The sequence below is a fragment of the Sorex araneus genome, chromosome 8 (genome assembly GCF_027595985.1).
Source record: "Sorex araneus isolate mSorAra2 chromosome 8, mSorAra2.pri, whole genome shotgun sequence".
Taxonomy (NCBI): Eukaryota; Metazoa; Chordata; class Mammalia; order Eulipotyphla; family Soricidae; genus Sorex; species Sorex araneus.
Genome location: NC_073309.1, coordinates 46,852,717 through 46,920,846, shown reverse-complemented (window position 1 = coordinate 46,920,846; position 68,130 = coordinate 46,852,717). Strand labels below are relative to the sequence as shown.

Below are 68,130 nucleotides of genomic sequence, written 5' to 3'. Positions count from 1 at the left end.
GGCACCCCGTTTCTATCTGCCTAACACATGGTTCCCCCAAGGAGCGCCCTGAGCCATGACTGGGTTGGAGCTTCTGAACACCAGCAGCTGTGGCCCCCCTCAAAGAGAACTCAAGCTCTCCCCCTGCCCTACTTACTCCCACCTGCTCCCCAAGGTTTGATATTTGTCCTTATATTCATGCAAGGGGATAGAAGGAACCGAGCGCCCAGCCCTCTCCAGCCGGGACTCCAAGGATCTCTGTGACTTGCAGGTCACCTGCTGGACAGTCCGGCGTTTTCAGACCATTGTTTCGTCTCTGACAGAGAAAGAATGTAGGAGTAACCGTAGCCACAGGGGTAATCGGGAGCCAGTAGGTGGGCGTGGAAGGAGCAATCTACCTAACAGGGAAAGGTCCCAGGAGCACCTTCACCTGAGGGCAGAACCTCTGGCACAGGATTCTTGCTCTCACTTCCTTTGCATTTTGTTTGCTTGTTTTTTGTTTGGGGGCCACACCGGGCAATGGTCCTGGCTCTGCACTCAGGAGTCACTCCTGGCGGGGCTTGGGGAGCTCTATTTGGTGCCAGGAATTGAACCTGGGTCGGCTACATGCAAGGCAGTTGCCTCGATCCTATAGCATTTTTGGGCCTTCTTTCTTGTTTCTTCTTCCTCTTCTTTTTTTTTAACCTGTTTTTTGGAGCCAAACCCAGCAGTGCTCTCTGGCTCTGCGCTCAGGGATCATTCCTGGCAGTGCTCAGGGCACCCTATGGGCATATGGGGTGCTGGGGATCAAACCCGGATTGGTCTCATGCAAGGCAAATGCCCTACTCATTGGACCTCCTTTTAATTTTTAAAATTATCTTTATTTACCAAGTAGGCGGTATTTCTGTTTTGTTTCTGTTTTGTTTGGGGGCCATAGCAGTGCTCAGGGGCTATTCATGGTTCTGTTTGTTTATTAGTTTTGTTGTTTTGAGGTCACACCCAGCGATGTTCCTCCTGGCTCTGCACTCAGGAATCACTCCTGGCAGTACTCAGGGGACCGCAGAGGATGCTGGGAATCAAACCCAAGTCGTCTATCTGCAAAGCAAGAGCCCTCTCCATTGTATTATGTCTCCAGCCCTTACTCGCAGTTCACTCCCAGAAGTGCTCAGAGCACCGTGCAATGCCATGCTGGGGATGGAACTTGGTCATATCTCTTTGGTTCCAGGCAATGGGTTCAGGGGCGAGAAGGATTCTGGTGCTTCTGTTGTCCCATCTGTCAAATGGAACTCATGTCCCACCTGCTTCACACTCCCCCAGGACATTCTCATCATTGTTTTTGTTTTGTTTGGGGGCCACACCTGGTGATGCTCAGGGGTTGCTCCTGGCCGTGTGCTCCGGAATCACTTCTGGTGACGGCTCGGGAATCCAGCCCGCGTCATCTGTGCACGAGACAAGCGCCCTCCCTGCTATACTATTGCTCCATCCCCTTTCTCATATTTGTTGTTGTGAAGCCCCTTCCTGGAGTGGGCTGACTGTGCTGACTGTGTCCCCAGTCGGAAATGGGTCAGGATGAATGAATGACCCAAATAAGCCTCTGTAATGTGTGTCATTCATCTGACACATGAGAGGCTTCGGAAGGAGTCACGCATACATAGAGATCCGTGATCCTGAATGAGCTTTGTTTTTTTTTTTGGTTTTTTTGTTTGTTTTTTTGCTTTTTGGGTCACACCCAGCGATGCTCAGGGGTTACTCCTGGCTTTGCACTCAGGAATTACTCCTGGCGGTGCTTGGGGGACCATATGGGATGCCGGGGATCGAACCCAGGTCGGCCGCGTGCAAGGCAAACGCCCTACCCACTGTGCTATCGTTCCGGCCCCCTGAATGAGCTTTGTAGTGTGTGTGTGTGTGTGTGTGTGTGTGTGTGTGTGTGTGTGTGCATGTGCCTGTGTGGTGCCTGCATGGGTGTATGCATGTGTGCAAGTATGTAGGGGGGATGCAGTAAAACAATAGTGCGTTCACAGCTCATGAATCTGAGACGTGTGAGGTGCTCATTAAGGGGGTCTGTCTGCAAATCCTGGCGACAGGGTCTGAGTAAGGCAAAGTCCGGTTGGGGTGGGGAGGGGCCGCAATCCTGCCAGACTGGGTAGAGACCCACTATGTGATCTACAAAGAGCCACTTAAAGGCCACAGAGCATTTGAGGTGGAAATTAGAAAGAGAAACAGCCATAGGACAGTGGGGAGGACATTTGCCTTGAAAGTGGCCAACTGAGATTTGATTCCCAGTATCCCATTTGGTCCCCTGAGCACCACCAGGAGTGATTCCTGAGTGCAGAGCCAGGAGTAATCGATAAGCATCACTAGGTGTGGTCCCCCAAAAAAGAGAGAGAGGGTGGGGGGAGGAAGGGAAGGAGGAAAGGAGGAAGGAAAAAAGAAGTACCCGTCTCCACCCCTACCCACTTCTTTTGACAGCGTCTGGGGTGCACTTTCTGGGTTTCTGCACACACCTGTGCCCCCACCCCAACCCCACAAGCCCATGCTCTGAACACTGCGTCCCCAGCTGCTTCCTGACAGCCAGTGGTTTGTGGGGCGGGGGGGGGGGGGGGTTGCTATTTGTTTGTTCCTTTTTTTCTGTTGGGTTTTTTTTTTTTTTTTGGGTTTTTTTGAGCCATACCTGGTGGTGCTCAGGGGACCCTTTGTGCTATTGAAGATGGAACCTGGGTCAGCTATGCCAGGGAAGCGCTGAGCAGCTGTGCTGTTTCCCAGCCCCCCCCACCCAGAGGCTTTGGAACGGGCAGGATGCAGGTTCCAATTAGCAGTTCATAGATTCTCAGAGGCCCCGTATGTTCTGGTGTCTTGGGACTCCAGGTGGGTGTGTTCAGAAGAAGGGTATCAAACTTCAGTGGAGGGGCCGGAGAGATAGCACAGCGAGGAGCACACTTTCCTTGCATGAGGCCAACCCGGGTTCGATCCCTGGCATCCCATAGCATAGATCCCTCCATCCCTGAGCAGCCAGGAATGATCCCTGAGAGTAAGCCCTGAGCACCCCCAGGTGTGGCCCCAAAGCAAAAACAAAAAAATCAAACATCAGGGGAGCCCCGGGGACAGCAGGGTATTCCAACAACACCCCTACCCCCCACCCCTCCATCCCTGCAGGCAGGCGGTTAACGCCACCGGGCACCTCTCGGACACACTGTGGCTGATTCCCATCACGTTCCTGACCATCGGTTATGGGGATGTGGTGCCGGGCACCATGTGGGGCAAGATCGTCTGCCTGTGTACGGGGGTCATGGTGAGTGCACGCCTTCTGGAGAGCCTCCGTCACCCTGGGTCGCCGGCACGCTGCTTATGTGGGGCGGGGTAGCCGGCGTCCCCCAGGGCGTGTGGGGCGGGGCCAGGATCCAGCTCTCCAGTCTCACGCTTGCTCTTGCGTGGGCGCTGCATCCCCAGGTCTCGACGCCAACTTTTCACTGAGCCCGTGCTCTGTGGCAGCCTCTGCCCTCAGCGTGGGCCGGTGCTGGCTGCTGGCGTTCACAGTGACTCTGGGCAGCCAGCCCAGCTTCCAGAGAAGGAAGACGAGCTGATGAGACCGTTGCTCCTGGCTGGACTTGGGACTCCCCCGCCCCCCAACCCTGGGAGTCCCCGTCTCCACTGCTCAGTGGTTCCAAGTGACCGAGGAAGGCGTGGGGGTGGAGGAAGCATTAAAGAAGGATTTGGGGAGGCTGGAGCGATAGCGCAGCGGGTAGGGCATTTGCCTTGCACGCTGCTGACCCAGGTTCGATTCCCAGCATCCCATATGACCCCCGAGCACTGCCAGGTGTGATTTCTGAGTGCATGAGCCAGGAGTAAGCCCTGTGCATTGCCGGGTGTGACCCAAAAAGAAAAAAAAAAGGATTTGGGCTAAAACTTATTGGCCTCTCACCTCATTTTCGGGGAGGGTGTGGAGATGACATTCAGGGCAGGAGGGTAGGAGAGGGCAGACAGGAGATAAAGCACAGGCCTTATATGCAACCCATCAGCCACGACCCTGGTTCAATCCCAATGTCCCACATGGCATCTCACCCCCACCCCTTATCCCCAGCATTGCCAGGGGTCACTTCTGAGCACAGAGCTGGAAATGGCCCCTGAGCACTGTTGGGTGTGACCCAATCCCCTTTTCCCACATTCAATAACCCCCTGAAAAGGTCCCTTCTTAAAGTGACCAGAAAGCGCCCTCCCAGGGCTGGAGCAATAGCATAGCGGGTAGGGCATTTGCCTTGCACACGGCTGACCCAGGTTCGATTCCCAGCATACCATATGGTTCCCCAAGCACCACCAGGAGTAACTCCTGAGTGCATGAACCTGGAGTAACCCCTGTGTATTGCCAGGTGTGACCCCCAAGATAAATTAATTAATTAAATAAAAAAGAAAGCGCCCTCCCCACCATGCCTGAAGCTTTCCCACCCCTTGGGTTGCTCCAGTGGCCCCTCCCCCAGATCATCTTCCCTGGAAGACTCTGGTCTGAGGCAAGGAGAGGGGACAGATGTCCCTGAGCTGTGTTTCTGAGGGGCAAAGACCCTGGGAAGAGAGAAATGTCCAGGCCTGGAGTGATAGGACAGCGGGGAGGGTGTTTTCGATCCCTGGCATCCCATATGGGCCCCTGAACACCGCCAGGAGTCATTCCTGAGTGCAGAGCCAGGAGTAACCCCTGAGCATCGCCAGGTGTGTTTCCAAAAAAACAAAAACAATAATAAAAAAAAAGTTTCAGTCCAAAGAGATGAAAGAGGCAGCAGGGAGAGGGGGTGCCACCGAGTTCTGGGGAGGGAGGGAGAGCAGGGATAAGGAGGGTAGGGGACCCCCTTGGTGACCTTCCAGCCACAGCCCTGCAGCAGGGGGTAGGAGGGGGGTTGCAATCAGCCCAGACTCGTCCTGCCTCGCCCCCTTCCTTCCCCCTCCCCACCCCCTTTGTGCCCATCCCCTTCGCTTTGTGGCTCTAGTCATCCTATTGGGGGTCACCCATTCACTGGGCTTCTAGGGTGTGCCCACCTGGCTGTTTGGTGGAGATGGGTTTGGTGGCACATTTGGTGAGGGTAGGGTGGGGGCCATGGGAATCAAGCTTGAGGCCTCACATGTGCAAAGCAGCCCGAGTTGCCCCCCCACCCCACCCCCAGAGCAAGGATGTGCTGTGGCCGCTGTCTGCCGGCTCCCCCACCGCCAGCCCGGGGCCCGGCATCTGTCTCTATGCCTGTCTGCTTTTCTGGCCCTTGGCGGTGGCTGTGCCCAGCCTCTGGGGCTGCGGGGAGGGTTCTGGGGACAGTGGGGGTCACAGCCAGGCTCCATCCACAGGGGGTCTGCTGCACCGCCCTGCTGGTGGCCGTGGTGGCCCGGAAGCTAGAGTTCAACAAGGCCGAGAAGCACGTGCATAACTTCATGATGGATATCCAGTACGCCAAGGAGGTGAGGAGGGCGCTGCCGCCGGAGCCCCCGCCCTGGCCGAGAGTCCCACCCGGCCCTGCCTCCCCTGACACTCTGCCCCCCAGATGAAGGAGTCAGCTGCGCGCGTGCTGCAGGAGTCCTGGATGTTCTACAAACACACGCGCAGGAAGGAATCGAGGGCTGCCCGAAGGCACCAGCGCCGGCTGCTGGCTGCCATCAACACGTGAGGCCCCCAGTGTCCCGCGTGCATGATGTGTGTGTGTGTGTGTGTGTGTGTGTGTGTGTGTGTGTGTGTGTGCATGCCTGTACACAAGTGTGTCAGCAGGACGCCACATCCGGGCTCGCCCAACAGGTACTGTCCCGGGTCCTGGCAATGGCTGGGGTCCGTGGACAGGACCCCTGGTCTCTGGTGGGCTCTTGGGCTCCCCCTGCCCGCTCTTGTCCTTTGGTCATTTTTCTCATGGCACTGAATCTCTATGAACCTCTACCCTCACCCCACCTTGCCCCAGAGCTTCGGTCCCATCCGTGACCAGGTATTTGGGGAACTGACCTGCTGCACCTTCCTCCCCAGGTTCCGCCAGGTGCGGCTGAAGCACCGGAAGCTTCGGGAACAAGTGAACTCCATGGTGGACATCTCCAAGGTTCGGGTGCCCCCAAGGTGCAGGGGAGGGCTGTGTGTGTAGAGACCTGCAACAGGGGCCGCTGGTGGGCCAGGCACCCGTGGGCACCCCCAAAACCTGTGGCTGAGTGAAGACTGCAAAACGGAGAGGTGCAGAGAACCAAAGTGCGGCACCTGAGAGATAGCACAGGTGTACACAGAGACAGTGCAGGCACTCAGAGAGATGGTACAGGCAGAAAGACAATACAGGCACTCAGAGAGATGGTACAGGCAGAAAGACAATACAGGCACTCAGAGAGATGGTACAGGCAGGGAGACAATACAGGTACTCAGAGAGATGGTACAGACAGAGACAATACAGGCACTCAGAGAGATGGTACAGGCAGAGAGACAATACAGGAACTCAGAGAGATGCTATAGGCAGAGAGACAATACAGGAATTCAGAGAGATGGTACAGGCAGAGAGACAATACAGGCACTCAGAGAGATGGTACAGGCAGGGAGACAATACAGGTACTCAGAGAGATGGTACAGGTACTCAGAGAGATGGTACAGGCACTCAGAGAGATGGTACAGACACTCAGAGATGGTACAGACAGAGACAATACAGGCACTCAGAGAGATGGTACAGGCAGAGAGACAATACAGGAACTCAGAGAGATGGTACAGGCAGAGAGATAATATAGGAATTCAGAGAGATGGAACAGGCAGAGAGATAATATAGGAACTCAGAGAGATGGTATAAGCAGTCAGCACTGACCTTGCATATGGCTAGCTCTGCTTTGATCCCCAGCACTTCCTGGTCTGGGGATTCCCTGGAGTGACTCCTAAGCTCAGAGCTGGAAGTAGCCCTTGAGCACCAGTGGATGGTGCCTAACCACCCCCCCCATGAGCACTGTAGCACTGTCGTCCCATTGTTCATCGATTTGCTTGAGCGGGCACCAGTAATGTCTCCATTGTGAGACTTGTTGTTACTGTTTTTGGCATATTGAATATGCCACAGGTAGCTTGCCAGGTTCTGCTGTGTGAGTGGGATACTCTTGGTAGCTTTCTGGGTTCTTCGAGAGGGAAGAAGGCATTGAACCCAGTCCCACGTGCAAGGCAAATGCCCTACCTGCTGTACTACTGGGGGGCTTTGCCTAGGCAGTGCTCAGGAAACCCAGCACCCAGCTTGGTGATTCTGTGAAGAGAATGAGCAGTTCAGTACAAAGGCTTTGCAGTGCCAGATGTGGCCAGGGTCACCTAAGCCTGTTCAGAGGCTCCCACGGCTGCACTCGGCAGTGCTGGAGGGTCCCCAGCTGACCCTGAGATCTCACCAGGGTCCGACCTGCAGGGCAAGTACCTACATCCCTCACCTCTCTCTCCCACCTGGCATTCAGTTTTGTTATTTTTATTGTTGACTGTACATGTGGACGGATATAAAGTTCCTTCTAATGCCAACTCTTCAGGTACATTAACAGCAGAACAAATTGACAAATCGAACTCCAAGATAAATGGCAAAACCAATAAAAAGCAGGAATCCACCGGCTGGGAGAGAGGCAGCTTTGTTTCCAGGGCACTCGGCACGGCGGCCTCAGGGAGGTGGGCCGGGCCCCAGGTGCCCACAAGCCTCCTCCCGCTGGGCCGCGGCCAGAGCCTGGCCACAGTGATGTCAGGCCTGCTGGCCCTTCGTGTATCCGGTGCCCTTTCCTTTTCCTTTTCCTCCTTTGACCACAACAAGTCAAACAGTGGCCCTTGGCACTGGGCCACAGCAAACAGTTACGGACACGGGTCCCTAAAGCTTGTGACCAACGGTGAGAAGCGGAGGCTGGACCCACCTGATCTGCCGTAACGGGCAGGTGACCATGTCATTGTGTTATTTTTTCCCCTTGTTTCTTGAGCCACACCTAGCTTTGTGCTCAGGAATCACTCCTGGCTGTGCACAGGGGACCATATGGGATGCCAGGGATGAGACCAGGATCAGTCGCCTGCAAGGCTGTCACTCCAGGACTCACTTCACTGTTTCTGCCTCAGTTTCCCCAACTGCAAACGTGAATATCATCTCCCCCCAAGCCCCCACCCCCGCCTTTCAGGAGTTCAAAGCAGACATGAAAAGCTCCTGGCCGGAGCTGGAGCGATAGTACAGTGGGTAGGGCGTTTGCCTTGCACGCGGCCAACCCGGGTTTGATTCCCAGCATCCCATATGGTCCCCTAAACACCGCCAGGAGTAATTCCTGAGTGCAGAGCCAGGAGTAACCCCTGAGCATCACCGAGTATGACCCAAAATGAAAAATTTAAAAAGCGCCTGGCCAAGTGGCTGGGCATTAATAAAAGGTTAACTTATGACTCTGGCCTGCCGAGCCAGGGATATAGCTCAAAGGATTGGAGTGTGTCAAAATGATAGTACAGTGGGGAGGGCGTTTGCCTTGCATGCTGTCAACCCAGGTTCGCTCTCCAGCATCCCATAGGGCTGGATCCCTAGCATTCTGTAGGGTCCCCCAAGGCCTGCCAGGAAGGATCCCTGAGCACAGAGCCATGAGTGAGCCCTAAGCACTGCTGAATGTGGCTAAAAAAATTTTTTTTTCAAGGTTGGAACATAATATTTTGCATTTGTGAGATCTTAAGTTTAATCCTGGTACCCTCCCCCCCCAATATCTCTTAGCATGCCCTTGGGGTTCTGAGCACTGCTGGGGAAGCCCCACTGAGAATTAATAAAGAATGGGAGTGTGGCTCAGTGAGAAACACTCGTCTTACGTGTGTGAGGCCTTGGGTTTGATCCCCAGTATCCAAAAATAAAAAAGAGAGACAGAAAGAAGAAAAATCTTAAAGGAGGGTAGAAGAGCAAGCAAGAGGGGGCTGGAGCAATAGCACAGCGGGTAGGGCGTTTGCCTTGCACGCGGCCAACCGGGGTTCGATTCCCAGCATCCCATATGGTCCCCTGAGCACTGCCAGGAGTAATTCCTGAGTGCAGAGCCAGGAGTAACCCCTGTACATCGCTGGGTGTGACCCCAAAAAAAAAAAAAGAGCAAGCAAGAGTAGGCCCTAGCATTTGTTTTGCACATAGGTTCCATCCTTCGCATCCCCCGTGGTTCCCCGAGCACCACCAAGAGTAATTCCTCAGTGCAGACTTAGGAGTAAACCTTGAGCAAGCTCTGCCAGGTTGGCTCCAAAACAGAACAAAGACTTAAGAGGTCAGAGAGATGGGACAGAGCTTCAGGTTCTTGCCTCGAATGCTGCTAAGCCTGGTTTGAATTCCCAGCACTGCGTATGGTGTTCTGTCACCACCAGGAATGACCCCTGAGCACAGAGCCAGGGTACGGTCCCCAACCAACCAAACAAAAATGAACAGGGTGAGAGAGAGTTCAGAAAAAGGAGGGTAGGCCTGTGTGTGGGAGCCCAGCTTTGATTCCAGCACCCAATTCCTGAGGATCACAGGAAGAGACTCCCCTGCCCCCCAACAGTGAGCTGGGAGTAACCTCTGAATATAGCAGGGTCACTATTACTGTCACTGTTGTCCCGTTGTTCATCGATTTGCTCAAGCAGGCACCAGTAACGTCTCCACTGTGAGACTTGTTACAGTTTTTGGCATATCGAATACGCCATAGGTAGCTTGCCAGGCTCTGCCGTGCGGGCGGGATACTCTCAGTAGCTTGCCGGGCTCTCTAAGAAGGGCAGAGAAATCGAACCCGGGTCGACCCCATGCAAGGCAAATGCCCTACCTGCTATGCTACCGCTCCAGCCCGAATATAGCGGGGTATAATCCTAAAACCAAAAAGCTCAAATAAGATAAAAAGCCTGGAGGGGGATGGACCACATCAATAGCACAGAGGGTGGGGCACTCGCCTTGCCTGTGGCCAACCTGGGTCTGATCCCCGGCACCCCATAGCATCCCCTGGTTGTAGTGCTCAGGGGTTACTGCTGAGCAGTAACCAAACTAACAACCAAGAATTATGGAGGAGCCCTGGAGGGCCCTAAATGTGGGCTCCACCAGATGGGAGGGGCTGCTGCAGTGCCCTGAGCCTGCCCCTCTCCCCAGATGCACATGATCCTGTGTGACCTGCAGCTGAGTCTCAGCAGCTCCCACCGGGCCCTGGAGAAGCGCATGGACGCGCTGGCGCTGAAGCTGGACACGCTGACCGAGCTGCTTGGCTCCGCCCTGAGGGTGCAGCCACTTCCAGAAGGCCAGGAAGCCACGTAGCTGGTGAGGGGCTGGGGCCGGGGGATCCTCCCGGAGGAACAGTGCTACAGCCATGCCCCTTGAAAGCTACGACGTGGGCAGGGGGGATGCCAGGGGGGCCTTTTCCCCATCGTCTCCTGCACACTGACCAGCTGGAGGCAAAAGTTCGGGTCAAGTGCGGCTGGATGGGGCAGGAAAGTCACCCCTGCTCCTGCTCAGGGCCCGGTCTGGGCACATTGTCCGTACCCCAGTCTCGATGCCGGCTACTCCTGCCCTCTCCTCCTCTCCCTTCCACACACACACCTGCTGCCCGCTGCCTCCATGCCTGTGTGCCCTGGCAATCTCCCGACAGCCTTTCTGTCTCCGCAGGACACGTGGAAGAAGACCCAGGATGGAGGTCCCAGCTGTTCTCCCGCTGCCCGTGGATAAGGCAGCTGCAGAGCGAGGGGTGCAGGGCGCTCCCCGCTCCCAGGGTTGGGTGGGTTCGTGACAGAGGGGACACTGGAGGAAGGAGGTGGGGAGAAGTGGTGCCCACCATGCCCAGGCCCTCCAGGAAGAGACCTCACTGTGTTCTAGGGACATCTCTAGCCTCAGCTGAAAGTGGGGGCACCTGGGGACTGACCCCCAGGGGAGTGGGGTGGGCCCGGATTCTAGGCTTCAGGGAGGCTTCAGTGACCGCTGGCCGGCAGAGCTGAAGGAACCAGGCCTGTGGCCCGGGATGGGGGCAGGGCTCCTCCCGAGCCCGAATATATCTGGTGGGGAGAATGGGGTGACCCCCAATCTCTGTTATCCCACTTTGTAATAAATGCTGAACAAAGCCCACCGGCGCTGTGTTTCCTCAATGAGCCCCACTGCAAATGCAGGCAGCTGACAACTGCCCTAGCCAACTTCAGCGTCCCCATCTGTCCCATAGGCCGATGAGTGCTTTTTTTTCCCCCTTTAATTAATTTTGTTATTTTGGGCCACACCCAGCTGTGCAGAGGGCTTATTCCTGACTCTGTTCAGGGAACATTCCTAGTGATGCTCAGGGAACCATATGGGGTGCCGGGGATCGAATCGGGGTTGTCTGTGTGCAAGCACCCTCCCATCTGTGCTATGGCTCTAGCCCTAGTCACTTGACCTTAAACCGCCTCCTGCACAAAACTAGATCTGAGACTAAGGCACTGTCGCACTGTAGCACTGTCGTTCCATTGTCCATCGATTTGCTCGAGCGGGCACCAGGAACGTCTCCATTATGAGACTTGTTGTTACTGTTTTTGGCATATTGAATACACCACGGGAAGCTTGCCAGGCTCTGCCATGCGGGGGGATACTCTCGGTAGCTTGCCGGGCTCTCCGAGAGGGGTGGAGGAATCAAACCCGGGTCGGCCGTGTGCAAGGCAAACGCCCTACACGCTGTGCTATCGCTCCAGTCCAGGACTAAGGCAAGGAATCTGAATTCATTTTGTTGTCTGGGGAGTCACTGTACCCCGCAGTGTTCAGAGGCTACTCCCGACTCCGTCCTGGGTGTGCCTGGTGCTGTTCAAGAGGCTGTGGGATGGATCCAGGTTTGGGCTGAATTCGAGGCAAGTACCTAAACTCCAGGGCAACCTCTCCTACTGCTAGGGGCTTTGAATTCCCATGGATAGGAATGGTGGGGAGGGTGGTGGTGAATCCTGTTTCTGTCACTAGCTGTGTGGCTCTGGACAAGTGTCTTCACCTCTCTGAACATTTCAGCTCACTTGTATAAATAGGCTGTCCTCCAGCTCCGACACACACAGTCAGGATTAAAGCAGGGGTGGGGGCCGGAGTGATAGTGCAGTGAGGAGGGTGCTAGCCTCACACACAATCAACCCAGGTTTATTCTCCGGCATCCCCTAGGGTCCCCCAAGTACGTCAGGAATGATTCCTGAGTGCAGAACCAGGAGTAAACCCTGAGCACCGCCGAGTGTGCTCCCCCCAAAACAAATCATCATCATTGTCATCCCGTTGTTCATCGATTTGCTCGAGTGGGCGCCAGTAACATCTACATTTGTCCCTGTCACATGGTAGTGTAGCTCAATGGCATCTGCTTGCTCCACTCCCCCAAAGAAAAAAGAAAAAAAAATTAAAGCAGGAGTGATACAGATAGTCAGAGACAAAGGAAGAACCCAAAATGCAAGCTACTTCATCCTTCTATCACTGCCTCTGACTTTCAGGCACAAGGTCCGGCTGTACTTCCCAGTCTTATCAGAACTGAGAGAGGGTAAAGCCCTCTCAGGGAGAGTCACAACAGTCGCACACCACGCCCACAGGCCACATTCACACCTGCTGAAAAGCAGAAAGGAAGAGGGAGGGCGGATGGGGAGGGGATGCCCTTTTTAGAAATTGCATCCGTTGCATGCTCCCCTCCAGGGACAGACGCTGCCTCCAGGCTTCCCGGAGCCCAGTCCCCAGCTTGCCCACATGGCCTTGGGTCTGGAACCTAAGTATCACTTCCCAGGGTCCTGCGTCGAGGCTGATTCACCTGTTTCCGTCCAGCTCGGGGAAGCCCAGGCCCCTTGCGGTCGTCCTTGCTGCTGGGCTATCTTTGGATTTCCTTAACAGAACGATCAGCCCCACCCGCCTGCCCGGCTCACCACCCACCGCTGGACCCGACACCTGCAGAGGAAAGGCCCCAGGAACCAGAGGGCCCCGGGAGGCAGGCCCCAGACCCGCCCTCTGCAGGCGGCTGCCCCACAGTGCTTCAGAGAACCTGCCAAAGGGAACCGCCTTTACCTCCCAACCCAAGGCCCCACCAGCTGGCAAACTACCCCCTTCTCAGGGCTGGGAGGCAGCTCAGCAGCAACGCTCATGTGTGCGAGACCTGGGGTTTGATTTCCTGGCCCCACCAAGACAAAAAACAACGGGGGCTGGAGAGAGAGTACAGGGGGCAAGGCAATTTGCTTGCCTTGAACATGGCTGACCCTGATTTGATCCCTGGCCCCTGAGCCTCAAAGGGAGACATCCTTGAGTACAGAGTCAGGAGTAAGCCTGGAGCACTTCTGGGTATGCCACCCGCCCCTCCTGCCAAAAAAAAAAAAAAAAGATAAATAAGGGCAGGGATGTGGAGTGGGAGAGTCCACACATAAGGACCTGTGTTAGACCCTGGCACAGCACACGTGTGTGCGTGCACACACACACACACACACACACACACACACACATAAACACGCACAGGATAAATAATAGATCATCTAGCAAATGGTGTTCAAAATTCCCACTGTGAATGCCCTTTAATCCAGCAACTATACTCAAAACAAGGTTTTATTTGTTTTTGTTATTATTTTTTGTTTTGGGGAGGGGTCACACCCAGCAGTGCTCACGACTTACTCCTGGATCTGTAATCAGGGATCACTGCTGGCAGGGCTCACAGAACCATATGAGATGCTGGGATAGAACCCAGCAAGCGCCTGACCTGCTGTACTATTGTACTATTGCTGTAGCTCTGAAACAAGATTTTACAGTGGTCAATTCTGTCATACACACACCACCAGGCTTTTGAGGGTATTAACCGCAGCAGCAAATGTTGGAGACCAAAAAAGCAAAAGTGATAACACAGTGGGGAGGGTGTTTGCTTGCATGTGGCTGACCCAGGTTCCATCACCCATATCTCATATGGTCCCCCAAGCACTGCCACGAGTAATTTCTGAGTGCAGAGCCAGGAGGAACCCCTGAGCATCGCCGGGTGTGAAACCCTCCCCCCAACCAAAGAAGAAAAAAACAAACATTCTGACAGAGCTTAAATAGGCACCCAGAAAGGGTTAAATACAGAATAGTGCCACACCACTAAGGGCAAATACAACGCGCTGTGTGTGCCTGGCTGCCACCATGTCACCGTGAGGCAGGCTGCCCAGCGCCAGGGGAAACATGCACTCACCGAAAAGTGAGACAGGCTTAGGTCTGAGTCTAGCTCTACGGTCTCCTGGTTCTGGTGCCCTCTGAGTCCCCTTTCTCTCAATGACTTGTTTTTCACATCTGTCCGTTAATTGGGGCAGGAGGATTGTCAGGGATATGTATGTAAAACAGGGCCTGAGTGAATGAGAGGTTGTTCTTTGGGCAGATGTAGCGCCCTACCCACTGTGCTATCTTTCCAGCCTCTAACGGGCATTATTATTATTTTTCAATTCTTTATTTTCACAAAGCTGTTCACAGTAATGGATTATACTCAGTATTTCAACACCATCCCACCACCATTACACCTTCCCACTACCATTATTTTGAATTTTCCGGCCACCACTCAAACCTGACTGCAGGCTTCACACGCAGGAAACCCAGGTTCAATTCCTGCCACTGCATGGCCCCTCAGAAGCACTAGGAGTGACTCCTGCCCCCAGCAAGGGCATGGAACCACTAGATGGAGCCTAAAAAACAATATAAATGGAAGAAAACAGAGAGGCATGGCAGGGCGGAGCGGGTGCGGGGAGCGATCAGAGAGATAGTATAGCTGGGAGGGCATTTGCCTTGCATGCAGCTGACCCAGGTTTGCTCCTTTGCTCCTTGGCACTTCATAAAGTGGGCCCCACCAGAAGTGATTCCCGAGTAGAGTTAGGAGTGAGCCCTGAGCACTGCTGGGTGTCACCCAAGAACCTGACCAAAACAAACCAACCCCCCAAAAAAGGCTCTAGAGGGCCAGAGTGATAGTCCAGAGATAGGCATTTGCCTTGCATGTGATTGAGCAGGATTCAATCCCTGGCACCCCGTAGGTCCCCCGAGCACTGCCAGAAATGATCCCTGAGCATAGAGCCAGGAGTAAGTCCTGAACATCACTGGGTATGACCCAAGAACCAAACTCCCCCTGCCACTCCACCAAAAAAGAAAGATGCTCTGGAAACAAAGAAAGCCTATCATGTCTACCTCTGTCAAACACTCACAAGCTTCAGGAGAACCCACAAATTGACATATGTATAGACAGACAGACAGGCTCCAGTGATAGCACAGTGGCTAGAGCGTTTGCCTTGCACACGGCCGACCCGGGTTCGATTCCTCCATCCCTCTCTCGGAGAGCCCAGCAAGCTACTGAGAGTATCCTGCCCACATGGCAGAGCCTGGCAAGCTTTGCGTGGCGTATTTGATATGCCAAAAACAGTAACTACAAGTCTCACCATGGAGACGTTCCTGGTGCCTGCTTGAGCAAATTGATGAGCAACAGGACGACAGTGCGACAGTGCTACCTACAGACAGACTGACACACACACAGTCTCTCTGTTCCTCCCAGCAGTCCCTGCCCTAGGCACCCTGCCCGCCTGACCCAGCTGCTTTGTGCTGTCAGCTTGAAGGACTAAGAGAGTGAAGGGCTGTGACCTAAGCCTGATGCCATTGCCCTGAGCCCAGGCTTTGCAGTCAGGGTAGCTGGAGAAGGAAACCAGGCGCCAGTGCCCCAGGAATAGAGAACAAGGCCAGAGAGACTTTGACCATATGTTCCATGGCTCCTTAAAATAATGCTCTTTCATTTTCTCAAAGAAGAAATCCGAATGGCTAAAAGACACATGAGAAAGTGCTCTACGTCATTAATCATCAGGGAGATGCAGATTAAAACAACAATGAGATATCATTTCACACCACAGAGACTGGCCCACATTCAAAAGAACAAAAGCAACTGGTGTTGGCGTGGATGTGGGGAGAAAGGGACTCTCCTTCACTGCTGGTGGGAATGCTGACTGGTTCAGCCCTTTTGGAAAACAATATGGACGATTCTCAAAAAATTAGAAATTGAGCTCCCATTTGACCCAGCGATACCACTTCTGGGAATATATCCTGGAGAGGCAAAAAGGTATAGAAATGACATCTATATTTGTATGTTCATTGCAGCACTGTTTACAATAGCCAAAATCTGGAAAAAAAACAGAGTGCCCCAAAACAGATGACCGGTTAAAGAAACTTTGGTACATCTACACAATGGAATACTATGCAGCTGTTAGAAAAGATGAAGTCATGAAATTTGCATATAAGTGGATCAACATGGAAAGTATCATGTTAAGTGAAATGAATCAGAAAGAGAGAGACAGACATAGAAAGATTGCACTCATCTGTGTAATATAAAATAACAGAGTGGGAGACTAACACCCAAGAGTTGTAGAGATAAGGATCAGGAGGTCTGCCCCACAGCTTGGAAACTGGCCTCACATTCTGGGGGAAAAGGTAGCTCAGATAGAGAAGGGAACACCAAGTAGAAGATGTTGGGAGGACCCACTCGAGTTGGAAGATGCGAACTAAAAGTAGACTACAGACCGAACATGAAGGCCACTCAATACCTCTGTTGCAAACTACAACACCCAAAAGGAGAGAGAACAAAAGGCAATGCCCTACCGCAGAGTCAGGGTGGGGTGGTGGGGGATGAGGTGGGGATGGTGAGAGGGATACTGGGATCACTGGTGGAGGTGAATGGGCATTGGTGGAGGGATGGGTAAATGATCACTGTATGAGTGAAATGCAGACACAAAAGTTCATAAGTTTGTAATTGTACATCACATTGATTCTCTAATAAAAAATTTAAAAGAAATGCCCATTTGGGTTTGAGTGGTAGTAGGAAAACTCAAAATAATGGTAGTGGAAAGGTGTAATGGTGGTGGGATGATGTTGAAATACTGAGTAGAGTCCATTAATGTCAACAACTTTGTGAAAATAAAAAAAAATAATAATGCCCGTTAGAGGCTGGAGAGATAGCACAGTGGGTAGGGTGCTCGCCTTGCACATGGCTGACCCAGGTTCAATCCCCGGCACAATATATGGTCCTTGGAGCACTGCCAGAGGGATCCCTGAGCATAGAGGCAGGAGGAACCCCTGAACATTGCCTGGCATGGCCCTAAAAAAAAGAAGAGTACTGTCTGTTTTAATAAAATTTATTATTTATTGTTATTTCTTTGAATAAAATTTAAAAGCCATTTCTAGGGTCAGAGAGATAATTCTATGGGCTGTGTGCAGGCCTTGCATGTGGAAGACTAGGATACCACCCCTACACTACGTGGTCCCCCGTACCTCCCCTCAAGGGACTCCCAAGCAATGTGGATAGTACGTGAGCATGGCTGGGTACAGGCCAACCTCACCACTCCTTAGAATGCAATTGGAACTGTGGGTGTAGCTCAGCAGCAGAACATTCACCTTGTATGGGTGAGGTCCTGGGTTTGATCCCTGGCACTGAAAACATTTCTCAAGGGTTGGGGAGACAACTCTGTCATTGAGTTTTGTAAAGTCAGCCTTTGAATTCAATTCCTGGCACCAAAAAACTAACAGAACATTATGTGTGGGTGTGGGTGTGGGTGTGGGTGTGGGTGTGGGTGGTGGGGGGGAGGGTAGTGTTTGTTGAACCACACCTTGCAGTACTCAGATCACTCCTGAATATAGGATGCTGGGAATCAAACCCGGTTTGGCCAAGTGCAAGGCAAGCGCCCTACCCGCTGTGCTATCGCTCCAGCCCTTTGAACATTATGTTTTGCTTGAATTTTCCCACCACTATTCAAGCCCTGTCTGATGTTAGATCATTAATTGTCCAATGCTCATTTTGAATATCATGATGGCCGTGTGCTTCTGGAATCCTACATTGTAAATGGTGGGGTTCCAGAGACATTTCTGTAGGGCACTAATCCATTTTGGATTCAATTTGGTGTCTCTGGACCAGGGCTATTGGTGCGCTAAGATGGCGCCCAGAGGCACATTGTGGGGGTGATAGCCAGGCCAAAGAGCCGGCAGGGAGCAGGGGAAGGACAGCCCTACACCTCTGCTGCCATGCGGCATGGAGATTTAGTCCTGGAAGGTGCATACCTGGGCCTTGTTCGTGGAAGCTCTTGGTCACTGGGATGCCATCTGGAGTAGGTGACCTCAAATACCTACTCAAATACCAAATGAGGTCCTGGGTTTGATCCCTGGCACTGAAAACATTTCTCAAGGGTTGGGGAGACAACTCTGTCATTGAGTTTTATAAAGTCAGCCTTTGAATTCAATTCCTGGCACCCAAAAACTAACAGAACATTATGTGTGCGTGTGGGTGTGGGTGTGGGTGGTGGGGGGAGGGTAGTGTTTGTTGAACCACACCTTGCAGTACTCAAATCACTCCTGAATATAGGATGCTGGGAATCAAACCCGGTTTGGCCGAGTGCAAAGCAAACGCCCTACCCACTGTGCTATCGCTCCAACCCCTCAAATAACTTTTTAAAGTAAGATTTCAAATGTGAAGTGTTAAATTCTCCCTTCTCCTAGGAATTTGTTATGTTTGTTTTGGGGCCACACCCAGAGGAACTTAGAATTTACTCCTGGTTGGGAACTCAGAAATTAGTCCTGACTGGCTCAAGGGACCATATGCTGCGCCAGGTCTGCTGCATGCAAGGCAAATGCCCTACCCTCTCCTGTACTATTGCTCTGACCTCCAAGTTTCTTTTTTTCTACAGGGTGTATGTGTGTGTGTGTGTGTGTGTGTGTGTATGTATGTGTGTGTGTATGTGTGTGTGTCGGGGGTGGTGGTGATCTATACCCAGCATTGCTCAGGGATTATTTTTGGCTGTGTACTCAGGATTTATACCTGGTGGTGCTTGGGATGTCGGGGATCTAACCTGGGTCAGCTTCTTGCAAGGCAAACGCTCCCCCCGCTGTACTATCACTCTAACAGGAATCTCTATTTCTCTACTGCCCCATCAGCTAAGCCCGGGAACTGCTGCTGGCATGCACTTTTTGGGGCCTGGCACTCCCTAGGTGTTCCTTCAGGACCCCCAGGGTGGCCGAACCTGTGATAAGCCTAAGGCCCCAGGTCAAATCCTGGAAGCCCTGCGGGAGGTTGTGTTGACCTGCCCATCTCTGTCTTGCCTGCTGGTGATGCAGATGATGCAGAAGCAGGGAAGCAGGACTCTATTAGTTCCTTTACGATTTCCAGCTTCTTCAAGACTGGAAATATTTTTTCATTTTCCAGGATTTTCAAGAATGAAAATACTGAGTAATAAAGATGCCCAGACTCAAGAGTTGCAAAATAGAAAAGTTTATTGGAAAGTAGAAGAGAAAGAAAGGAACTCTACAGTGGGGAGGAACTTAGTATAGGGCTAAGTTAAAAGTTTGTGTTAAAGGCCCTTTCTTATCAATCGACAAGTATTACAGAGAATGCAGGCAATTTGCTGGGTGCTCTGGCTGGTTTGAGTTTTTTGGCCATCTGCCTCAGGTATTCCATTACCTTAGTCTCCCAATGAACCTAAACTCTGGGGCAGGATTTTATGAACAATTGTTAACTCCTTGTGTATTCTGAAAAGCCCAGGAAGCTGCAGGGAGTCAAAAATGTAGGATGGGCCAGACAAAAGCAGGACTGCTCATAGCAGCTGGCAAGAGTAAACTGAGGCTTCCTTTTTCACTAGCCCCGGGGATACTGAGTCAAACCTGTCTGAACTTTCCTTCCAGGGTTCCCTCCCAACCGGAATGCTCTGGGCACTTCCAGGTCTAAAACGGACCTTCGAGGTCTAAACCCTCCCTCCACAGACCGGGATCTCTTCCAGGTCTGATTCACTGTGTTCTCTGCACTGTCTCAGAGCAAAGGCACTAAAATTCCGCCCTGCCGCCCCACCCTAACGTATCCGGCCAACGCCACTAACGAGGCTGGACTCGAACTTGAATTCTCCGGAACCACTCACTCCTCCACTGCCACCCCCAGCCAAAAAAAAAAAAAAAATCGAGCGCTGCGCAAGCGCACTGGAGTGCCGCCGCCGCGCCCGCCGCCCGCCTTGCCGCGGCCACCCGCATGCGTGCTGAGGGCAAGCACATCCAACCGCGCACGCTCAGTTCACGTTCTCGCGCGCTCTGCCCGCGGCGCATGCGCAGGGTCAGCAGCCGGCAGAACCCGATCTCGGTTAGGTCCCGCGATATCTCCTCCTTCCAGCCGACCTTCCTTGAGGGCCGCTTCCGGGAGACTAACGACCGGTTCCGGAGTGACCGGTGTCTGCTCTCTCCTTCTTACTTCTCCGCTCCGGGTCCCCTAACCCCCATTTCCAGGCTGGTGGCCTAAGGTGGAACCTCCCTGCCCCCACCCCGTTACGGAGAGCGCGCGCTGCGCCCGGGAGCCAATCAGCCACCGCCTTAGGTAAGAGGCTCGCGAGCCCGCGCGAGACCCGCGCCCCGGGGCGGGTCCACGGGGGGCGGGTCCACAGGGGCGGGGCCGTGGAGGCGGGTCATGCCATGGCCCCGCCCCTCCCGGCTGTTGAACTGTCAAGCAGAGAGAGTGCGTAACCGTGGGGGAACCCCGGAGCAGATGATTGAGAGAACCGGTGGGTGGGAGGGGGCTGATTAGGTGTCAGTAGAAAGTTCAGTTGCATCTTAGCCGGCGGAACCGGTGACCTGGCCGCTGAGGCCTGCGAAGCCCCTTCCAGTAACGACTGGGGCCCGCTCTCCAGCTGCTGTCATTAGAAACTTAAGTTCGGGCTGGGGGATGCCCCAGAGAATTAAGTTGGCTCCTAAGTTCTGAGGGGTGGAGTGGCGGGAACATAGGGGAACCCATAAGTAGACCAGAGTTGAACACGGGGCCAGAAATGGGGCGGCTTCCCACATAATATGCTGGTTAGACATTTAGATTCGCGGAGGGCCACAGAAGGGGTGTTAGCAAAGATGGGTAAAGGACTGGGGAAGCTCCCTGGTGAGAAGTGGACTTCTGCGAGGTCACCTTTGCAGGATTCTGCGAGGAGTCCTGTAAATAAGCACTTTGATTTTTGGGGTTTTTTGGTTTGTTTGGGGCCGCATGCTGTGATGTGGGCTTACTCCTGGCTCTACACTCAAGAATTGACATCGCTTGGGGGACCATGTGGTCTGATGGTGATCCAGCCTGTGTCAGCAGCGTGCAAGACACTTTACCTGCTGTACTATCTCTTCTGCTCTATTTTTGGCTTTTTGGCTACACCCAGCAGTGCACACTCCTGGAGTGCTCAGGAGAACGTATTTGCATTGCCCGGGGTCAGATGTGTGGATGGCAAACACCCTACGTGCTATATTATCTCTCTGGCCCCTAAGCACTTTTCATTTATTTTTATTTTTTCCATGCTAGGAATTGAAGGCCTCTGACCCACAAGGCAATTATTGCATCACTGGGCACCCCAATGAACACTTGAAGCAGATTATCTTTTTCTGTTTGGGGTAGGGCAGGGAGCTTGAACCCAAAGGATCCTGGATGCAGCATTTGAGATCTCCAGTTTAATTTTTTTCTTTCTTTTAAGTTTTTAAGTTTTTGAGCCACAGCTGGTGATGCTCAGGGCTTATCTCTGATGGGGTGCTGGAAATTGAACCTAGTCAACTGCTTGCAAGGCAAGCATCCTAATCTCCCTTCCCACTGTACTATTTGTCTTTTCCTAGAGATCCCCAAATTGCATGTCAGTGGACTCCTTTAAGTTTGGGGGAGCTTTCTCTGAGGGGCTTTGGAACAGTCTTAGGATCACGTGCAAACGAACCCATTTGCTTGAGACGGGTCCTACTGGAAAGGCCTGGACAGAGACTTGTTCTGCGGGGATCCCATATGGTCCCCCAAGCGCTGCCAGGTGTAATTTCTGAGTGCAGAACCAGGAGTGACCCCTAAGCATTGCTGGGAGTCACCCAACAATTGAAAAAAAAATTCTCTGGGGACAGAGCCCCCGTGAATTGAAATCAGGGCAAGAGAAGTTCCCAGTTTAAGTGTAAAACTAAACAAATCCTTCTTGGCAAGGCTGGGCGTGAGTGGGGGTGGGGGGTCCCCTAAGGCTCGGCAGTGAGTCAGCTGCATGCTGGTCTATCCTCCGACCCTGGTGACTGTCCTCAGAGCAGTTTGTGTAGCAGGGGGAGAGAAGTGGCATAGAGCCTGGAGCATTGGGGCCAGAGTAATAGTACAGTAGGTAAAGCACTTGCTTTGCGTGTGGGCAATCCATGTTAAATCCCCAGTGCCCCATATGGTCCCCGAACCCTGCCAGGAGTGAGCCTGGAGCACATTGCCAGGAGTAAACGCTGAGCTCCTTCAGGTGTGGCCCAAAATCAAAACACAGGAACAAGACAAGCTCCTGCCTGTCTGGTGAAATCATACCTGTGGTGGGTGGGGGGTTAGAGAATGATTTTGTAAGCACTTCCTGTTCAAGGGCTGGAGGATTGATTGTAGATGCCACTGCCCATCCCATCCCCACCACTCGTCCCTGCAGGGGGCTCCTGGAGATGGTTGGACGATGACGAATACAGTAAGGCTAGACTGGCAGGCAGGTGGAGGGTCCAATCGGATGCCCAGGCTGCCGTGTGTCCAGTGAGCCAAGCACACTACCTCTGTCTTGCCAGCAGTGCTCAGAGACCATTCTGAGAGGTGTGAGCACAAACAGCCTGGCAATCCAGACACTAGACAGCAACTTAGGGAATGGGCCATATAGCCACTTTTTATATAGTACCTGGCAGGAATGGTAGGGAAATGGAAGCTCAGATGTGAAGGGGCACCAGGTGCCAGGGTCCCACTTTCCCCAACACTGCTGAAGGGCCTGGAGAGACGAGAACCCGGACCATCTGTGAGGAGTCGACTGCTTCGAGGTCTTCGTTTTGGAGACCACACCCCATGGTGCTCGGGACTTATTTCTTGCTCTGCATTGAGGAGTCATTTATTATTGCTCTTGGGGGTCCTTATGGGGTGCTGAAGATTGAACCTGGGTTGGCTGTAGTGCAAGGCAAGCGCCCTCCAGGCTGTCCTGTCTCTAGCCCGGAAGTCTCGTCTTTATTTGATGCTTTACCCCCCTGTTGTATTAATGCTGGGATAAAGTGGTTACTGCTTGGAAATAGCTCAGGCTGCAAGTTTTTAAAAGTGTTTCCGTTGCTCTCTGCATGCAGAAGTAGTTCAAAGTTACTGACGGGACCCGGCATCTTGCTCTCTCAGCCAGCCTTCCACCATGCTGATCTTCTCTTAACTGCCCCCAAGCCCTCTGGCTGCTTGGGCTCCACCCGTCATATCCACATTCCTCTTGGCCAGGAAGAGGAAAGGGCAAAAGTCATATGCCGGCCAGTGAAGGAAAGTTCTGAAAGCTGCCAAACACAGTACAGGTGTCATGTCATTGGCCAGGAAGGACCTGGGCACAGGGCCACACCGGACTGCAAGAAGAGCCGAGAATGGCCCTCTGGGGAGTGGGGACCCAGCCCAGAGCCCTGTTTTTTGTTTGTGTTTAGGTTTGGGGGGGGCCACACCCAGCGATGATCAGGGCTTCCTCCTGGTGGCTTTGTGCCTAGGAATTGCTCCTAGCAGGTTTCGGAGATCTTGTGGGGAGCCGGGGCTTGAACCCTGGTGGGCTGCGTGCAAGGCCCGCCCCCTGCCCGCTGTGCTAGTGTCCTGGCCCCTCGGTTTTGAGTTTTGAAAGAGGGGCTGGAGTGATAGTACAGCAGGTAGGGCGTTTGCCTTGCATGCAGCCTGATCCGGGTTTGATTCCCAGCATCCCATATGGTCCCCTGAATAATTCCTGAGTGCAAAGCCAGGAGTAACCTTGGGCATCACCGGGTGTGACCAAAAAGAAAAAAAAAATTATAATTAAAAAAAAAAAAGCATTTGAGTTTTGGAAGAATGACCGTCAGGAGCCAGCTGGAAACACTGCCCCAGCCCCAGTGCTTTCTTTGCAAAGTTAGTAACTTTGTTGTCTAGAGCAGGGCGAACCCCCTCACCCTGGCACTGGCCTTTTTTCACCCTCCAGGCCACCATGTCGGAATCTGGTCACAGTCAGCCGGGGCTCTACGGCATAGAGCGGCGGCGGCGGTGGAAGGAGCCGGGCCCCGGCGGCCCTCAGAACCTCTCTGGACCTGGTGGTCGGGAGAGAGACTACATTGCGCCGTGGGAGAGAGAGCGGCGGGTGAGTGTGTCCACGGACAGTGCCCAGGGAGCCACTTGCTCCCCGAGGTCTACCCCGCAGCTGCCGTGTGCTGGGCCAGGTCTGACCAAATCGTCTGTCTGTGTGGGGAAGCGGGGAGGGGGGTGCTCAGAGCCGGCCTCCATCAGAGGCGAGGGAGTAAAGTGGACACAGCCTGAGTAAGAGCAAATGTAACCTGAACACCCAGTCCCAGGATTGGTGGGGAGGGCAGGCCAGTGGCCACGGCCCCTGAGGAAGGAGGGAAGTACGAGGAAAGGTCAGAGAGAACGGGGGCTACTCAGCATAGGACCCCGTGGACCTTGGGAAGACTGTGGGTTTCACCAAATTTGCCACTGGGGAGCTGGCGTGGGAAGCATCAGATCCTCTATGCGACGGTGGGTTTTCCCCAGCAGCAGGCCCTATGCTTGCACTGTGGCCCTTCTAGTGCCCCTCCTGGCCCCCAGAAGTCAGACCTGTGCTCGACCCCCTTTCCACCAGTGCGGGAAAAGAGACAACTCCACGCTGCAGGCGGGTGTGGGGGCTGGCCCAGCGCCTGCCTGGCCCCAGTCCTGGTCTCTGACTCTCTCCCGGGGCCTGGCCCACGTCTGGCTGATGGCGGGGTGGAAGGAGAGAGGAATTCAGACCAGGGTCTATGCCACCAATTTGGGCAAACCTGAGGGCAAGTTGGTTCCCATTGTGCACTGTACTCTCCCCTCCTCAGGGGTGCCAGCGTGAGAATGCGCGCTCGCTTGCTCGCTCCCGCCCTCCCTTCTACGCTCAGCCCTTCTTTTGGGGACTGCCACCTTTTCCTGTGCCCGGGACTTCCTGCCCCAGAGCCAGTAGCCCCCCTATCGCTGTTTTGTTCCTGAGCCTCCTAACCCACCACCAGACTTGTCACGTCCTCGTGCCCCTTCCTGGTCTCTCCTTCCAGCAGGCGGGTTAAATGTCCTCAGTCTCCGGGGAGTGACCTCTGCTGTGACTCAGGCAGCTGGAGAGGAGAGGGGACCCCCGAGCCAGTCAGCAGCTTGGGGGTGAGTCAGCAGAGTCTGGAAGGAGGAACAGGAGGAATTGGACCCTGAGGGCTTGGGTAGCCCCCAGGGGAGGCTGGGGTGGGGTGGCAGGTGCTGTGCCTGCTGGGGTCAGAGGCCAACATGGATAGCTTCGGGCCCATTTCCCATGAGCCTCATGGTCATCCCCAGTGGGAGGAATTTCCCCAGATATGAGGAAACCAGCCATCGAGCAGGTGGGCCTTTGTCGGGGTTCAGGACCTCACCTGGAAGCAAAGCCAGGTGTGAGCCCAGATCTGCCGGCCCCGGAGCCTGGCCCATCCTGGGCTGCTCCTCCAGCCCAAGCCCTGACCAGGCACGCCCTACGCTGCCACCACCTGGCTGCCTGGGTTCAGACCCGTTGCTGACGGGTTGTGTGACTGCGGGCAGAGCACCCGATCTCTGGGTTCCAGCGTTGGTGGGAGGATTGAACTGATCATTGGACTCGCGCCTCCTTTCTGAGCCCGTACCCTCCCTCACGGCAGGATGGCAGCGAAGAGACCAGCGCGGCAGCGGTCATGCAGAAGACCCCCATCATCCTCTCAAAGCCTCCAGCAGAGCGGGTGAGCGGCAGGACCCCTTGGAAGCGGGGGCGGAGGGCAGAGCATGGTGGGGGTTTCTCCTATTGACTGGCTTCGTGTCACTCTTGTAGTCGAAGCAGCCTGCGGCCCCGGCAGCCCCCGTGGCCCCGCCGGCTCCAGCCCCTCTGGAGAAGCCCATCGTCCTCATGAAGCCCCGGGAGGAGGCCAAGGGGCCTGCAGCCGCGTCCCCCGCTTCGACCCCCGAGGGCACTGCCCCACCACCCCCGGCAGCCCCGGCGCCACCCAAGGGAGAGAAGGAAGGGCAGAGACCGACACAGCCTGTGTACCAGATCCAGAACCGGGGCATGGGCACCGCAGCCCCCGCGGCCATGGACCGTGAGTTGGGGCCAGGCTGGCTGTGGCGGGGAGCTGGCGCCCCCTCGTGGCCTGACCTGGCCCTCACCGCCCTCTCTGTGTCCAGCCGTCGTGGGTCAAGCTAAGCTGCTGCCCCCAGAACGCATGAAGCACAGCATCAAGCTGGTAGACGATCAGATGAACTGGTGCGACAGTGCCATCGAGGTAGGCGGGAGGGAGTCCCACAGCCTCTCCTCCACTCCCCTGCCCCCAGGTGGGAGGGTTACAGCCAGGTAAAGTGGGAGCGGAGAGTGCTCGCCCTCCCGCTGCGGTACTGGTGGCGCGAGTCCTTGTGGATTTGGGCTCTGGCTCTCTTGGCATTCCACTGCCCCTGGTGCCCTGGCGTCTCCTGGATCCTCCCCCGACCGGCTGGGCCTTCCGCCCTAGCTGGCCCAAACCCACTCTGTGCTGCAAGCTCCCTGAGGGTCCCCCTGTGTCCCGGCCGTACTCTGGCCTCCCCTGCCCAGTCCTGCCCACCTTCTGAGAGTTTTTTGTCTCTACTCCATGGGGCAGTGTGCCAGGCGTGGCTTGATTCCTGTCATGAAGACAGCAACTGGAGAGATTAAAAAGATGGGTGGGGAGCTGGAGAGATCATACACGGGAAGGGCATTTACTTTGCATGCCTCCAGTCTCGGCTCTATCTCCAGCTGCCATTACGGCTCCTGAGCACTGCCAGGAGTGTTTCCTGAATGCAGAGCCAGGAGTAACCCCTGAGCATTGCCCGGTGTGACCCCCAAAACCAAAAAAGAGGAAAAAGAAAATGGTCAGAGGTGCAGTGGGTTAGGTGCTGGCCTTGCATGTGGCTGACCGGGTCCCGTCTGCAGCAATGCAGGGGCCCTGCTAGGAGTCACCCCTGAGCACTGCTGGGGATGGCCCATCCCTCTTCCCATTCCCTCCACCCCCAGAAAGATTTGGAAGTCCCTCTGTGCAGGCCCTGCCCTGTGGCCAGGCAGAGCTGTGCAGTGACAGTGCACTCTGCACCTGTGTTCTTGCCTGCTGTCCACTGCCGTAACAACCGAGGAGCACTTAGTCGCCGAGCCCCACAGTCAGGTAGCCCCTAACTCAAGTCCTGAATTTATTTTTATTTTATCTTTTTGGCTTTTGGGGGTCACACCCGGTGGTATTTAGGGGTTTCTCCTGGCTCTGTGCTCAGGAATAACTCCTGGCAGTTCACGGGGGACCATATGGGATGCTGGGGATCCAACCTTGGTCGGCCTCCTGCAAGGCAAGTGCCCTCCCCACTGGACTCTCGCTCCAGCCTGAGGCTTGAATCTTTTAGTTTTGACTGATTGTTAAATAGCCGTGCGTGGCCAGCGCCCACCCTGTTGGACAGGACTGACTCCGACGGTCAGGAGAGCGGCAGCCTGTGTTAGGGCCGGTCCCCCGCAGAGCAGAGAGCTTCCTGGGAGAACGTTCCAGCAGTGCTGGTTGCTCCATCCTGTTGTCACGACACCTCTCTCTATCCAGTTGCAGTCCCACTGACTTCCAATGCCAGGCCCTTTTCTACTCTGGAACTGTTGTGAATGTTGTTCTTTACACCGGAACATTCACCCCACTTCACACACGTGCAGACACACACGCCCTTTGCCCAGTGGAAGGGGTTCACGTGTGATGGGACACATGAGCATGAGCACCGCCGCAGTCCCGCCTCAGAGGTGGTGGGTGTGGAAGCTGCATCTCTGTGTCTCCCTACAGTACCTGTTGGACCAGACTGATGTGTTGGTGGTCGGCGTCCTGGGCCTCCAGGGGACAGGCAAATCCATGGTCATGTCGCTGCTGTCAGCCAACACTCCCGAGGAGGACCAGAGGTGAGGGCATGTCGAGGTGTGGGAGCCACTCTGCTGGTCTCCAGGCCTTCCTCAGATCACAGGTCTGCCCTGAGTGCGAGGGGAGCACTGTGTGCCGGGCACCCCATGGAACTAGCAGTAGTACTGTTCTGGGCTCACAGCTTAGTCGGGGGTGTCTGGATTGTTTTACCTGATGGAAGATGAGAAGCCGGCTGCAGGCGTGGGAGCTGTGGGCACCCCACTGAGGGGACTCTGGAGAAGAGATGGGTATCAGGGAGTAGGAAGGGGCAGGGCCCCCCCAACAGTGAGGACAGGCTGTCCCTCTTCCCCTGGCTCCGGTCTCAGGCCCTCGCCCGGGATCCTTGCCTGAGGTTTCTCCTTCTTGCTCTTTTCTTTTGTGAGCTTCAGGGTGATGCTCAGAGCTCACTTCTGGTGGGACTGGGGGGACCCATTGGACCACCCCCCCTTTCCCGCCTCTGCCCAGAGCTCTGCTCCTGCCGCCCACGCACCCCACGCCCCGGCCCTTGTTGATGGTCACTGAGCCCCGCTTCCACTCTCCCCCTCGACTGTCTTCTCCCTCTCGGGGCACCCTGGCCGCCCCTCTCAGGCCCCCTCTCGAGCAGGTGTGCCAGTGCCCGTGGCTGCCTTCTTAAGGAGCTGGCCTAGAGTCACCCAGAAACAGATTGTTTGGCTTACTGCTCTGGGGGTCCTGGTGGCCCCGGCATGTGGGTTTGGAGGGAGGGTGGAGGCCACTTGGATCCACAGGAGCTTGGAAGGTCTCCCAGCCTCAGGCAGGGACCAGTGCAGGGCCTGAGGCACCTGCCTGGCCCACGGCAGCTGACCCTCTCAGCGTGGTCCCTAGCACCGCATGGCCCCCAAGAGCAGACCCCCCCCTCTCCCCTCCCAACCCAGCACAGAGCTGGGATGAGTGTCAAAAGCACCTGCAGGTGTGCGTGAAAAAAAATAAAAGAAAGGGCTGGAGCCATAATGCAGCAGACAGGGCTCTTGCCTTGTGTGCAGCCAACCTGGGTTCCGTCCCATGCACCCAGTATAGCTTCCCGAGCTCGCTAAAAGTGATCCCTCAGCCGGGTGTGACCCCAAAACCATAAAGGCAAAACAGAGCAAATTCCTGCTGTTACAGACTGAGAGCATTTGCCCTGCCTGCATGGCAGAGGGACCAGTGAGCTCACTAGGTGGGGCCTGGCCCAGCTCAGCCTACTCTGCTGTCAGACCCTCCCGCCCGGCCCCCTGGCCCCCAGCATCAGTGGAGATGAAGGAGAGACTTGCCCCACAGGAGAACCGAGACGTAGCCAGCTTCCTCTCCCCGTGGGTGGAGGGTCTCCGGGCTGTGTGCACTGGGCTTTGGGTTGCCTCGTCACTGTGCCTCCACTGCCAGGGCGTCACACGTGCAGGCTCCCAGAAAGGAGGAAAGGACGTGGGGATCCAAGGGCAAGCCCACAGCTCAGGGGAATTTGGGTCCCAGCCTCCAGCCGAGTGGTGGCCCCTTCCGGTGTGCCCCCATGCTGGCAGCAGCGGCCAGCAGGTGGCACCCACGGCCCCTCTCCACAGGGCCTACGTTTTCCGGGCCCAGAGTGCTGAGATGAAGGAGCGGGGCGGCAACCAGACGAGCGGCATCGACTTCTTCATCACGCAGGAGCGGATCGTCTTCCTGGACACGCAGGTGGGCCCCGCCCCGGGCCAGTGTCTTCTGAGGCCTTAGTCTTTCCCCCAGGTTTGCCCCAGTGCCCCGTCCCTGGCGTGCACAGAAGCGTGAAAATCCTCCAGCCCCGGGATTTGGAGATGGTCCTGGAGAGGGTCTCTCCAGATCCAGACGCTCTGCCCTTTCAGTTCATTTTGTGGTGCCGGGAACGCAGCCCAGGCCCTTACCCCAGGGCCTCACCCCTGTGAGGCCGACGCTCTGCCCCCACGCTGCCTCCCCGCCCCAGCCACCACAGACCCTCTGCCATCTGGACCATCACTGGGAGGGGCTGTCTGTGAGGGTCACCCTCTCAAGGCCTCTGGGGTGGTGGCCCGGCTCTCGCTGTCGTCCGCTTCCTCCGCCCCTTAGCCCGGCCCCAGGATGGTGGGTTCAGACACCCCGCTGAGCCATGGGCCCTTCCACACAGCTCACAGCCTGGCCACCGTCCCACCCCTCTGGCCATTCCTCGTCCTGGCCTCTTTGTTCATTTGTTTTTTGGCCTGTCCTGGCAGTGCTCAGGGTGTTCTCCTGACTCTGTTCAGAGGCCACTCCTGGTGGGACCCAGGGGACCCTGGGGGTGTTGGTGATCAAGCACCCCCCCGGCTGTGCTTTCGCTTCGCCCTTTGTCCTGTTCACCCTTTACCTGAAACTACCCGAGATTGATGTTGCTGCGCCTCGGTCTCCTCCATGAGATTGATGTCGCCGCCCATCGGTCTCCTTCATGGGGAGATCTGCCTGCTCTGGGCCTTTCCGGGGGCCAGTGGGTGAGCCCACGTGTCAGGGCCTAGTGACGGTATTGACACACACGCCCCGCCCTCATACCTGCAGAAGGACTCTGGCCTTTTTACCTGGCTAGTGCCATGTGTGTTGCCTCCCCCTGGAAGCCCTCCCCTCCCTGAGTCTTCCCCCAGAACTGGGGCCGCCACTCCCACTTCCCAGCTGCAGGAGCTCTTCAGTGGGGGGCCCCAGGGCTTGGGCTGTGCGGGTACTCACTGGCTGTTGGTGGAAGAAAGCTGTGGTCAGCCTGGGCATGGCTGTCCTGCGGACGGGATGAGCCTGTTGGGGGTGTGAGGTCTGGGGGCCAGCCCCCGCTGGGGCGGACCTGAAGCCTCACGAGACAGGCTGGACTCACTGGTGTGCGGTCTGAGAAAGAGACTGTGTGGGCGCAGAGCGTGGCCCCAGGGTCTGGCGCATGGCAGGCAGGCGGGCGCTTTGCCCCTGCGCTCCCCCCTCCAATCTCCCAGCCCTGATTTCTGCCCTCAGCAGTGAGCTGCGCTGCTCTCTGAGCCCCCGCGTTCTCCTCCTGCACAGTGTCCCTTTAAGAGAAGTTGCATGAGTCACTGTTGATTTTTTTGTTAACACCTACAATGCAGATTTTACTTCCTCACCCATTTTCACACTAATCATTGTTTTTGACCTAAGTCATTATCTTCGTCAAGTTTTGAAAGCATTAGCAAGGATGACAGAAGGGTCTGTAATGACATGACTCACACTGCGCGCGCGCGCAGTCTGGGGAGTCTGGCGGTGGCGGAGCCTGGGCAAGTCCTCCGCGGAGAGACTCTCTCACCACCTCCGTCTGACTGGCACCGTCCAAAACGGCAGGTGCCAGAGTGCTCGCACCTTCCCTTGTCCTGAAACTGGCGGGGGATATGCCTTGGGTGGCTGTGACCTGGGCTGTGTGGGTGTCACTGGCTGTGGGTGGAAGAAAGCTGGGGTCAGCCTGGGCAGAGCTGTCCTGTGGAGGGGACGAGCTGGCCCCTGGCACCCTGGCCCCCGGCATCCCCACCCCCGACACCACCTTCTCTTCCCTGCACAGCCCATCCTGAGCCCGTCCATCCTGGACCATCTCATCAACAATGACCGCAAGCTGCCCCCGGAATACAACCTGCCACACACCTATGTGGAGATGCAGGTGCGGCCGGGCCTGGCCAGGGAGGAGGGTGGGGCTCCTTTCTGCTCACAGAGAGCCTGGGGCCCCCTCTGCAGGCCCTGCACCCCGAGGCATGGAGGTGGGGAGTGGTGCAGAGTGGGGCAGGGTGCCCTCACCTCTGTGTCCCCTCCCCCCCGTGCAGTCCCTGCAGATCGCCGCCTTCCTCTTCACTGTGTGCCACGTGGTGATCGTCGTGCAGGACTGGTTCACAGACCTCAGTCTGTACAGGTGAGGGGACAGGGTGGGCAGTAGCTCAGCTTCACAGAGCCCGGGGGGCATGGTGCACCCCGGCCTCCAGTGTGGCTTCAGTGCCCTGTGTGATCTGCCACAGTGCCCCCCCCGCCCCTGCATCCACACAGACGCCCTCACACAGCCCCTAGATGCCTTCCTGGTTCTGCAGGCCCTGCTGGCCGCCCCTCCTGCCCTTCCTGCGCCTGGTCCAGCGCAGGTCCCTCGCAGGTCTCCTCCGGACCCTCAGCCCACTGACGGCTGGTGTAGGTCTCCACGGTCTCTGGCCCTCCCTGAAGGTGAAGTGCCCCCGGGCCCTGCCACAGGGCAGACGGGCCTGAGGGGCTGCTGGAGGACCCCTCGTCTCGACTGGGCAGGATGAGAAGCGCAGGCTGAACTTCCAGCAGTGCAGCAGGAGTAGCAGGGCACGGCACTGTCCCTTTGTCCTGGCCCACTGACCGTCCAGCAGGGTTGAGTCCTGATGTCAGCCGTGATGGTGGAGCCGGGAGGGGGATGACGGAGGGTGAGGGCAGCAGGGTGCAGTGTCCATGAGGAATGGACAGGCTTTGGGGGCCCTCCAAGCTGGGTTCAAGGGGCCCCGGGGCCACAGCCTGTGACTCTCAGCCCTGCCTGGGGCTTTGAAGCTCAGGCCCAATCAGGGGACGCCGTCTGCTGCTGGCATCAGCCACGGCTCCCCCGACCCCCTCAGCTCTCCCGGTCCATCTCCACTTTTCACTCCATTTTGCTGTCACCATAAAACTACAGTCTCATAATTTTTGATACTTTGTTCATTTGGGGGCCACCTCCAGCGACGCTCAGGATTTACTCCTGGTAGGGCCTGGGTGACGATCCAGGGCACAGGGAGCAAACCCGCATTAGCCGCTTTCAAGGCAAGCACACTTGCTGCTGTCTTGTCATTCTGGCCCCTGCAGTCGTTCAGATAATGTAAACTCTGGCGGGGAGGGGGCATCCGACCCAGGACCTTGCGCACGCAGAGCAAATGCGCTACTGCTGGGCCATATCCCGTCCCCTTATTGGCAGATAGTAGCATTGAGGTGGCCTGGATGGGGCCAGGGCTGGTGGTGTCACCCAGCTCTCCCTGAATTCCCCGGACACGTGAGACATCTGGCATGTCCGTGGCACTTTCTGAACAGGGCTGTCGCTTTCACCAGCCCTGCCGAGGCTGTGGGACGTGGGTCCAGGGCCGGAGCACCTACTGTCCTCGCACACCCCCAGGTTCTTGCAGACGGCTGAGATGGTGAAGCCCTCCACCCCATCCCCCAGCCATGAGCCGAGCAGCTCGTCCGGCTCTGACGAAGGCACCGAGTACTACCCCCACCTGGGTGAGTGTCTGCGGCCCCAACCCATGCAGCCTCGGCTCTTCTTCCTGGGGTCACACCCTCGGGGCAGCCCTGGCCACTGTGGGGTCACCCCGAGTCTGGCCATGCTCCTGGCTCAGCATAGGGCATGTGGTTGGCTCCCTGAGTGGGCGGGTCCCAATGTGAAGACCCTGAGGGGCCATGTCCCCCCTGCCCCTCAAGGGCCCACACGCTGCTCTGTCCACTCCCCGCTTGGCTCTCAGCAGCTGGGCTCCTGCCACTCCTTACTCCTTCCCTGTCCCTCCTCCCTCCCACCCCCTCACCCCTGCTCCATCCCTCTTCCCTCCCACCCCCATCCCCACCCTGCCCTATCTTCTCCCTCCTGCCCCCTTTCACCTCTTCCCTGTCTTTCCTCCCTCCTGCCCACCTCACCCCTGCCCCATCTCTCTCCCTCCCCCAGTCTTTCTGCAGAACAAGGCTCGCCGAGAAGACTTCTGTCCCCGCAGGCTGAGGCAAATGCACCTCATGATTGACCAGCTCATGGCCCACTCTCACCTGCGCTACAAGGGTGAGGCTCCCCGCACCCCTGCCACCTGTCACGCCTATCCCCCACCCCCAGCTCACTGCCCAGTGCCACTCCGGGCTTGGTCCTGGGGTGCATGGGTGCGGCTGACCCGAGGCCTCTGCAGGCACCCTGTCCATGCTGCAGTGTGACATCTTCCCGGGGCTGCCGCCCGACTTTCTGGACTCGGAGGTCAACCTGTTCCTGGTGCCCTTCATGGACAACGAGACGGAGAGCGAGAACCCGCCCAGAGCAGGTGGGCTCCCCGAGAGGGCGGTGCTGGCCACCCCAGAGGGCTTGGCCACTTCCCAGGCACTGGTTTTGGCCCTGGAAGGACAGGAGCAGCAGGGCCAGGGGTGCTCGGGCTGCTGGGAGGCCCTTGGCCGGCGCCCCCTAATCTCCTGCACCCCCAGGCCCCGGCTCCAGCCCACTCTTCTCCCTGCTGCCCGGGTACCGTGGCCACCCGAGTTTCCAGTCATTGGTGAGCAAGCTCCGCAGCCAGGTGATGTCCATGGCCCGGCCGCAGCTGTCGCACACCATCCTCACCGAGAAGAACTGGTAGGAGCTCCGGGGGCACTTGGGGCAGGGCCCGGTTCCTGCCCCGGCTGGGCACCCGCATTGCTGCTGGGGGCGGTCTGGTCACCAGTGGTCCTGTGGGAAACTTATTTGATTTCGGTTCTTAAATCACACCTGCCGGTACCCAGGGCTTCCTCCTGGCAGGGCTTGGGGACCATTCGGAGTGTCGGGCATCAAATCCAGGTTGCGAGCACCCTCCCAGTTCTCTCGCTCCAGCTCATGGGGAATTTGGAGCGGGAGTGTTACTGGGGTACCACTTGGTGGGTGTCAGTGACACATGAGCAGAGGGGCCACGAGCCAGGACCCAGAATGCACATGGCTGCAGTGTATGCCCCCAGGGATGGTCACGCACTGCCGCTGTAGTCCAAGTGCTCCCACACTGCCAGGGAGCTCCGGAAGAAAAGGGGGGGGGGGATAGCTCACTGAGCCTGCACGGCCCGGGCATCAGCTCTGACCCACCCGGGGCAGCAGCGGCCCCTCCACACGGCCTTTGCTGGGCTCTGGGGTCGCTGGCAGCTGGGGTAGGGCAGGTGGCAAGTGCCTACGAGTGGGGCACAGCTCACCATCACCAGGGCCTGGGAGGAGGAAGCAGGACAGTCTTGGCGCGGGTGGAGCCCTGGGCACTCGGGGCGCCTCCCTCCTGGGCACAGGCCTCTGGGCAAGCACCCCCTCCCTCAGCCCGCCAGGGGGTGCTGGGGTCGGGGCCAGGAGTGCTGACTGGGCCCCTCCTCTCTTGTAGGTTCCACTACGCCGCTCGGATCTGGGATGGGGTGAAAAAGTCCTCAGCCCTGGCGGAGTACAGCCGCCTGCTGGCCTGAGGCTGGGCGCAGCGGCGTGCAGGGCGCCGATCGGGTCCCCAGTGGATGGCGAGGGAGCGCAGAGTCCTCCCCACACGTGGGCGGGAGCGCGGCCTCGGGCCTGACAGACGAGGACACGGACCAGGCAGGCCCCCGGGGCCCAGCCCTCGCTCTCAGGGAGCATTGTCCAGGGGGTGACACTGAGAGCTCAGACTTGGGCAGCGCCTTCGGGGTCCCCGACCAGGCCTGGCTGGGGAGGTGTCTAGATGGTCCCTGGCAGCCCAGGCTCCAGCTTGACCTCCATCTTCAGGGGCAGCAGCAGGACCTGTCCCCCGGCGAGGTGGGTCTGGGGAGCGTGGGAGCGGACCCTCCATGTGCCCGTGCCCACCTGAGCTGGCGCCCGCCCTCCAGACCTGCCTCTCTCGAGGCATCCTCACGGGCCGAGGCCTGGGAAGCAGGTGGAAACAGTCTCTGCTGAGGTGGCCGCCAGAGAAGGGGTGTTGTTCCCCCGGGGTGACCTCAGACTCTCACCTGGGACTCGAGGGGCAAATGCCGTGACTCCTCGCATCCGCTCTCCCCGGTGAGCACTGGCCCAGTAGAACGCGGACTCACCGGGATGGGTCGGCTCCACTTAGACAGGGCGTGGGGTGGGGTCACGGCACCACCCCTTGTTCCTCAGTGCTGTGTGGGAGCCCCACGCAACGAAGCCTAGCGTGTCCCCGAGGCCAGGTCAGTGCACTGCGGCCACATGCGTGCAGCCCACCACTGCCGAAGGTGGGAACCAGGCCGAGTGGGTGTTTTTGACAAACAGGTTCTAATTCCCCCAGAGAGGCGCCTGCTGGGGGCTTCCCAGCGAGGAAGGGTCTCCTGTGAGCAACAAACCTGGACTGGCCCCTGAGTTCCACGGGGTGTGGCCAACAAACAAGGAAAATAAAGATGCGGCTTCCTTTGCATTGTCTCCTCTTCCTTAAAAGTTTGAACTTCAGGGCCGGAGAGATAGTGCAGCGGGTTCCATCCTGGCACCCCTATGGTCCCCGAGCCCTGCCAGGAGTGATTCATGAGCTAAGAGCCAGGAGCAAGCCCTGAGCACTGCCAGGTGTGGCCCAAAAACCAAACAAAAAACTTCATTTCAGGGAGCCCAAGTGATAGTACAAGGGGGAGCGGAGAGGATGCTTGCCTTACACATGGCCAACCTGGATTCAGTCCCCGCATCCCCTCTGGTCCCCTGAGCACTGCCAGGAATGATTTCCTGAGTGCAGAGCCAGGAATAAGCTCTGAGCATTGGCAGGTGTGACCCAGAAACAAAAGTTTTAACTTCAGGACCAGATAAGATAGTACAGTGGGGAGGGTCGCCCAAGTGCAGTCAGGAGTGATCCCTGAGCACTGCCAGATGTGGCCCCCCTAACAACTTTATAGGTAGAACCAGCCCTTAACCCTTGGGTTCACCCTACACTCTGTGTGATACGCCTTGACATCACTGAGTCAAGTCTGATTGAGTGTTCCCCAAAGAATGTCACCCATGTGCCCCAAAGTTGCCCCCACGACCAGTCATACCGCTCAGCCCCACCAGCCCGTGCCTCAGGTCCCCTCCCCCCAGGCCATTTGCTCACCTTACTTCTTCCCAGCTGGGGCCATCTCAGGGACTTTTAAGGTAAAGGTAGAGGTCATTGGGGTGCAGAGGGCTCCCAGAGGAAAGCACTCACATTCAAAGGAGACCTGGTCAGCAGTGGACGGGAGGCTTCCCAGAGAGGGGTGGAAGTGGGGAGACCTGGGCCGAAGAGAACTGCCACATGCTGATACCAGGCGGGGTCTGGATCCTCAGGGCCAGTCAAGCTGGGCTGTGCTCCCAGAGCTGGGCTGCAAGAACTGCACCCCCCCCCCCCACACACACACACATCTACACCTTCCAGAATACAGTGTCTTGTGTCCCTTCTCCTGCTTCCCTGGGGTCTGCTCGCTGCAGGGATGTGGCCTCAGCGGCGGACAGGGCTGAAGGCCTGGACACAAAAGCACAAGACAGCCTGGCTCAGTTGCAGATTTCCTTCCTGTGCCCTGCCAGCTTGGGGACAGATGGATGGACAGAGCTTGTGTCCTTTTCAGCCATTAGCAGCTGCCTCTCGCCCGTACAGGCTCAAGCCAGGCCCAAGGGGCTGAAACCGTCCGCGAGCTGGTGCTGAGGGCGGTCGGAGGCCTGAAGCAGCGCTTCCCGAGCCCCCTGGATGGCTGTGTCCAGCGACAGGCGCAGCATCTGGTAGATGGTGCCAAAGGAGAGGCCCCGGGTGGTGAGGCAGCGGAGGACAGGCACCTGGAGCAGCTCGCGGGTGAAGGCCGAGGCCATCACCCCCGAGGCCTGGTGTAGCAGCTTAGCCACCTGCACCTGGCTGATGCAGGTGCAGGTACCCTCGGCCACCCCCGGGGAGCCTGTGTCCAGGCCCAGGCTGCGGTGGTAGCCTTGCAGACAGCGGGCAAGCAGGGCGAGGTCACACTCGACGTCCTTGACCCCTGGCACTGGGCTCTGGTTGATGCTGCAGGCCACCAGGGCCACCAGCCAGATGTGCTGGCGCAGCGCCTCTGCCTTCCTCTCGATGATGCCCTGGGACACAGTGGGCATGGCCACCAGGAGCGCGTGCCGCTTGTGGCCCGCCAGCCCCTGCACCATGGCCTCCTGCAGCTGCGGGAAGTCGTACTTGGTCAGCTTGAACGCGGAGATCAGGAAGACCCGCGGGTCCTTCAGGCCCTCTGCTGCAGGGGCAAGAGCACCGGTCAGTTGGTTTCCATGACAGAGCCCGTGATGGCCTGAGTTCAGATCCCATATGGTCTCTGGCCAAAGCCTTGGGCTTCTCCTACGAGTAAGGTGCTAACTCGATCTAGCGCCTGGGGACAGCACAAAAACGGTGTCTGGCCCAGGGGTCCCTGTGTCGGGTGCCCTTAGCCACCCCCCACAGCCTGTCCACTCTCCGCCTTGCACACACACAGGCCAACAGACCCTTTTCCCACCAAGGCAAGCGTGGCAGCAGGGCTGGGGAGGGCACGTGGCCTCGGGTATGATCTCCGAGTGACAGAACTGAGGACATGACCTTGGTGGTCCCAACAGCTCCTCGAAGCTCCAGTATCGGACCAGCAGGCCCAACTAGCAGTCTCACCAGGAGTGGCCCCCAGACCTTCCTGAGCTTTGCTGGAGAACCACATCCCCTAGTCCTCAAAAAAGAAAAAAAAGAAGAAAAGCCTCTGACAGGCCGGAGCAAATAGTACAGCAGGTAAGACATTGGACTGGCGTGCGGCCGACCTGTATGGAGCCAAGCAGCACCAGGAGTAATTCCTGAGCATAGAGCCAGAAGCATCGCCTGATGTGGCTCAAAAAAAAAAACCCCCAAAAAAACGCAAAAGCAACGGACTGGCTCCAGGTCCCTGAGAATTGCTCTCAGCCATGACAGGTATACCCACCTGGGGCCCGCCCCTCTCCCCAGTGCCATCTTGGGCCACCCTGCATTCTGCCCCACCCCCACCCAGGAGCCTGTCCCCCTCACCCTCCAGCCGCTTAGCACAGTCGTTCCTGATCTGACTGAGCACGGCGTCCTCCGAGAAGGTGCTGGGGCGGCGGCTGCGCGAGGCGGCCACGTCCACGTCCACCTTGGAGCGGACGAGGCAGAAGTGCGTGCCCCGCTCCCCGAGGCGGCAGGCCAGCTGGGCCAGGCTGTCGGGGAAGCAGCCGGCGGAGAGGAGGAGCAGCAGGTCATAGGGCTTCTGCAGCACCTGCTGCAGGTACTTGTCGGCCTGGAAGGAGGCGGGGCCGATGCCCGGCAGGTCCCAGATGACGACGTTGAGGTACTGACGGTGAGGGTACGGGGTCGGGGCCACCTTCGTTTCCACCACACTCGTCTGGGCCGAGTCCATGTCTTCGTCTCCCAGCCCTCGGAGGGCATTGACCAAGGTCGACTTGCCTGAGCCTGGGCTGCCAGTAATGCCGATGTCCAGCTGGACGTTCTCCAGCGCCTGGAGGGTGGCCTGCAGCTTGGCGGCCACTGCGGGCAGTGACCCCACCTCAAAAGTTTCCATCAGGGCCCTGGCACTCATCGAGAACTCCAGCAGCTTGGACGGACTGAGGCTGGGCGGGCTCTCCGGGGGCTGCCTGACCCCCGGGGCGAACTTTCCAGGGCCGGGTGACCTTCTACGGGGGAAGGGGCATTCTCACCCGGGGCTTTTCCCCTTCTCCCTCCCTGGCGTGTCCCGACTGTTGTAGAATCACCAGAAATTGGGATGGGAGACGGAGTTGAGCGGTGGAGCACTGTAGGCGCGAAGCCCTGAATCCCGTCCCCAGCACTGCCATGGGAATTAGAAAATACAATACCCACCCCAGAGTGTAACAAGATTGGGGCTCAGGCCTGTAGCCATCATCGCTGCCAACTGCCTTCCCTGGAGGGGCCCCTCACCCCCCCATCTGGACACAGATGGCCTTTTAGAGGGGACAGCAGGCCGCGGCTTTAGGGGGTCCACCTCCTACATGTGGATATAGCAAAAGGGGTTCAAGTCTCCTAGTCCTGGCTTTGAAGTCTTGTTTTGTGGGGGGCCACACCCAGCAATGCTCAGGGCTGACTCCTGGCGCTGCACTCTGGTCACTCCTGTTTACGAGGTGCCGGGGATTGAACCCAGTTGGCCACATGCCAGGTGAGCACCTTCTCTGCTAAGCTGTCACTCCGGGCCCTAGGCCCCTTTTAGGTATTTCCCCGAGCAACGCGCCTGTGAGAGGCAGCAATGAAGGCCACAACACCCCTCCCTGAGGGGCTGGCCACCCCAAAGTTTACAGACACCCGCTTCACAGAGTGGAACCTTAGGCTCAGAGGCTGGGGGGGTGGGTGGGTTGGAGTCACCTCCCTCTCTCTGACAAGGTGGGGGAGTTTGGGTCCCACCCCAGTGCCCGCGGTGAAGGCACTGGCCGTGCCAGGAAGTCAATTGAGGCCAGCTGCATGCACGGCAGGTACCTTCGCACCCCTGCCCTCTCCCCAGCCCCACCGGCTGCTCTGATGCTTGGCCGTGCCCTGCCGAGCCCCGCACAGCTCCAGGGCCTGGTGTGGTCAGACCCCCGGCCCTCCCTGGCCCACCGTCAGCACTGACTGGAGCTGGGGGCCTGGCACGTCTTCCTCACGGGCTGAGAATCCTTACCTGTGGCTCGCACCCGGGGTGGCCCACAGCCCTCTCTGTCCTGCTGTTGGGGGAAGGTCGGAGGCAGCTGGTGGCGAGGGGCAGGCAGAGGCCATGGGGAGGACGTGGACTGGTGGCTGGTGGCCAGGCCTTGATCTTTTTTCTACGGGTGCCACAGAAAGTTTTTGGGCTTTTGGGGGGAGCCCTGGCAGTGCTCAGGGCTGACTCCTGGCTCTGTGCTCAGGGACCCTTCTGTGGTACCGGGCATCAAACCAGGGTTGGCTACCTGGCAAGCATGCACCTTACTCCCCTGGCACTCTCTCCAGTCCTTTGGGAACTGATCACGAAGGGGCCATGTCCTGCGCACTGGGTGAGGGGGTGTCCTGCGATTTCCCTGATCTGTTTATGCCTCCACCCCCAGGGTGCAGAAAGGCCCAGGTGAACCCCAAGAATCCTTATGGGGAAGCCTACAGGAAGGAAGGGATCCCTTTGCCGAGCACTGAGCAGAGAGCACTGGCACCATTCCATCTCCCAGATGAGGAAGTCACCTTCCCAGAGCCCAGGGCAGTGCAGCTGGAACCAGCAGGGGCTCTGGAAAACTCCAGAGTGAGCACCCACCGGGACGAGGGTGGGGGGTGGGCAGGGGCCACCTTGCTGAAGTTTGGGGAACTCAAACTTCCCCTGAGCCATCTTGAGTCACAGGTGACCTGAGGCAACTCTGTCCTGTCCCCAATGAACACATGTCATCATGACTCAGGTGAGAAGGGTGGGAACAAGTGTGTCAGACCTGGGGGCACCCCCCATACACTAAGCTTGGGGTCCCGGGGATGCGTGGGCCAGATACCATATCTCACCCAGAGGGTTGCTCATGCCCACATCCTGCCCAACGCCCCCCACCCTTGGACACCACGAGTGCTCACCCCCCCAGCCGGGTGGCCCTAGGTCTCAGCCAGCAGGGACACCCCAACCCCGACAACCTCCCGAGCCTGGCCGCGGGTGGATGGGAAGCACCCTCTGCTGGCTCTCTCCTCCGTGCTCACAGACCCCTGTCCTCCCTCACTGCTCCCTCTCTCCTCCCGTCTTCCTCGGGCTAGGAGGGGGTCCCAGTGCCTCCCACCCCAGCCATCCTCACCCACCGCCACTTAGCCAGTGTGTCCTGACAGCTGTTTGGCCTGTTGCTAGGCACCATTGTGCCCGCTGCGGGCACCGATTGGCTGCCTGCCCCTCTGCCTTTGGGAGACTGGGGTTGTCAGGAAGGGCATGAAACTCAAACCCAACTCCACTCACCAGTCCCCTTTGTGCCCCTTGACCACTTGGGGACCAGAGAGATTCCAGGCATCCCTGGGAACCCCACCCCATTGTGTCTCCCCAGGTTCGAGGGAGTTCACACCTGCCATTCCCAGCAGTGCTGGGAAATAGAACCCATGGCCGCTACCTCAATCCTTGAGCCAGTGCCTCACCATCTTCCTGAGATGATGTTTTATATTGGAGGGAGGGCCACGCCTGGCGGTGCTCAGGGACCTTTAGTGATGCCGGGGATTGAACCAGGGTCGGCCCTGTGCAAAGTCAACACCTTCCCCACTGTCCTCTTTGTTCCTCTCACTCAGGGCCTCCCCAACTTCCTCTTTTCCTCACTTTGCCCCAGAGAATACCAGCCCCCTGCCTGCTGCATCCCCCCGTGTCCCTCCCCCGCACACACCCCTACTCTTGTGTTCACCACAGAAGCTGGTTTGGTTCATTCAGTCGGTTTGGTTTAAAGCTTGGCTGGGGGTGAAGGGGGGAGGCAGGCATTTCTCTATTTCTCTTCCGACAAGTCTCGCTTCTTCCAGCTGTCGAGAATGTACTTGAGGAGGAGGCCGAGCTTCCTGCGGGTCGAGAGCGGGGCGTCCTCGCTGCCCGACTCTCCCAGGCCATGCTTCTCCACGCCCACGTCGCCGCCCGCCTCCAGGCTGACCTCGGAGGGGGCCTCGTCCTCCTCCAGGGCCTTGATGCGGACCCGCTGGGCGTCCTCGGCCATCTCGTTGAGGCAGCCCTGCAGCATGGCATAGACGGTGCCAAAGCTGATGCCGCTGGCCACCAGCGTGCCGAACACGGGGACGCCCCTCTCGAAAGCGCGCGCCACGCGCATGGCCCCGTCCGAGGAGCGGGCGTACAGCCGCAGCACGGTCTCGGGGTTCACCTCGACGGCCAGCGGGGAGCGGATGACGGAGCGCAGGTCGCCCGCCTGTTTGCCCACCTGCTCGGCCAGCCTGGCCAGCGAGTCGTCGTCCAGGCCGAAGCTGCGGTGATAGCCGCGCAGCGAGCGGACCAGCAGGGCGTCGTCATAGGCAGCCGCCAACCCGGGCACGGGCAGGGCCTGGATGACGCCCGACACCAGTGCCGTTTTGAGCACCTGCTCCTGGAGCATGTCCTTCTTCTTCTGCAGGGCCTCCAGGGAGATGTCGGGCAGCGAGAGCAGCCCCGCGTGGCGCCGGTGGGCCGGCAGGTCGTGTTCCCACGTGGACATGAGCAGCGGGAAGTCGTAGCGCGAGGGTGAGAGGTTGGACACCAGGAAGATGCGGGGCTCGGCCACGCCCGCCGCCCGCAGCCGCTCGACGCAGTGCTCGCGGATCTCTTGCAGGACCAGGCCCTCGCTGAAGACCGAGGGCCGCTGGCTGCGCGTGGCCGCCAGGTCCTCATCCACCTTGGTGCGCACGAAGTAGAACTTCTTGCCCTGGCGCAGGATCTCAGAGGCCAGGCGGGTCTCCACGGCGCCGCAGCGACGCGGCGACACCAGCAGGAAGAAGTCGTAGCGGCCAAAGTCCACCTGCTTCAGGTACTTGTCGGCTGGGCAGCCCGGAGTGCCGGCCCCGGGCAGGTCCCACAGGGTCACGTCGGGGAACTGCGGGTGCGGGTAGGCAGACGGGTGCATGGTGGTCTCCACCACGCCCGTGAGCGCTGCGCCCGGGTCCTCGGCCCCCAGGCCTCGCAGCGCGTTGATGAGGGACGACTTGCCGGCGCCCGACTCACCCGTCACCCCCACCTCCAGCCGGGTGGTCTCCGAGGAGGCCAGCAGCTCCCGCAGGCGAGAGGCGGCCTGGGGGAGGTCGCCCGCCTCGAAGGCGCTGCGCAGGGCCTCCAGCTCTTCCTTGCCCATGAGGATGGTGGTTCCCTCCTCTCCTGGCACCGCGGGCAGCTTGGACGTCGCCATGGTCCCCTGGCGCTCAGAGGGCAGTGGGGGGTGGGAGAGTGTCCAGGGCGCGGTCCTCAGCGTCTGTGGAGAGGGGGTGGTGAGAAGGGGCACTGCACACGGGTCGCCCCTCCAGACCTCTGTCCTCTCCTCCTCCACATCTCAGGGTGCTCGTTTTTTTTGGGGGGGGAGGTATTGGGTCACACCCCACCAGTGCTCAAGGAGTCACTCCTGGCTATCTGCTTGGGACTCGATATGGTGCTGGGGACGGAAACAGGCTCAGCCGTGTGCAAGCCAAGTGCCCTCACACCCCTACTGTCTCTCCACCCTCACTCCCTACCCCGGGGCCCCCGTGCTTGTAAACCCAGGGGAGGGGGACTTAGGAGAGCACCTCCCAAGGTGGCAGGTTTGCTGCATGGTCCTGGACAAGGAAGGAACCTCTCTGGGCCTCTTTGTTTCCCGGGATGCCTTCCTCCCAGGCACGGAGGAGGAGTCTAGGAATGGGGCGCATTCTAGGGGTCACCTGGGGTGCCCGCATTTAGCTTCCCGCTCTGCTGACACTAAGCTTGTTCTGATCGTTTCTGGGTTTGCAGCTGCGGGGCTGGAACCCAGAGCCTCACGTGCGTGCGAGTCATCAGCTCAGTGGAGCCTCATTTCCTGCCCCCCTCCCCCCAACTCTTTGGCTGGGAGCGGGGAGCATAGTGCTCGCCCACCCAGTGGTGTTGGGGCATGGAGTTGGGGATGGAGCTCAGAGCTGCCCCCAGGCCAGGCCCCTGCTCGCCACCTGAGCCACCTCCCAGAAGTCCCCTGCCTCACCCCTCACCCCTGAGAATCTTTGTCCCTGAGCCCCGGCAGTTACACGGCCAGGTCTGCAAAGGGCCATGCTCCAGTCCAGCTCTGAACCCCAGACCCAAGCTGCCTGCCTGGGCTCCCGTTCCTGGCTCCATCACCAGCTTTGACTGACCCAGGCCAAGAGTCTTCTTCACTCGGCTCCTCCAACGCTCGCTCAGGGGCCGCGGGGGAGGAGAGTTCCTTTAGGACACTGTCCTCACCCTTATCTGTGCTCCTGGCTCAGGGCCAAGAGCTGGACCAACGCACCAGAGCAAAGGCTTTGCACGCATAGAACCGAGCGCCACAGGTATGACCCAACACCCCCCCCCAAAAAAAAGAAAAAATCCCCAACAATAAAGTTACAGGGACTAGGGGTCCGGAGAGAGCACAGCAGGTAATGTGTGGACCTTGCATGCAGACGACTCAGGTTTGTTCCCAGCACTGCATTTGGTCCCCTGAGCCCACCAGGAATGATCCCTGAGCACCGAGCTGGGAGTAAGCCCTGAGCACCACAGGTGTGATCCCCCCCACCTCACTAAAAAATAAACAGGTCCATGGAGATTTATTCCTGGCTGAGTGTGTATTAATTGTCTCAACAGATGTTGACTTTTTCTTGCTGTCTGCAGTTCCAGGGATTAAACTGGTCTGACCCTGCTCTGTGTCTGTGTGTGTGTTGGGGGGTAGGGGGGCGGTCTCCCTGTCACTGAGCCACACCCCAGCTGGGCGGTTGTTGGCCAAGTCCCTGCCCTCTCTGAGCTACTCCTGCCACAGTGCTCCCTGGGTGATCACCCCGCGCCCCCCAGCCCTGCTCAGGGTCACAGTGATGTGAGCCCTGTCTCTGTCTGGGGGGTCCCTGGGCTGGATGAAGGCTGGCATGGTAACGGATGTTCTCATCTGTCCCCCCGCTGGGGGATCCCCAAAGCTGGTTCTTTTTTTTTTTTTGCTTTTTGGGTCACACCTGGAGATGCACAGGGGTTACTCCTGGCTCATGAACTCAGGAATTATTCCTGGCAGTGCTTGGGGGACCATATGGGATGCTGAGAATCGAACCCGGGTCAGTCGCGTGCAAAGCAAACGCCCTACCCGCTGTGCTATCGCTCCAGCCCTGCTGGTCCTCTTCTCTGGGTTCCCCCCATCCGCCGCCTTGGGGGCCCCCGGGACCAGCAGGGGCTCACACGTCTGGGTCTCCAGACTGGGTGGGGATGCGGCTCACACCAGCACCAGTGAGCAGGACTCCTGGAGAGCTGTCCCCCATCCCTGCCCCCCACCTGCCCCAGGTAGGAGTCTGGGACCCCGGATGGGTCTCAGCGACAAGGGAGGCAGCCCAGAGGGCCGGGAATGGGGGCTGGCCTGGCTGACTTCCCTACCCCCAGGGGACTCACCCGCCCTGCGAGCTCTCCGTCTTCCCTCAGTCTCCCCGCTGGGGGGTCCCCGCTCACCCAGGCCCAAGCGCGTTGCTAGGACCCATTATGGCAGCTACACGCAGCCTATTGGCCAGCTGGGCTGGGTGCAATAATGTGCTGGTGATGTCAGGGGGCGGGTCCCCAGGCCAGGCACCCCACCCCCTACTGTTCAGGGGGGCCAGAGTGACCTTCTAACCTGGAACTGACTCAAAGCCCCATCCCTGCTCACCAAAACCCTCCCATACCCCTCAGGGACCAACTCCCCAGTCTACAGCCTGACATCGGGGGGAGGGTCACTGCCCCTGCCAGTCCCCCACCCCCCAATCTGGGGACTGTGGCCATCTCTGCTCACCAGCTCACCTCAGGAGGTGATGACTAAGCAGATATGGAGGAGTTGGGCGGGGAGGGGCGGTGGGCAGGGCTGCCCATCATGACAGCAGGGGGCGCTCTACCCCTATTCTGAACCCCCCCCACATCCAGCCCTCACCCTCCTAGACACCTCCTGTCTCCTTCCTCTCTTCCTCCTCCTCCCCCTCTTCTTCCCAGAAGGAGGCGGGGTGAGGGAAGGGACTCCCCAAGAAAAGAAGGGGAGCCGGGCAGGATGCTAGTGAATCCCGAAGAAACAGCAAACTGGAAAGAGGCAGGGCGGGGGAGGGGCCAGCTACAGGGACACCTCCACCCGGGCACAGTGGGGGACACCCCAACTTCCCCTCCACCCCAGCCCTGACTTCCTGTGTGCGTACCCCAAAGGCCATGGTGCTCGCATCTACAGCAGCCATGGTGGTGAGCCCAGGCTCTCAGGCAGGGCCATTAGCCATGGAGAGCTCCCCCTTCCCCCCCTCAGAGTCCCACAGCCCACAGGAGGGGAGCAGGGAGTGACAGAATGGTGGGGGACACATTCTCAGACACTCCCAGACCCCAAACACAGCTCAGACTCCTCCCCCTGCCCACAAGTCGGGAGGAAAGACAGACCCTCAGCTCAGAGGCTGTAGGTGGTTCCAGAAAAGCAAGTCAGACCCACACGGGGGCAGGAGCAATAGCACAGCAGGGAAGGCTCTTGCCTGGCACACGGCCGACCTGTGACCTGGGGTGGATCCCCTGCATCCCATAGGGTCCCCTGAGCTCCACCAGACATGATTCCTGAATGCAAAGCCAATGCAGTAACCCCTGAGCACCGCCGGGTGTGACCCCAAAACAACAAAGAAAGACCCCAGAGCTCAGAGATGATGGACTGAGCGCCATGTGCAGGGGGACCCACATTCATTCTGCCCGAGGCCCAAGTGCCCAGCTGTCCACTGGGAGTGCATCTGAACTCGGGGTTCTAGGCAGGAGGGAAGGAAGATGGCCTCAGCCCAGGGGGTGCCAGGTCACTGTCTGCACCGTGCCGGTGGCACCGCCAGAGAGAGGCTGCACCTGGCCTCCACCCGGTCATGCTCTTCTCCTCTCCCCAGGCCCCATCCTGGGCACAGCAAGGGTGAGGCCACCAGACTCTGCCCTCCAGGGACATCAGATCCAGCCCTAGTCACTGACTGGGGCACCTACCCCTCCCCTCTGGGGCAGCCACCAGGGGCTTCCTGGAAGAAGGGGCACCAGAGCTGAACTCTGAGGGGTGGAGAAGAAAAGCAGTTGGCCTAGGAGTAGTATCCCAGTACAGGGAGCTGTGGCTGAGATGGGGCCTGGAAGAGCACTTCCACGTGGAACAGGGGTGCCTCCAGGCTGTAAATCCCGGGAACTGAGCACTCAGCACTTGCACGGGCCTCACAGGGCTATGGCTCCTTTCCTGGGGCTGGAACCCGCTTCTCTCACCTGTGTTCCCAGGAGCACGGCTAGGGCCAGACCTGAGACTGTGTCAGTCAGAAGCAGCTCCTGCAGCTTCGAAGGCACCTTTTCCCATCCTGAAACCCCGCAACCCACCCTCCTCCCTGCCTCATGTCTGCGTGTGTGTTCCACCGACAAGGCTGTTGAGTTACCTAGAGCTCAAATATTCATTGTAGCTCTCGTGTGTGTCCACACATGTGTGCGTCTGTGTGTGTGTCTGAGGAGGAAGGGAAGCCCCAGCAATGAGATAGGCCCAAACAGTCATTCTTTTTTTTTTTTTTTCAATTTGATTCCTCTTGGCTCTGTGCTCAGAAATTACTCTTGGTGGCACTGGGGACTATATGGGGTGCTGGGGATCGAACCCAGCTTGTCTGTGAACAAGGCAGGTGCTCTCCTTGCTGTACTATCACTCCAGTCCTGTGATTGCCTTTCTTACAAGCTCACTTTCCCCATCTCTGCAGCCCTAGTGACACCGCTACAATGCACGCTTCCTGGACACCTGTGCACCAGGTGCACACACTGCCTGGACAAATGTGTGACAGGCACATGCACTTCCTGGACACCTGTGTTACAGGCACATGCACTTCCTGGACACCTGTGTGACAGGCACACACACTTCCTGGACACCTGTGCGACATGTATACATACTTCCTGGACACCCGTGTGACAGGCACACACACTTCCTAGATACCTGTATGACAGGCACACACACTTCCTGGACACCTGTGTGACAGGCACACATACTTCCTGGATACCTGTGTGACTGGCACAACACTTCCTGGACAAATGTGTGACAGGCACATGCACTTCCTGGACACCTGTGTGACAGGCACATGTACTTTCTGGACACCGGTGTGCCAGGTGCACACACTTCCTGAACACCTGTGCAACAGGTGCATGCACTTCCTGAATACCTGTGCAACAGGCTTACTCACTTCCTGAACACCTGTGTGCCAGGTGCACACACTTCTGGACACCTGTGTGACAGGCACATGCACATCCTGGACACCTGCGCACCTCGTGCACAACTTTCCAGACACCTGTGCACCTGGTATACACAATCTCTAGACACCTGTGTACCACGTATACTACCACGTATACACACTTCCTGGACACCTGTGTGCCAGGTGCTCGCACATTTCCCAAGGCACTGGGTTTACAATCCTGTTAATGACAGGGTTTCGTGTGTGACACATTCCATCACCAGACCCTCTGCCAGTGTCCACTTTCCCCCACCATTGCCCACCCAGTCCTGTCCCTTCCCTTCCCTCCGGGTGGTCAGCTTCCTACTGAAGTCTCTTTCTCCGTTTATGTCACCTTGGGGCATTGTTACACTCCTGCTTTGTTTCTTTATATCTCACAGGAGAGGGATCATTTTCACAGTTTCTTTTTTAATTGAGTGCTATCTAAATAATTACTAATTGACATTGGCAGAAATAAAATGATAATATATTCTGTTTGGGTAGAAATAAAGAAGATGAAATCAAAATAACATGTTTTCATAGAACCATTTTAGAATTTGTAAACTTTTTTTTCCAGCTTCTTTAGTGTTGAAGGGAAAATTTGGCACAAAAACAAACAAGGGAGCAATGATACAATGGGGAGGGTGCTGGCCTCACACACGGACCACCCAGATTCGATCCCTGGCACCACATGAGGTCCCCTGAGCTTGTCAGGAGTGATTCCTGAGTACAGAAGCAGGAGTAATCCCTGAACGCCCCCGGGTGTGGCCCCACCTCGCTCCCCCCCAAAGAACCCACAAAATGTAAAAGATGCGTAATGACATGTGGAAATGGCATAGTCCTCAGCCCTCCAGACACAAGGAAGCTCCCTGCCCTCTGTCACCGTGGGACACAGAAAAAGGAAATGTCAGTTACCAAATTCACTGCGCACATCCGCAGGCAGCCCTTAGAATCGGGGGACCACAGGGCCATGACAAGGCGGGACTTGAATGACTCAGAGCGTTGCCCAGAAGTGCTGTCGAGGGAGCGAAGCGGGCGCTGCACCTCGGGGCTTGGGAGAACACCTCGGAATTCCTGCACGCTGTTGAGTGTTCCCTCCAGATGTGCATGGATCCCTCCAGATGGACTGCACTCATCTCTGAGTGGCTGCTGGGAAAATAATGGGAGCAGATAGACCTAGTTGTTAACCCAAAATTCCTAAAGGGGTTTCCTGGGGAGGGTCTTGAGGGGAAGAGAGAGAGAGGAGTGAGTGAGAGAAAAGACAAAAGTAAAGTAGCGCAGAGTCGAATGGGAGAGGGGCTAGGGCTTAAGGTGCACGCACACAGCCGACTCCAGGTAGATCCCCGGCACCTTAGAGGGTCCCCCCCACCACCCTGGGTCACCCCTTAAGCATGGAGCCTGGAATAGTCTCTGGGCGCAGCCAGGTGTGGCCCCCAAACCAAAAAAAGCAAAAACAGCAAAGGAGGGACCGGAGATGTAACTAAGATGCACACAGTCAGTTCTTGCCCTGGGTCTGTCCACATCTGCAGCCCCTCTTTGCTCAGTGCAAAGCCTGAAACTGTGGGTAGAGTCACAGACTACAGGTCCGGGTGAAGGTCAGTGGTCCAGGCGAGAGGGAAGGCTTGTGATGTCTGGGGGCTGTGGACATTTCTCCACTCCCTGGGTTTTCTTTCTGCTGCTTTCTCTACAATTGCTTCTTGTCAGGGTTTTTATTTTGTTTTATTTTGTTAGTTTTTTGTTTTGGGGCCACATTGGGCAGTGCTCAGGGTTTACTCCTGGCTCTGCGCTCAAGGATCACTTCTAGTGATGTTTGAGGGATGCCGAAGATCTAACCTGGGTCAGTCATGTGGAAGGCAACCACCCTCCCCACTATACTATCACCCTGGCGCCATACTAGTCAGTTTTGGTTGGTTGGTTGGTTGGTTGGTTGGTTGACTTGGTTGGTTTTGATTTGGGGGGCCACACATCTGGCGGTGCTCAGGGCTTACTCCTGGCTCTGTGCTCAGGGATCACTCATGGTGGGGCTCAGGGGGACCATATGGGGTGCCAGGGATTGAACCTGGGTCAGCTGCGGGCAAGGCAAGTGCCCTCTCCACTGTACTATTGCTCCGGCCCCCGTTTATCAGTTTTAAGTGATTTGTCACATGCTTGTAAAACTTGGCCCATGTGCATGCATATAAGCCCTTCCAGAAACCTGTAAATAAACTATAAAAATCGAAGTCCTGGGCGGGAAAGACAGTACAGCTGGTAGGGCTTTTGCCTTGCACACAGCTGACCCAGGTTCAATCCCTGGCATTCCATTGGATCCCTCAGCACCGCTAGGAGTAATTCCTGGGCACAGAGGGGAAAAAGGAAAAAAAAATCCTGCTCAAGTAAGCAAGTCCCTTTTCCCCTGCGCCATCCCCTTCCCCCACCCCTGAGTTCTGGTTAAGTTCATTGTCGAGGCACTTGGTGGCGCGGAAAAAAAAAAAAAAAAAGTGTGCTTTGAACTTGAAACAGCCACAGGATACAGAGCCAGCCCTAGTCGGGCCTGTGCTCGGCTCCGGCCGGCCGGGTTTTCGGCCCGGGCGCCCATGCCCCTGTAGAGCCGGTGGATGTGGAACAAGCGGGAACCAGAGACAGCTTTAGGAATTGGTTTCTGGCAGAATTTTCCCAGGACTTTATACAGAAATCCAAAACCGCGCGGACGCTGCTGCGTCCGCGCGACTTAACATTTGTAATTGTCATCAATGTGAAAGGGTTCCATTTGAACAGGTCAGACTTGGGGGGGAAACTCCAAATAATAACAGTAAGTTTTTGTTGAAATATTGAAGGTTCTTAATGTAACAGCCACCTCTGGACTATGAGCTAAGCAAAAGCCCCACGCTGGCCAACGTGGCGTGGAGTACACCATACTATGAGGCGCAGGAAGGGGGATGAGGGGGAAAAATTAAAAAAAAAAAATGGAAAAGGAAAAAGAGAAAAAAAAAGAGAGAGAGAGAGTTATGTCAACTATAGTGAGTTTTGTGTTGAATTATGGAATGTAATCAAGGTAAAGAAAAAATGAAGTGAAATTCATTAGTTATACAGTAGGGGGTAGGGGGTGGGGGCGGGGGGTAAACTGGGGTTTCTGGTGGTGGAATTTGGGCACTGGTGAAGGGATGGGTGTTTGAATATTGTATAACTGACATATAAACCTGAGAACTTTGTAACTTTCCACATGGTGATTTAATAAAAATTAAAAAAAAAAAATTGTAAAAAAAAAAAAAAAAAGTTCATTGTCGAGGCTGAGATCATTTTTGAGGCCTGAGAACATTTCCTGAGCACCTGTGGGCTTCCTGGTCACATCCTGATCTCTGTCATGCCTTGTTTCAACATCAGACAGAAACATCGTCTTCCTTCCTGTACCCACACCTTTGTGGGGTATCCTCTGAGCAAGTGGTTATGGGCTTTGAGCCAGAAACGTAGTCCAGTGGGTCGGGCACTTCCTTATTGAACTTCCGTGGTTCAACCCCCCGCACCCCTAGTGGTCCCCTGAGCACCACCAGGAGTGATTCCTGAGTGCAGAGGGTACCCCCCAAATCAAGAGTCTGTTGGGTTTGAACACATGCCTTGGCTGTGGGGAAGTGTTATTAACCAGAACCAATATTAAGGTTATGGTTTTACTTGTACTGAACTCTCTCCAAGTTTCCCAGCCTATGCTCCCACACCCTCCTCCCTCTGTTTCCCCAGCCAAGGGCCAGGGACACCTTTGTGTCTGCAAAGCCGGGGGGGCTTCTGGTTTTATGCAGCACCCCTTCCCTCCCTGGAGCCTGGAGGAAGAGGATGTGGCAGGAAGGAGGCTCTGGACCCCACAGCCTGCAATTTCTTTTCTATTTTGGCTTTTTGGGTCCCACCCGGCGGTGCTCAGGGGTTACACTTGGCTCTCAAGAATTACTCCTGGCAGTACTTGGGGGACCATTTAGGATGCCAGGGATTGAACCTGAGTTAGCCATGTGAAAGGCAAACTCCTTCCCCTCTGTACTATGGCTCCAGCTCCCACAGCCTACATTTCTTTTCTTTTTTTCAGTTTACATTTCTTTTTTTTTTTTTTTGCTTTTTTGGGGGGGTCACACCCAGCGATGCACAGGGGTTACTCCTGGCTCTGCACTCAGGAATTACTCCTGGCGGTGCTCAGGGGACCATATGGGATGCTGGGAATCGAACCTGGGTTGGCCGAGTGCAAGGCAAATGCCCTACCCGCTGTGTTATCGCTCCAGCCCCCGGGTTTACATTTCTTAATCACACCTGTGGGTGTTGGATAGGGAGTGATTCATCCAGCCTCCACGTGCGAGACTTAATCCTGGTGGTACTTGGGGACTGAGTGGTACTGGAGCTTGAACCCGCGTCTCCTACACGCAAAGTGGTCGCTCAGCCCATTCAGCCATCTTGGCCCCCCTGCCCCCTCGCCCATCCCTCTGGGACCACCAGCTGACACCCTTTCCTTTTTTTTTTTTTTGGCTTTTGGGTCACACCCCGAAATATTCAGTGGTTACTCCTGGCTTGGCACTCAGGAATTACTCCTGGCAGTGCTCAGGGGACCATATGGGATGCCAGGGATCGAACCCGGGTCTGCCGTGCCTCACTTTCAAAGATAAAGCGGCACCCTGTCACCTCACGCCCAGAGTCTGGCTCAGGTGCCCATGAGGGTGCAGTCTGTGGAGCTCCAAGGGCCGGCAAGCAGGTCAGCTGGGCGTCCCCTTTGGGGACTTCCTTCTCTGGGAGTCTCTTCTATGCTCAGCCAGGCGCTTAGCAGATTCCACTTCCTTGCTGTTGGACAGCTGACCTCCCCATTTTTTGTCCCTGGGTTTTGGGTCGTGGGCTCACAGTGCTCAGGAGTTGCTCCCAGCCATGCTCAGTGCTGGGGATCAAACCCAAAGCAGGTGCTCTGCAGCCAAGGGAGGGAGGCAGGCAGGTGAGGTGCTGGTGCGGTCTCCTGGCAGCCCTGGTTCAGATCCCATCACTGCAGAGGGTCCCCCTGAGTACCACCAGGGGTCACTCCTGAGCACAGAGCCCGGAGTAGTCTCTGAGCACCTCTGGACGTGGAACAAGCCTGCACTCCAGTCCAGTGCGTGATCTCTCTGACCCAGGGGGCCCCATATTCATAAAGGCCACGCCCTCATTCCCCCATCCCAGTGAAACACAGGGGACTTGGGGCTTGGGCTGGGGACACACTGGCTGGGGCGGTACTCAGGACCTTTGGCGCGCCCGGCCTGTACTCTGTCTCTTGAACCCTGTTCCTGGTTCCTGTTCCTTGTTCAGGTTTGGGCTGGCTTTCGGCTGGGGGTGGGGTGGTCACTGGTGGCCCTTGGTGGCCACTCTCGAGCTGTGTGAACAAGAGCTCTACCAACTCTAAGGAGGCACGAGGGCATCGGTCCTTTCCATTCTCCAAGCCTACTTCTGCTGCCAGAGAGAGCTTTGGGGGCGCCCAGAACAATAGCACAGAGGGTAGGTTGCCTGCTTGGTATGAGACTAACCCAGGTTCCATCCCGGGCACTACATGTGGTCCCCTGAGTCCAGTTCACTAGGAGTGACCCCTGAGTTCAGAGCCGGGAGGAAGCCCTGAGCACTGACAGGTGTGACCCTAAAACAAAAGCGATTTTTTGGTGGTGGGGATGTGTGTGAGTGTGCCGGGACCTCTCCAGGGGGGCAGTGGGGGTCACTCCAAGCGATCCTCAGCTAACTGGCTGGACAGTTCAATACTAGGGCCTGAAGGTGTTGCGCTGCTCAGGCCAATAGTGCTGGGGTCCACCGAGACCACCCCAAAGTGCTCAGGGCCTCCAGGGCTGCACCTGGCAACACTCAGAAGACCCTTTGGTGGCCGGGAGTGGAGCAGGGCTGGGTGGCACATGCAAGGCGAGCCCCCAAATCACTAGTTTGCTTTTATTTATGTTTGGCTTGGGGCCTCTCAGCTGTGCTCAGGGCTTCCTCCTGATTCAGTACTTGTAAGGCTCAGGGGACCATATGGGGTGCCAGAGAGCAAACCCAGACCATCTGTGTGCGGGGCAAGTGTCGTATATGATCGTAGGATCTCTCCAGCCCCTTTCTGGTATGTTCTATGTGTTAGTGATTCCCAGTCTCTCCCGCTAAAACAGCTTCATGAGAGCAAGTGTTCCCTTAGCCTTGCCCATGTGCCTGGCATGGAGCTCATGAGTTCATGCAGAAATGTGATGAGGTGAGGAGCAAAGGCAGCACTTCTGGTGCCGTCAGTCATTCCTGGATACTTCCTGCATTCTCGCCTCTGCATTCAGTCCCCTGGGGGTTCACTCATCGTTTTTTCTCTTTCTCTTTCCTTTTCTTTCTTTCTTTCTTTCTTTCTTTCTTTCTTTCTTTCTTTCTTTCTTTCTTTCTTTCTTTCTTTCTTTCTTTCTTTCTTTCTTTCTTCCTTCCTTCCTTCCTTTCTCTCTCTCTCTCTCTTTCTTTCTTTCTTTCTTTCTTTCTTTCTTTCTTTCTTTCTTTCTTTCTTTCTTTCTTTCTTTCTTTCTTTCTGTCTTTCTTTCTCTTGTTCTTTTTTCTGGTCTGTGGGATGCACCCAGCAGTGCACAGGGGTTACTCCTGGTTCTGCACTCAGGAATCACTCCTGGTGGTGCTCAGGGGACCATATGGATGCTGGAGATGGAGCCTGGGTCGGCCACGTGCAAGGCAAAGGCCTACCTGTTGTACTATCGTTCTGGCCCTAATTTACTCTCCACTTCTGCTCATCCACATTGATTGCTCAAGTTCATGCACCCGACTCTGTGGCATTGTCCCCTGTAGGTCCTCTGAGGTTCCAGAAATGCCCACAGGAGACAGCAGGACCCCACTCGAGCTTTGTTCGCAGCTGCAACGTTAAGAAAAAGGAAACTCAGACCGTGTCATGGAACATGATTCATTCTAGTGTGTCCATGGCTGGGGAGCAAACCCAAGGCGGGTCCGAGGTGGGGTGCGATGACCCCCGAAGGGGTTATATCAAGTCCTTAAGTGGCCCTTAAGTCCACTTTGGCCACTCTGGACTTCATTAGACTCTAAAGCAGGTGGACAGCAAAGGGAGGGGATGCTTTTCCGAGTTTGGGAGGAGACACAGGAAAAAGGCCTGATGTTGGGGAGCCCCCGCCAAAGAGGGGTGAAGAGAAGGAGGCTGGGACTTAAGGGTGCTTCCGAGGGAAGGAGAATGTCTCTAGTGGGAGGGAGGAAAGCTACTGAGACTGGGGGTGAGGCACAGTCTTGGGGAAACTCAGAGTCTAAGGGACAAGGTTGTCCTGGTTTTCTCAACAGAAACCTGTAGCAGGGCCTCGTGATGACAAGGTGGCTGGGGTAGGGAGTAATAGAGGTGGGGGGCACGGGACAAGATGGGGCTTCTGGGACCTGTGGTGGCCTCCTCAGGACAGCGCCATGCCCAGTACCACCAGCAGTGTGGGCAGGACCAGGTAGAGGCCCGGAGTGGTGCCTGAGTGGCCATTGGTGGTAAGGGACCAGGGTTTGCTGCCTTCGCAACGGGCCCCCCTGAAGTTTTGGAACAGCCAGAAGTCACTGAGCTTGTAGGAATCCTGGATCATCTTCACGGTGTCACAGACGTTGTGGGTGCTGCAGCCACTCATGCTCATGTTCTGGCCACCTGTGGAGGTATGGTGACCATCATCATGGGGGGCAGGTGCCCCAAGTGTCCCCATCCTGCTCCCCCACTCAACACCACAGACTCTGCAAAACTCTGGCTTTGGGGTCACCAGCCTCCACCAGGTTTTCTAAAAGGACTTGGTCACAACAAAAGTGGGGCCCTTGGGGTTGGGACAGGTGTGGAGGCTGATGAGCCTTCATTTTGTTTCTTTGCTTTGTTTTTTGGGTCGCACCCAGTGATGCTCAGGGGTTGCTCCTGGCTCTGCACTCAGGAATTACTCTTGGTGGTGCTCGGAGGACCCTCTGGGATGCCGAGGAAGCAGCCTGGGTTGGCCGTGTGCAAGACAAGTGCCCGGCCCTCTGGACTATTATTCTGGCCCTCGAGCCTTCGCTTGGGTGTCCAAGAAACGCTCTGGACCTTGGGCTGGGGCCTCGCTGTGCAGCCCCTTCCATTGAGGTTATCTTTTTGAAGGAGAGGGACTGGACCACACACAGCTCAGGCTGACTCCTGGCTCTGTGCTCAGGGATCACTCCTGGCAGGACCAAGGGGTGCCGGGGATCAAATCTGGAAAATCATCATGAAAAGCAAGTGTCCCGCCCACTGTCCTATCTGGCCCCTCCCCCCATATTTTCCCATTTCTGAATGGAGCTATCTGTCAGTCTTCCCATTTATACATATATACACACAAATATACACACACATTTGCTATCTCGGTTTTGCCCAGGGGTCCCTGCTTGAATGGGGGCCTGGCCTGGCGGTATAGCGGGGAGAGATGCTTGGGGACACTTAATGCCAGGATACCACTCAGGGATCACCCAGCCAGGCATGCGCCAACCTGCCCTGCGCCCCTCCCCACCCACAGAGCCCTGCTCTGGAACCCTCCAGCACCCCTGCAGGACTCCCCTGTCCTCACATAACCCCGGGTGCTCCCCCTGCCCCTTCTGCAGAGTAACTGGGTCTCCACAGAATCTCTCTTCTCAGACCCACAAACTCAGAGATGGAGATAGACCCCAGCTCTGACACGCTAACATCCCAAACCATGGACTCAGGCTCGCTCCCACGGAAGCATGTGTGTGCATACGTCCATTCACATGCACATTCATGCACACACACGGACACACATAGACACCCATGCATACATACACACATACTCAGTCATGAACACACAGGCACACATAGACACCCATGCTAGACACCCATGCACATATGTTACACATATACATGCATACATGCACACATGCACATACATGAACATATGCATGTGATCACACATGCACACATAGACACTCATGAATATATATACACACATTCATGCATAGACACACATGCATGCACTCATACATATCGATTTAAACACAGACACGCACGCATGTTACCTCCTAATTCCAGTTCCAGCCGGACACAGCTGTTCTCCCCATGGGGACACCGCATAAACAAGGAAGAGTCGCAGGACCCGACGTACCCATTGCACATATGACACAGGGAATTGCTCTGCTTCTGTGAGACCAGAAATTTTTCTGCGGGGAAAGATGGAAGTCAGTTACAGGGGCACTCTCCGAGCACCCACAGGCTCGGCCACAGGGCAGCGGTCTGACAGATGCTTAGCTGGGGTCAGCAAGCCTCTGATAGTCAGGTTGACCCCAAACCCAGGGTCAAACTCTCCTCCAAAGGCACCCACACCCGCCGACCTGCCCATCAGACAGCCTGTGAGCAGCTTACCGGGAAGAGGAGGCGCTGGGCAGAGGCCCTGGCAGCAGGTGGTGTTAACCCAGAAGCCTGTGCCAGAGCCGACAGTGAAGGAAGAGATGTTGCTAGAGCGGCAGTCCTTCTCGGCCACACACGAGCCGTTCCTCCAGTGCCAGAGGGCCTGACCAGATGCTGCGAAGATGTGGGAAGGGAGCATGTGAGGAAAGGCAACCACAGGGCTGGAGCCCACAGCGGGGAGGGCTCTGGCCTTTTATGCACCTGACCTGGGTTTGATCCCCGGCACCCCATAGGGTTGGTTCCTCCATCCCTACTAAGGTGAGCACAGAGTCAGGAGTCAGCCCTGAGCATCGGCACCACCAGGTGTGCCCTCCCCGCGTTCCACCCCCGCCAAAGACAGGCAACCATCAGCCACCCAGCCGAAGCTTCCAGATGCCTCGGGTATCACCTAGGCTGAGACCCTGTCACTGTGCACTGGCCACATGGTTCAGGAAGTCTCCTTGAGGGGCCAAGGAGAAAGAACAGCAGGGAAGGTGCTTGGCCTTGCACGTGGCACACCGGGGCTCAATCACCAGCACCACATAGGAGGCTCCTGAGCACAGAGCCAGGAGAAAGTCTGAACATCATTGTGTGACCCAAAAACTAGGGGGGAAACCCAGAAAGCCTCTTCTTGGTCTCCAGTGCTTCATGGTGCCCCGAGTCCCACTAGAAGTGATGCCCAAGCACAGAGCTGAGAGTTGCCCCAACAATTTGGGTATATACCAAAAATCCAAAAGAAAAAAAATCCCTCCTAGCCCTTTGCCCTGCCTATGACCAGGAACAGGTTCTGTCCCATGATGTCCAACCTCACGGGCAAAGTCAGAAACTTCTCCGGGACCCCGGAAATGCCCACACTGTGGGTGAGATGCTGCCTTCACCATCCCCATGTACATGGAAGCCCTCCTCCCCTTCTAGAAGAAGATTCCAGTTCTTCTTTGTGAGATAGACCCGGAGGGGCTGTGGGAAGGACCCCAGTCAGAAGGTGGCCGGAGGTACCATGATGGCTGGCCGTGACTACGTCTCTCCTCCCTTATGCTTTATGTTTTTGCCCTTTGACCTTACCACTCTCACCCAAAACAAACAAAAAACATATTCAAAGAAAGTATTTGCAAATCACATAACTAATAAAGGACTTGTATCAAGAACATCTCTAAAAATGAACTTTAGGGTAGGGACTAGAGCGATAGTACAGCAGATAGGGTGCTTGTCTTGCACGTGGCCAATCCAGGTTCGATCCCCAGCACCCCATATGGTCCCTGGAGCACTGCCAGGAGTAATTACTGAGTGCAGAGCCAGGAGTAAGCCCTGAACATCGCTGGGTGTGACCCCCAAACAAAAAAAGAACACTTCAATAAAACAAACGACACAACTTAGGAGGGATGCAATGGGGAGGGGGCCATACCCGGTGGTGCTCAGGGCTTACTCCTGGCTCTTTGCTCAGGGATCACTCCTGGCAGGTTCAGGATCATATGGGGTGCCAGGGTTTGAACCTGATGCCTGCATACAAGGCAAGCACCCTTTCCATTGTACTGTCACTCCAGTTTTTTCTTTCTTTCTTTTTGGAGTGGCCCCAAAGCAAAACAAAACAATCAAACAAACAAACAAAAAATCACAAGGGGCCAGTACGATTGCACAGTGGATAGGGCACTTGCTTTGCATGCAGCTGATACAGGTTCAATTCCTGGCATCCATATGGTCTCCTGAGCCCTCCAGGAGTGATTCCTGAGTGCAGAGCTAGGAATAACCCTGAAGCCATGCTGGCGTGGCCCCCCGAAAAAACAAAATCACCTCAAGCTACCCCCGTTCAGTTTTCTTTTCCCTTAGTGTGAGACCCTAGAGATCTCCAGGCAGAACCAGACAGCACCGGTTCTCCTTGGACCAGTCCAGCCTCACGGCTGTGGGCCAGTGCACTCTTCAGACAGGTCACTGATGCCAGCTTGGCTGCCCAGGCTCAAGCTTTCCCTCCTACCACCCAGTGCCCGCTGCAGTACCCAGACCTGTCTTTCCTCCCTGCCTGCATCCTGTCCCAGGGGCACTCACCAACGACAGCGGACACCTGCAGACAGCTCCTGTCCTGCCCGCAGGGCTGTGGCTTACACTTGTCGAGGCTGTCACAAGTGAAACACGTGGTGGGTTCAATCCCGTTGTGGCTCTTGGTTGTGGTGCTGGTCTTACTGTGGGTCCCGGTTGTTCTGTGGGTCCCGGTTGTGCTGTGGGTCCCAGTTGTGCTGTGAGTCTCGGTTGTGCTGTGGGTCCTGGTTGTGCTGGGGATCTCGGTTGTGCTGTGAGTCTCGGTTGTGCTGTGGGTCCTGGTTGTGCTGGGGATCTCGGTTGTGCTGTGGGTCCTGGTTGTGCTGGGGATCTCGGTTGTGCTGTGGGTCCTGGTTGTGCTGGGGATCTCGGTTGTGCTGTGGGTCCTGGTTGTGCTGGGGATCTCGGTTGTGCTGTGGGTCCTGGTTGTGCTGGGGATCTCGGTTGTGCTGTGGGTCCTGGTTGTGCTGGGGGTCTCGGTTGTGCTGGGGGTCTCGGTTGTGCTGGGGGTCTCGGTTGTGCTGTGAGTCTCGGTTGTGCTGTGGGTCCCGGTTGTGCTGGGGGTCTCGGTTGTGCTGTGGGTCCTGGTTGTGCTGGGGGTCTCGGTTGTGCTGGGAGTCTCGGTTGTGCTGGGGGTCTCAGTGGATTTGGTCTTGGGATTATGGGGCTCTTCATTTGCCTTGGGCTGAATGGCATCTGCCTCCAACAGGGTCATGATTTCATGGGCTGGAGAGAGAGGAAGATGAACTGCTAGAGCACACATGTACAGGTGTGTGTGTTTGGGGTTTGTGGTGTGTTTGAGCATATGTGTATGTTTGGTAAGTGTGAACATGTATGTGTGTGTATGGTGTGTGTGTAACAGAGACTGCATCTGTTATGTGGTGTGGTATATTTGTGTGTGTGGTGTGTATGAGCGTGTGTATGCATGTGCGTTTAGGGAGTGCATGTGTGTGTGGTATGTGTGAGCATATGTGTGGTGTGTGAGTGTGTATGTGTGTGGTGTGTGTTTGGGTATGTGAGTGTGGTGTGTGTTAGCATGTGTGTGCATGTGTGTTTGGGGTATGCATGTGCGTGTGGTGTGTGAGTATGTATGTGGTGTGTGTACGTGTGTGTGGTGTGTGTACATGTGTGTGGTGTGTGTGAGCCTGCATGTACATGTGTGCCTGTGCCTCTTGGCAGTGTCACTATGTGCCAGGGAAGGCATGTGTGGATAGTGGGTGGCATCTCCTGGGCACCTGTTATGTGGATGCCCACCCAGGCCTGTTTCTGGGCGTCACACATGATGGCCTGGTCTATGTGAAACCTGGCGTGTTTTCGAACTCTCTACAGGAGGGTGGGCACATGTGTGTGCTACTCCCTGGCCACTCTGTGAGAGTCAGGGGATCTCCACATATTGGTGTGCAGAGAGGGCAAGTCGGGGTGGGGGCAACAGCATAGCAGGTAAGGCACTTGCCTTGCATGCAGCCAGCCCAGGTCAATCCCAGCACCCCACATGTTCCCCCCAGCCCCACTATGAATTATCCCTGAGTGCAAGCAGTGCTCAGGAGTAAGTCCTGAGCACCACAAGGTGTAGCCCCAAAACAGAGAGAGGGTGAGAGATGAGAGGGAGATAGAGAGAAGAGGGTATGTCAGAGACACATGTTTGTGTCTATGCATGCCTGTATGTTTATGCATGTATGCGTGTTTATGCATGTACATGTTGTTGTATTTCTGTGTCTATTTCGAACAAAATTTAGGTGCATTCACTCATGCAGAGGCAGATGTCTATGGAACATCTATGAATGTTCAGCTCATCTCATCTGGATATCTGTGCATGTGGGTGGTAGGTACCAACTCTCAGTCTGTGTGACCCTGACAACTGGGGTGTCCCTACATGGATGTGCATCTGCAGAGGCTGCATATATTATTAGCATCTTTGCTCATATTTATTTTTATTTTTTATTATTTGCTTTTTTGAGCATATGTGTGGTGTGTGACACACCCAGCCATACTCAGGAATTACTCCTGGCAGTGCTCAGGGGACCATAGAGGATGCCGGGATTGAAACTGGGTTGGCCACATGCAAGGCAAATGCCCTCCTCACTGGACTATCACTCCAGGCCCTCTTTTGCTCCTTTTCCTTCCCATATTGTCCTTTCCCAGAGAGAGTAAGCCACACCCAAACATCCTTGGGCTTTGGGTTATTCCTGGCTTTGGACTCAGGGGAACCCAACGTGGTACCAGAGATGGAAACCAGGTCAGCTACATACAAGGCGGGCACCTTCTCCCACTGTGCTACCTCCCCAGATTTTTTTCCCCATAGTGTATTTTTTTTAGCTCCCCAGGACACATTATTTTTTCTACGCAATGGCCACTATTTAATCCACTGCTAAATTCTGGAGCGATAGCACAGCGGGTAGGGCATTTTCCTTGCACATGGCCAACCCGGGTTTGATTCCTCCATCCCTCTCGGAGAGCCCGGCAAGCTACTAAGAGTATCCCACCTGCATAGCAGAGCCTGGCAAGCTACCAGTGGCGTATCCAATATGCCAAAAACAGTAACAACAAGTCTCACAATAGAGACGTTACTGGTGCCCACTCAAGCAAATGAACAACAGGACGACAGTGCAGTGCTACAGTGCTAAATTCTGAGCTGTCAAGCCCCTGGCAGCTAGTGATCAGAGGCCCCAAAAGGCAGAATGCAGATTTGCCAAACAGATCCTTGGCCCAGAACTGGACCTGCTGTAGGGCTTCTAGGAAAAAATAACAACCAAAAACCAAAACCAAAACCTCCAGCTTCCCCCTACACATGTGGGGGTGCTGCTCTCTCCAGGGTTAAAGGTGACCTTCTCACCCCTAAAGTGTCTGTAATTCTGCTCAGCTGGTTTACTTAAAAAGCTGCCATTCTGGCAAATGCTTTCTCAATCAGCATCTCTCTTTTCTGCCAGATAAAAATGATTGTCCGTGTTCTTTGTGAAGCGAAGAGGACCATGGGCCAATCTGTCTTCTTTCACAAGCAAGGAAGTGAAGGAAAGAAAAAAAAACTCGGATTTCTTTTTTGAAACCCGTGCCCCTCTCTGATCTTACATAATAGGACGTTTGTGTTTATAAATTCGTGCTCCTCTGTAGATGGGTTTTTGGGGGGCTGGGATAGAAGTGGGGATGATTGTACCCAATAGGAAACGTGTCCAGTGGTGTGTGTGAGTGGGTGTCAGTGTGTGTGTCTCTGTGTGTGTCTGTGTGTGTCTCTGTGGGTGGGTCTCTGGGTGTGTGTTTGTGTGTTTGTGTGTCTGTGGGTATGTATGTCTGTGGGTTTGTCTCTGTGTGTGTGTGTGTGTGTGTGTGTGTGTATGTGTATACGGGCACTTGTATTCTCAGGGAGAATTGAGCTGGGGGAGAAGGTACCCTGGGAACAGTGTTGGGAAGGGCATGTAGAGTCTCAGGAAGTTGGGGTTCAAAGCACCTGAGTGTGGACCAAGGCACTTGCTCTGCATTCCATTTGATCCCGGCACCCCATAAGATTCCCTCCAGCGATCAGGAGTGATCCCTGAGCACAGAGCCAGGAGGAAGGCCTGGGCACTGCTGGGTGAGGCCCAACCCCCGCCCCCGCCACACCCCAGTACAAAGCACCTGGCTGAGTGGAGGAAGCAGCAGGGTGGCACTCAGGCGTGGAGGTGAGCTGGAATCCAGACATCCCCAGGGTGGCCGTGGCACGCTGCCCGCAGACCTCCGGTGTCCCACAGCCCATCAGGATTTGAGAATGCCCTGCAGAAACAGGGAGAGGCTGCCGGCATGGTGGGGAGGCCCAGAGCCCAGTCTCCCCCTCTCACGGCTATCTTTCTTGGTCTCTTGTCTCTCGCGGCTCTCTGGACGATTCATTTTCACAGCTCCCTCATAAGCTTCACTCGCGCGCTCCTTTGGGGGATTCTAACTTCATTTGTCCCAACACAGGACAGAGGCAGCGGCTATTTCTGTCCCGTTGCGGACCCTGACAGCGCCCTGGGCTCCTCCGGGGCCCGCCTCTATCCTCTGGGGCTCTGGCCCTTGTTCAGGAAGGTCCCTTTCCTGGAGCATTTCTTTGATGGCCTGGGAGCAGGTACTCACACAGCAGGGCGAAGGGGGGAGGGTTTGGAGGGGGGAGTCTGGGGGCATCCTGGGAGCTCTTCCCCAGAGAGGATTTTGACTTTGCCTGTGCTGAGCCAGGAAGCCCCACCCACCGGGGGCTCCTTGCCAAACATCCTTCCCCAGGTCCCAGGCAGAAGTGAGAACCCAAAACTCGGCACCCCACACCCACAGCTGACCCAGAGCAGGCGATGACCAGATTTCCTCTCAGGACCTCTGTCTGCTCACCGCTCTCCCATTTTGCTTTGTTAGGAGACACTGGGAATTTGCCTGACTTCCATCAGCCTCCAAACACACAGGAAATGTGTGTTTGGCATTTAGTTCCCCCCGCAAGCTACCATCAGGGCAGGCGACTGATGGTAGAAGACTGTGAGTGTCACCCTGCACCAGTGCCTCTATCAAAGGCTCCTCCCGGCCTGGGTGCAAGACCCCACTCCACCCCTCACTTCCCGCCTCCCCCCCAGGCTCTGCTGTTTGTGGCTGGCATCTGAATGTGTAGAGCATGCCTGGAACAAAAGCTCAGGCCAGAAGCGGCCAGGGCACTGGAGACCAGAATCTTCCATGGCCCCTTGGGTTCCTAAGCCACTTTGCTCTGCACTACACCATTGGCAAACACATTGGGGTGATTTAATTTTTCATTTGGGGACCTATACCTGGCAGTGCTCAGGAATTACTCCTGGTACTGTGCTCAGGAAGTACTTCTGTGGGTGCTTTCGGGACTGTGTGGGATGCTGGGGATTGAACCCAGGTCGGCCCTGGTCAAGGCCAGCACCCTCCCCACTGTACTACCTCTCCAGCCACACATCAGGGTGACTTTTAGACCTGGATGCAAAGAAGGGACTACACTTCACCCCTTGAGGTCAGAGGGACTTTTGTGACAGTTTCAGCTGGTGAAAGTTTAGGGCGACACTGTCAGATTCTTCACCCTCCAAGTGAAAAGCTGGAGGCTGCCTGGAAGCTAAAGAGGGGCGTGCAGGGACCCCATGGAGAGGCCCTGAGTCTACCTGTGCTCACTACTCAGTGCTCTCTGCTCTGTGTTGCTGCAACCACAGAGACTGATATGTCCAGCTGGTCCCCCAAGACCCCCATCCTGGGAAACTATAGTTGGGTTTGAGCGGGGTTTGCTCTGAGCAATAGCGTCCTGGGGCTGGCGCCAACCGGGGTTGGCGTGGGGTGGGGTGGGGGAGCCCTTACCTCCATGCCAGCTCCCTGCCAGCCGGACACAGGAAGTTTCCCTCCCGGTGCAGTTCAGGACCGAGAAGGTGTCACAGGGGCCAGACGCGCTCCCGGCACAGTAGTGGCACTGCCTGCCGTTGGGCTCTGGCTCTGCAAGGAGAAGGTGATGTAACGGGGGACCCCCACTTGCACCTCCCCCAGCTCTCCTTCTCTGCCTCCCTCAATCACGACCTTCTCTTCCGCTGCCTCCAGCCAGTCCCTGCACAGAACCGAGGGGTTCACCAGTCTCCCACCTCCCTGATGCCCCCACTGATGCCATTGATGGTCCTATGCAAATCTGGGTTCTATTTTTTTTTTTTTGGCAGGGGAGCGATTAGCCCACAGCTGGCAGTGCTCAGGGCTTAATCCTGGCTCTGTGCTCAGGAATTGCACCTTGCAAGACTATATGGGATGCCGGGGGTCGAACCTGGCTTGGCCGAGTGCAAGGGAAGAGTGCCCTTCCCGCTATGCTATCTCTTGGGCCCCAGGCCCTGGGTTCTAAGGCTTCTTTCACTCATTCCACAAGCACTTCTGGAGCGCCCCTGTGGGCCGGGCCCTGCTCTGCAGGCTCAGGCCCCAGCACGCAGTCAGAAGCTCTCCCTGGGTAGAGCAGCGCCCACTGGGCAGGAAGGAAGTCCTGAGTCAGTTCCCAGGAAAGGTTTCGCCTTGCCAGGTGTGATCCCTGGCTCCACAACCAAGTGTGACACCCCTTTTCTAGACATTGCAGCAAGTGTCTCCTGCTATTAAAGATTCCAAAACTATTAAAAAGGGATCCTAGGTGAGTCAGAGCTCTAGGTCAGCGGGTAGAGTGTTTGCCTTGCACGCAGCAGACCCGCGTTCAATCCTCAGCATCCCCTAAGGTCCCCCAGCACCACCAGGAGTGATTCCTGAGCGCAGAGCCAGGAGTAACCCCTGAGCATCACCAGGTGTGACCCAAATAGCTGAGAGAGAGAGAGGGGGGGTCCTATAGGTAGGGGCCAGAGAGAGAGAGATAAAACAGCAGGCAAGGGCTCAAGGTGTGGCAGCAGACCGGTGTTCGATTCCCAGCAACCCATAGGGTCCCCTGAGCCCCACCCAGGCATGATCTCTGAGCGCAGAGTCAGAGGGGAAGGGGAGAAAAAGTGATTTTGTTGTTGTTGTTGTTCATTCCCAGGGGTGGGGCTCAGGGTCCACGTCCCACATCAGGAATGGAACTGGGTTCAGCCACATGCAAGGCAGGTGTTCTATCCTCTGTACTATCTCTCCAGCCCTGACTCCCTGTTATTTCAGATTTTAAGGTGGTTTTTTTTTTTATATTTTGTCATTCTCCTCCTATCTCCTTAGTTTTGGGTATTTCTTAGAGATCCGAAACATTGAAGAGGAAGTGCCTTACACATATTTTCCCTGAGTCAAAACGAAGCTGTGAATCATTTGAATGCGGGGTTTTATTGAAACATTGGCAGTGAAAGAATAGCAGATTCCAGAAACTGTAGGTGGCTGTTGGACGGCCACTGGGCGCTCCTGTTGCTCACTGCCTATCCTTTGGTGAAGCGATTTGAACAGAAATAGGGCTTAGCTTTCAAAGGCCTCTCTGGGAAGAAAGCGAAAGACCTCAACCATCCTTTCCTATTGATTAATTATGACATTTTAGAGATGTTCTCTGAAATACATTATTGAAATGAATTTTAACTGTTTCCTTCTATTTTTTTGTTTGTTTCTTTGTTTGGTTTTGGGGCCATACCTGGTTCATGCTTAGGGATCACTCCTATCACAGCTTGGGGGACCCTATGAGGTGCTGGAGATCAAATCTAGTTGGGTGAGTGTAAGGCAAGACCTTTGCCCATTATACTACCTTTTTGGCCCTCCTTTGGCTTTTTGTTTGTTTGGGGGCCACACCCGGCAATGCTCAGGGTTTACTTCTGGCTCTGCACTCAGAAATCACTCCTGGCGGTGCTCAGAGGACCATATGGGATGCTGGGAATCAAACCCAGTGCAAAGGAAGTGCACTACCCACTATACTTTCTCTCCAGCCCCTCTCTGGCCCTCTTTTTTCTTTTTTCTCTTTTTGATTGTTAGTTGGTTTTTTTTAACTATATCTCCCGGTGCTTGGGGGGCCACATCCAGGGTCTCCTATCCTAAGGAGAAAGGAGACTTTTTGAGACTTCTTTCTAGCCCCCTAGTAGCTAAGCTATAATTCAGGGGAGCTTCTATTATGTACCAGTCTATGTACTCCAGCAGTACATAGTACAAAGTACCTAAAATAGGTACTGACTTTGAACCTATTCTCCAATAGAAAAAACTGAGGCTCTGCTTTCCCTCCATCAACCAAGACACCGTGGTCAGGTCTGATCACCCCACTTCAGATCCCACCAACTTACCTGGCAGGGCAGTTCCGAGACAGTTGTTTTCGCAACAGGAAAAGCCGAGTGAGGAGCTGGGGCCGACAGTCAGGGAGTAATTCAGTTCCAGGCAGTCCTGAGGCGCCACACATGTCCCGTTCTGGATAAGCATCCCATTTTCTGGGGATAAGTATTGAGGAGAATAGATGAGAGACCCCCCCCCAAACCCTCCTGACACCCAGACCCCTCTGCAGCACAACCAGGAAGCCAATGTAAGACCCCCACTCGCAATTGAGACCCCTCCATGGCTCGCCACAGCAGCGGCACCAGCGGAGCCTACAGGCAAAGTCTAGGACCTTCTCTAGTCCAGGCTGACCCCCCTACCTCCCCCAGTCCCCTTCTGGTCCCTCACCCAGCCGCCTGTGACTCAGCAGGCAGGAGCTCCGGTCTGGAGGACACGGCAACGACGTGCACTGTCCCAGCAGCGAGCAGGCAGGACATGTCGTGGAGGCGTCTGTGGGAGAGAGGGTGAGTGGCAGCACAGCACATGCTTCCTGTGTGCGAGGCCCTGAGGCCCTGAGTTCGATCCCCGCTGTCTCCCTCATGCTGACCCAAGTCTGATTTCTCAGGCCTGCAGCACTAGGTGAGGCCTAAAAAAGCCCCCCTCCCTTTTTTTTATATTGGGGTGGGGTCACACCTGGCGATGCTCAGGGATTACTCCTGGCTCTGCACTCAGGAATTACTTCCAGCGGTGTGCAGGGGACCATATGGGATGCTGGGGATCGAACCCAGGTTGGGCGCAGGCAAAGCAAGTGCCTTCCCCAATATACTATGGCTCTGCCCCCACCCCACCAAAAAGAAATTTTTTTAAGGAGAAAAGGCAGGGACCAGAGTGATAGTACAGTGAGGAGGACATTTGCCTTGCACACAACCTACCCAGATTCGATCCCTGGTGTCCCTATGGTCCCCTGAGCATGGTC

General features: G+C 56.4%; 4 protein-coding genes and 1 long non-coding RNA gene across 5 annotated transcripts in view; 2 read left to right on the top strand and 3 right to left on the bottom strand.

Annotated features, from left to right (window-relative positions):
- KCNN4 (potassium calcium-activated channel subfamily N member 4) overlaps positions 1–10,931 on the top strand; it is a 16,899-nt gene extending 5,968 nt beyond the window's left edge. Inside the window, exons 4-9 of the mRNA XM_055146079.1 lie at positions 3,112–3,247; positions 5,281–5,391; positions 5,475–5,593; positions 5,942–6,011; positions 10,005–10,169; positions 10,515–10,931. Of these exons, the coding sequence (XP_055002054.1) occupies positions 3,112–3,247; positions 5,281–5,391; positions 5,475–5,593; positions 5,942–6,011; positions 10,005–10,166 (598 nt within the window). The 3' untranslated portion in view covers positions 10,167–10,169; positions 10,515–10,931. The remainder of the gene's footprint in view (positions 1–3,111; positions 3,248–5,280; positions 5,392–5,474; positions 5,594–5,941; positions 6,012–10,004; positions 10,170–10,514) is intronic.
- An 8,985-nt stretch (positions 10,932–19,916) lies between these two features.
- On the top strand, positions 19,917–35,759 carry SMG9 (SMG9 nonsense mediated mRNA decay factor). The gene is made up of 14 exons (XM_004621439.2): positions 19,917–20,193; positions 23,777–23,932; positions 25,461–25,538; positions 25,628–25,892; positions 25,978–26,075; positions 27,606–27,718; positions 29,267–29,378; positions 31,213–31,308; positions 31,469–31,554; positions 32,791–32,897; positions 33,334–33,441; positions 33,563–33,691; positions 33,849–33,993; positions 34,751–35,759. Exons 2-14 carry the CDS (start codon positions 23,783–23,785, stop codon positions 34,827–34,829), a joined length of 1,566 nt encoding a protein of 521 aa, XP_004621496.1. The 5' UTR covers positions 19,917–20,193; positions 23,777–23,782; the 3' UTR covers positions 34,830–35,759.
- A 129-nt stretch (positions 35,760–35,888) lies between these two features.
- Positions 35,889–39,660, bottom strand: LOC101555438 (interferon-inducible GTPase 5-like). Its single transcript, XM_004621416.2, has 2 exons — positions 38,336–39,660; positions 35,889–37,550 (listed from the first exon to the last, which is right to left on the bottom strand). Exons 1-2 carry the CDS (start codon positions 38,880–38,882, stop codon positions 36,940–36,942), a joined length of 1,158 nt encoding a protein of 385 aa, XP_004621473.2. The 5' UTR covers positions 38,883–39,660; the 3' UTR covers positions 35,889–36,939.
- Positions 39,661–40,327: 667 nt separating this feature from the next.
- On the bottom strand, positions 40,328–44,506 carry IRGC (immunity related GTPase cinema). Its single transcript, XM_055145187.1, has one exon. It carries the CDS (start codon positions 43,135–43,137, stop codon positions 41,743–41,745), a length of 1,395 nt encoding a protein of 464 aa, XP_055001162.1. The 5' UTR covers positions 43,138–44,506; the 3' UTR covers positions 40,328–41,742.
- A 15,509-nt stretch (positions 44,507–60,015) lies between these two features.
- LOC129406763 (uncharacterized) lies at positions 60,016–64,907 on the bottom strand. Its single transcript, XR_008631219.1, has 3 exons — positions 64,812–64,907; positions 63,126–63,260; positions 60,016–60,242 (listed from the first exon to the last, which is right to left on the bottom strand). It is a non-coding gene; the product is annotated as an uncharacterized LOC129406763 (long non-coding RNA).
- Positions 64,908–68,130: the final 3,223 nt, after the last annotated feature.

Excerpts from the sequence above, each read along its gene's own strand:
- SMG9 (XM_004621439.2), top strand. The coding sequence starts at position 23,783 with ATGTCGGAATCTGGTCACAGTCAGCCGGGGCTCTACGGCATAGAGCGG. Across the intron at positions 25,539-25,627 it reads CAAAGCCTCCAGCAGAGCGG|TCGAAGCAGCCTGCGGCCCC; the intron begins GTGAGCGGCAGG and ends TCACTCTTGTAG. Across the intron at positions 32,898-33,333 it reads CGAGTACTACCCCCACCTGG|TCTTTCTGCAGAACAAGGCT; the intron begins GTGAGTGTCTGC and ends TCCCTCCCCCAG.
- LOC101555438 (XM_004621416.2), bottom strand. The coding sequence starts at position 38,882 with ATGAGTGCCAGGGCCCTGATGGAAACTTTTGAGGTGGGGTCACTGCCC. Across the intron at positions 37,551-38,335 it reads CTGTGCTAAGCGGCTGGAGG|CAGAGGGCCTGAAGGACCCG; the intron begins GTGAGGGGGACA and ends TTGCCCCTGCAG.
- IRGC (XM_055145187.1), bottom strand. The coding sequence starts at position 43,137 with ATGGCGACGTCCAAGCTGCCCGCGGTGCCAGGAGAGGAGGGAACCACC.